Consider the following 60948-nt stretch of genomic DNA (forward strand, 5'->3'; position numbering starts at 1 on the left):
AGGGCCCTTGCTCCTGCTGTTCCTTCTGCTGAAACACTTATGGCCCAGTCTGTCAGACTTCATCCCCCTGCCCTTCTCTGCCTTCTTTCTTATCTTTTTCTTCCTTCCTTCAGCCCTCCCAACTTTCCTCCCTCTCCTGACCCCTTTCTGGGGGCCAAATTCAGGGGTGCTCTGCCACTGGGCTCTCATTATGTTTATTACCACTTGAGAAGATGCTGTTTTCTGACATTTTGTCTGTTCCCTGTCCCATGCCTCCCGTCCTGCTCAGGCTGTGAGCTCTAAGGAAACAGGACCCACGGTTTCTTTGGTCACTGCTGTGTCCCAGAACTGAACCAGAGCCTGGCCCGGGAGGGTTAAGCGTCTTGCTTGCAGTCACACAGCTTGGGTCAGAGTAATATTTAGGGAAGTGTGAGTTAAATACGGTCCTCAGTTTCCTCATGTGCAAAGTGAGGACAGAATTTGAACTAAACCCACAGTTAGGACATTTTAGTATTTAGTACTCAGCAATGGGAGTCGGGATGGGCATTTTTTTCCTCCTGGGCGGGTGGGATCTCCTTTTTAACCCGAAACTCAGCAGGAGCTGTGGAGGGTCACACAGGGCTCTGAGGGCCTTCCCTTGGCTATGGAGCTCCGCCTGCAGAGTCCTCCTCACTCTGGGTCTTAGTTTCTCCTTTTGCAATGTTGGAGCTGTAGCTGGACTCCAGCCTGAGGGTTCCTGCTGGGCTTCTGAGTTGTTTTAGGCAGTGTGGGAGCCTGGTCTAGATCCACCCTTGCCCCGCCATCCTGTTTTCCAAAGAAGCCCTGGAACAGTGGACAGGAGGCTGGAGCCTGGCAGTTGGGGCCCTACCATTACTTGCAGACTGCAGTGGGGTCCCCTGCACCCCGCACCCTGGGGCTGACAGAGGGCCCTGCCACCCTCCCAGGTCTCACAGCAGTGACCAGGCCAGAGCCAAGGCCCTTCGAGCTCCCATCATGGGTCACTGAGTATAGGCCAGACCTGCAAGCAAGGGTCACAGACAACTGCCCCCAACATACACACCTGTGTGTGCATATATGTACACATGTGTACCACCAACATGGCACACAGAGGTGCCAAGCAACGCTAACACAGAGCTCCAACAGGGTGACCGAGAGGCGCCGGGCACAGTGAAGCATGACAGCCAGCCAGCACCCCCCCACACACACACGACACCGAGAAAGAGACATAATGCCCTTGTCACAGCACACAGACACATGCACCCCACACGGCAGTGCGCTGAGCACAGGCCACATACTGCCTACCCAGTCAAGTGCAGACACACGCCCCCAGCTTGGCGACTACAACCAAGTGTGAAAGTGTGAGCCTCCTTCCTCGGGTACCCCTGCGCCAGGCAAAGAACCCCCGTGCCCGACCCCACCTCTTCATGGCCTCCCCGGTGCTGACAGCCCCTCCTGACACACTCAGTGTAGACTCCCCCAGAAACCCCCGAGACCCACAAGCACACTGTCCCCAGCTCAGTGTCCCACCCACATCTGCAGGCCCAGGCCCTGCCCAGGGTGGAGGTGTGGGAGCTGGTCTGACCCCAGCAGCCACAGAGGCTGATGCCACAGCCAGGGGTGCCCCCAGGCCACGTGGCCACACCCTAGGCAAAGCCCAGCCAGACCACTGCCCCAGCAACCCTTGAGGTGGGATGAGAGAGAGGAGACAAGAGACTTCTGGATAGTGGCCTCAGTGGCTTCTGTTATGGCCACTGAGGATGGACAGAGGGCTCTAGAGGTCTCCCCTCCCCCTGACACCCAGCCTGGCCCTCCTTTGACTCACCTGCCTGCCTTACACCTGGCTCCCTAAAACTGCCCCAGGGCCCGGAACCCGGGAACCAGCTGAGGGTGAGTGTCTCAGGACCCACCCAGCTCCCTGCCCAGTCTGCAAAGCCCAGGGCAACTCCTACCTTCCCTACCGTACCCAATCTTGCATACCCCGTCATCTGGGGTGGCACCTCCAGCTACACCCTTGATTCAAGCAGCAAGCACAGATACATTCTCCAATACTATGACTCATGACAAGCTCTTTTTACTTTTTTTTTAATCTTTTTTTTGTTAGCGGAAATCAAACTCAGGACCTTGCAATTGCCTGGCAGGCGCTGTGCCACTGAGCTATACCTCTGACCCATATGCTTTCTTTTTAAAAAGTATTATCTTTCCTTTTTTTGTTGTTATTCTTTTTTTTTTTTTTTTTTTTTTTTTTTTTTTTTTTTTTTGGCTGAAGCAAAAGCAGTAACATTAACATGCTGGTGGAAAGGCAGATAAGACATCCAGAAACATTTAAGGCTCCAGAGACCCTTTTTCTTGGGAGCAGCAGAGAGTTCTCTTAGAAGGCCAGAGCACCCTGGTTTTACATCTGGGTCTGGCACATCCAGCCTCAGGACTGAGTGATTTCTCATCTGCCTGTCTTGGGGTCTCGTCCAGGGACGGGTGTGATAGGTGCTCCCAGCTTTAGGAAGGTCGAAAGTTAAGTCAGAGGAGAAAGATCTCAGAGCAGCTCCTGGCAAAACCACCCTTTAGTAGGTACTTTTTCCATTTTTCACAGGCCTTGTGCATATCAGGCAGGCACCCAACCACTGAGCTCTATCACCAGCGCTTTAAATTTTAAAACACAGCCTTGATAAGTTACCCAGACTGGCCTCAAATTTGTGACTTTCCTGCTTCAGCTTTCTGAGTAGCTGGCATTACAGATGCGCCCCACCATGGTCTGTTGACACTAACTGTTACTAGTTGAGTGGCTCCTCTGTCTCTCCTGCAGTCACGTTTGTTAGGTACCTGGGTATCTACTCCACCCCTGTCTTTCAGAATTTTAGAATCAAATGCTAATCGTTCATGCTATGAACAACTACTGCCTGCTTGCTCTTCGGTAGGTTAGATGCACCAGGAACCCAACACCCAGGTTCACACTCTGGGGAGCCCCTTCAGGTGGGAGGAACCAACCAAAGAATAAATGGCAGCTTGGGTGGCCAATTCTGAGCCGCTGCGGATGCAACGCCTGTGGGGCACACAGAGATGCTGCCAGTGGTGGCTGTTGCTCTTGCAAGAGGACACTTTGTACAAATTACAAAGAGGTATCCCAGGCCAGGCATGGTGGCTTGTGCCTGTAATCCCAACCCTCCGGAGGGCTGAGGCAGGGAGAATGCAAGGCTGACTACAGCCTGAGCAATTTAGTAATTTATCTAGAGCCTGTCTCTAAATAAATAAATTTAAAAGCAGGGGTGGGGCCAGGGATATAGCTCAGCAGCACAGTGCCTGCCTGGCATGCTCGAGGTTCTGAGTTTGAATCCAAAAATAAATAAATAATAAATAAATAATAAAAGGAGGGGACTGGGGATGTAGCTCAGTGCAAAGAACTTGGGTTCAATTTCCACTACCACGAAAGAAAAAAAAAAAAAAAAAAAAAAGAGAGAGAAGACGTCTGTACGTAGATACAGCAAGTCTTCCACAAAGATGCCATCTGTAGCCCCTCTGTGCACCTCGGGGCCTGTTCAGTGGCCCTGCAGATGTGGTCTCTGCCCAAGGAGTTTAATGTAGGTATCACCCTCCCTCACGCCACCCCAACGTTGTAACCAGGAAGCACGGGGACACTGGGAAGGGGGTTGGCCCAGGACACTTGCAAGGCACGGAAGGGAACCAGAGAGCTTCCTGCCTGTGTGTGCTCCTGAACCCCTACATTTGCAGTTTGCATGCCTGGCAAGTCTGCAGGGGAGAGCTGCCCCCTGCCCCTGCCAACCACTTTTCAGGTCTGATGATATGAACTGCTGCTGAGGATGCAGGAAGTGGCAACTCTCCTCCCCTGCCCGTGGGTGTGTGAACTGGTAGGAGCACTTGGAACTCATGTGGCAATAGCAAGTAAAAGTGAGCATTTGGACACCCTGTGACCCAGCAGAGCACTCCCACAGGCGCACAGGGGAGTCCTGCCTGCAGCACAGCCTGTGGGGGCGGGCACACAGCAACCACCACAGCAGCAGCAGCAAACGGACGGACAATCACTTCCCATCTGAGGACGGAATGCAGGCAGTGGCCGAACATGCAGCGTGTAATCGGTATCTACAGATGTCTGTGTGTGCAGCTAGATACATGCGCAGAAATGTTGCTTAGGGGAAAGTGCAGTGATTTTTTTTTTTTTTAAAGCATAAATGGCGCTGGGGATTTAGTTCAGCGGCATAAGCACCTGCCTTACAAGCAGGCAGTCGTGAGTTCGATCCCTGGTACCGATAAAAACGAAAAAGACAAAAAAAAAAAAAAAAAAAAAGCATAAATTAAAAACACACACACGAGCTCTACTAGTATATTTATATGTAGTAAAACATAAAGCAATAGGCCAGGAAGACCATATGCCAGAGTCACGCATTAATGGAGGAGTGGGGGTGACTGGCAAATAGTCTTGGAGAAAGCGAATAGGGAGTCCTTTGGTGATGCATGTCTGTAACCCAGCTATCCTGTGCTTTTTTTTTTTTTTTTTTTTTTTTTGTCTTTTTCCTTTTTATCGGTACCGGGGATCGAACTCATGACTGCCTGCTTTCAAGGCAGGCACTTATGCCGCTGAGCTAAACCCCCAGCCCAACCCAGCTATCCTGGAGGCTGAGACAGGAGGATCAAAATTTCGGGACTAACCTGAGCGTGGCGCGCACCTGTAATCCCAGTACTCAGGAGGCTGGGGCAAGAATATTGTCCCCTCTTCGAGGCCAGCCAGGGCCACACAATGTTCAAGCCAGCCTGACCTACAAAGTGAAACCCTGTCTCAAAATAAAAGGGCGCTGGCGGTGTAGCTCGGTGGTCGGTGGTTGGTACCCAGCTGCGGACCGCCGGCCCAGAGCGTGCCAGGGCCCGGTCCCATCTCCGGGCGTGGGAGAGCCACGCAGGGCGGGTCTGCGGGGCAGCAGGCCGCCGGACTCTGCTCACGGGGGCAGAGCGCCAGGCCTCCCGGTCGTGCACCCCGCGGCAGAGGGGCGCCTGCTTCCTGCGCCGGCCGCCCGGGGAGGGCGCACAGATGGGGCGGGGCCGGGCTGGCGCTGACCCGGCCGCCCGCTGGGGAGGGACCCGGTTGCCACCAGGAGTCGGGTCCGCGTCGCGCGCCGAGGGCCCTGCACACCTGCGCGTGGCCGCCCCGCCCGGGTCTGCCTGAGGACGGGCGCCCGGGGTCCAGGCACTGGGGACGGACGGGGTCCCGCATGGGAAGCCGGACGCCCGCCCGAGGCTGTGTGGGGACCGGGACCCTCGGGCCTTGGTTTCGGTGCACCGCAGCCCCGTAGGGTCCTGTGGGCCGAGTACCGGACACCCCTCACCCCTTCCTTGAACCCCACAGAAGCGACTTCCTGCGTGATTTTCATTGTGGGGATGGAGGAATAGAGCAATGCAGTATGTATATTGGTTCATCTAGTGATTGACGCTGTGAAGAAAAATAAGACAGGAAGGCAGGGGATTAAGCAGGGTTAAAGGTTGGGATGGGCTGTGATCTTAAATGGATTGTTGGAGGTTATCACGGGCCTCCCTGTGAAAGGGATACTTCAGTAAATAATGTGTTTCTTCTTTCCGCTGTTCAGGAAAGGAAACATTCCAGGCAGCAGTCACAGGCAGTGCAAAGGTCCTGAGGCAGAGGTGTGCCTGCCTGGCATGAGTGAGGAAGAGGCTAAGCCAGCCAGGAAGAAATGAGGAAATGAGGTCAGGGACATTCTGGGTGGGGCACGGCTGGGTCTGTAACCAGGTGTGAATGCTGTGAGGGTTGGGCCTTTTACTCTGGGTGAGCCTGGAGTCACTGGGAGTTTCAGACCTGGGAGTACTGGGATCCCGGCTCCTTGTGTTAAATGTTAGCCAGGAACGTGTGCTTCTTAACCCCTTGGCCCTGTGATCCAAAGTCCGCTGCTCCAGTTGAGGGGCAGTGGTCGGTGTAGGTCAGTGCATTAAGGCTCCCAGATCAATGTGATGTGTTTTCAAAACCTGGCTTGTTTGCTCTGTTTTCTTTGATCCACCATTTCTGACATCAGCAGAGGGCCTGGCAGGGAAAGGTGCAGTGTCCATAGCAGCTGTGTTCACGAGAGCAGCGGAGTGGGAGTGCCTCAGTGTCCACTAAAAGGAGGATGGCTAAGCCTCGGGTCCTGGTCTCAGGGACTCTGGGGCAGCACCTTCGCCTTCAGGACTGTGTCTAAGGATGCATCCAGCCGTGCGGATTGATGTATGTACAAGAAGAGCAGCCAGTTGGAAAAGTCCCACATGTCCACCTGGCTGTTACTGGGGCAAACCCTGTTCTAGCCTAGGGACCTGTAAGGGGAATGAAAATTAGTAGGGTGGGGGCTGGGGATTTAGCTCAGTGGCATAAGCGCCTGCCTTGCAAGCAGGCAGTCGTGGGTTCGATCCCCGGTACCGATTAAAAAGAGGAAAAAGACAAAAAAAAAAAAAAAAAAAAATTAAAAAAAAAAAAAAAGAAAATTAGTAGGGTGGCCTGTGGCCTCTACGCTAATCCTTGTTACTCTACCCTGGAGGCTGAGACAGGAGGATTTCAAGTTCAAGGCTAGGCTGGGTATCTTGGTGAGAACTTGCCTTGAAACAAATAAAAAGGCTGTGGATGTAACTCAGTAGTAGACAGTCCCCGGGTTCAATCCCTAGCACAGCAATCATTGTCATTACCAACACGATGGGAGGAGAGTGGATGAGGAAACTTATTTAAGGTGCTCCTTGTGGAAATAAAACAAGCTGCAGAGCAGTGCACCTAGATCACCACCATTTGTGTGTAAGAACTGCATGCCTGGAATCTTAGCACCTTGCAATTGGCAGGCAGAGGCAGGAGGATCCCAAGTTGTAGCCCAGTCCAGGCAACCCAGTGATTTAGTGAGACTCTGTCACAAACAAACAACCACAAAGGCGAGAGCCAGAGGTGGTGGTGGCACATGCCAATAATCCCAGAATTTGGGAGGCCGAGGCAGGAGGATTTCCATGGGTTTGAAAGACCCTGTCTCAAATAAAACAAAACAAAAACCCAAAGTTCAGTGAAAAAGAGATTGTCGTATTTGCTTGTATCTCATTAGGAAACAACACTGTGAAGGGGAAGAAGGGAAATACTTTTTTTTTTTTTTCTGTGCTGAGGATCAAACCAAGGGTCTCTGCTAGGCAAACAGGCTATTTCTGAGCTCCATCCCAGCCTTAGGATATACTATTTAAGGGACAGGGACCCTGGCAAGATGTGGAGTAGTGACCTCGGGGTCTGGGATGCAGGCTCATGTGGAGGGCTCAGATCTAAGGTGAACTTTATTTTTCAAATGTAGTGGGGGTTGAGAGATTGAACACAGGGCCCAGCACAGGCCGGGCAAGCGCTCTGCCCCTGAGCTCCATCCCTCGGCCGAATGGTGGACTTTTTGTCCTCTGTATTTCTGTATCTTTTGCCTTTCACTAACGACATATTCCTTGCATTAGAGCTGATTAAAACACTAACGTATATTCATTACAGAGCATCTGGAAATGTGTTTTAGCTCTTACCAAAGTGAAAATCACCCTTAATTACTTCCCTACACTCATAAATGCATTGAGATACTCCCTGGCTGAATATTCTGGTGCAACAGGAGGATGTGGATTCGTGTGAAGCACAGGACAAGAAGTTTTGCACTGGGGAACAGAGGTGTGTGTGTTTGTGTGTGTGTTCCAATGATTTCCAAGTTTCCATTTGAAGAAGCACTGATTCTGTTTTGTTTTTGCTGCAAGGAGCAAATGTCATCTCCTCCCAGAGGCCTGTGGTCAATGCCCCTGTCCTGCCCCAATCACTTTTACTTGTAACAAGGTGAAATTATTGTATTTATTTGAGGGATACTACTTAGTTAGTTCATCAGCATATGAGTTCCTGGAGAGCACAAACCAAGGTAGAATCACAATTCCAACACCACTTGAAGTTCAGGCAGTGCAATAAAAAATTGAAAACAGCTAGGTTTCAAAGCAAATTATGATAGAACAGACGCTTAACAAACGCAAGCCATGACTGCACAAATCCACAGGCCCCCCCCCAAAATGTGAAAACATTTCATCCTTGAGTTATTTCATCCATTCAAACCTTATTTAGTAAGTACCTACTGTGTGTCCTGCTCTACTTAAGTTCTGGGGAGAGACGGATGAGTAACATTTAAGTCTCTTTTCCTTCCTAGCTTCCTTAGAGATTTTCACACGGTGTTCTTTCAGGATTCTTATCTAATTCAATATGTGATTCAATAAAAAAATATGGTGAAAAAAGAAAAACAGGTGAATGTCTACATTTTAAAAAGTCCCAGGTTCCAGCACAGTGGTCCATAAATCCCAGTGCTCGGGAGGCTGAGGCAGGAGGTTTGCTGTGAGCTGGAGGCCAGCCTGGGTCACATAGTGAGTTCAAGGCTAATCTGGAATACATAGCAAGATCCTGTAATCAAACAATTAAAACGAATTTTTTATTGCAGCAAAAGACACATTGCCATGCATCCCCCTCACAATCCTCTCCCTGTCCCCAGACAGTTTTCTGTCATTCTTGCCCCTTTCTGAAGTTCTGCAGGTCTCTCTTCATGACTGTCTTAGACGTGCTGCCATGGCGGCCTTGAAGTCCTAAATCTGTTCAGAACGCAGAACGCTTTCTTGTGGTCATTTGACTCTGGGGAAGAACCAGAAGTTGCGGGTGCCACAGCCAGTGAGTAAAGTGGATGAGGACACACCGTCATGTTTTTACAGCCCTGACTCTCTGTGGGGTGGCACTTGGCACCTGCACAGTATTTTTTGTTGCACTTTGCACAAGCACTCATGATAGAGGACTCCAAAACTGCTTCAGAAAGTGGCAAGAACAATAGGGTAAGTGTGTTCAAAGCCAGGGGAGTGTTTAGAGGAAAATTCATAAAGTTTACGGCAGCGGTTTTGGTTTTTTTTTACTTTTGTAATTCACTTTTTTTTTTTTTTTTTTTTTTTAAAGATTTAAATATTTGGGGCTGGGGATTTAGCTCAGTAGCATAAGCCCGTGCCTTGCAAGCAGGCAGTTGCGAGTTCGATCCCCGATACTGGTAAAAAAAAAAAAGAAAAAAGAAAAAAGAAAAGAAAAGATTTAAATATTTACTGTATATTTTGATCACACCAGGTGACTGTAGTAATGACTGTGGGTGATAATGTGGTGGTTTAGATTTCAGGCTCTGGGGTGAGGCGAAACTGGCTCAAATCTGGGTCCTGCTGCTCCGGGGCTGTGGTACCATAGCAGGCAGATCTGGGGTCTTCCTTTGTAAGGGGGACCCCCATAGCCCCCCAGATAGGGCTGTGGTGGGGTCAGGCTGCCCCAATGATGCAGTGTTCAGGTAAAGTCCTCAAAAATCTGTGATTACTGGAGTTTCCTTTCTTTCCTCCTTCTTTTCTTTTCTTCCTTTGGGTCGCTGGGGACGGTGGCCGGGCCTCCCGACGGCAGACAAGCGCCCCTAGCGCCACACCCCGCCCCGCCGCGCAGCTCCTCCGCGTCCGCAGCAGCCCGCAGCCCGAGCGCGCCCTCCGGAACGTCCCGAAGGACTCCGGAGCTCAGGAAGGACTCGCTGAGCCCGGGCTGGGCGGGGACAGCCGGTGCCGCCCACTCCCAGCGCCTCTGGGCCGGCGGGGCGGACTCCTCTCCGCACCCGCCCTCCTCCCCGGGGCGTCCTACAGGTGGGGGCGCCGCAGGGCCACGCTGGGAGGTCGGGTGCCCTGGTTTCCGTGAGAGCCGGGGCGAGCGCCTCGGGGAGCCGAGAACCCACTTAGACAGGCCCGGAGAACTCCCACCCTCGCTTAATTTCTTGTTTTAGGACATTTCCATTCTGTGGGGCGTAAACAGACTGCAGGAAAAATTTAAAGTTAGATTCCCCGCCCCGCCTTGGTAACTTTCCCACGAGGCTGCTGTGCATGGGGACGGCAGGAGGAGCCGCGCCACCTGCAGAGCCCTCTCGGAGGGCATCCCGGACAGGGCCTTCTGCCCCGTCCATTCCTCGGCTGTGTTTTGGGTAGGTCCGGGGCGACTGGCTATTACTGCTGAGCAAAGTGGAAGAAGCAGGCGTTAGGTTTAAAAAAACAAAGGTGTCAGCCCATTGTGATTACAGGCTCAAACCTGTAATCCCAGCACGCAGGAGGCTGAGGCAGGAGGATCGCTGTGAGTTCCAGGCCGGCCTGGGCTGCAAAATGAGTTCAAGGCCAGCCTGAACTGCATAGTGAAATCTTGTCTCAAAAAGAAAACAAACAAATAATAACGAAAACCCCCCACAAAACAAACAACAGTGTCATCAATTTGGCCAGAGCAGAAAAGATTCCGATGTTGAGAAAGAATAGTAATAAAAAAACACCGACAAAAACCACCGACACATACATGTATTTTACAGATGGATGAACTGAGGTTTTGAGTCAGGTGACTAAAGTCACACAGTGGCAGAGTCAGAATTTCAACCTGTTTCTATATCCCCCGAGTCTGGCTCTCTGAAGATTTTACATAATACCAGATGTTCTGGCTGCCTAGAAAGTTTTTATTTTTTTTTTGTCTTTTTCATTTTTATCGGTACCGGGGATTGAACTCACGACTGCTTGCTTGCAAGGCAGGTGCTTATGCTGCTGAGCTAAATTCCCAGCCCCTGCCTAGAAAGTTCTAAGGGACACCAAAATTAGGGAGCAACCCAGGCAGAGAAGAGGAGGAAGGACCAAAAAACCTCAGACCTATCAGCCTGGTGTGGTGGCATACCTGTAATACAGCACTCTGGGAGACTGAGGCAGGAGGAGACAAAATTTGAATCTAGTTTAGACAATTAGTGACTTAGTGAGACCTTGTTTCAAAAGGTAAGTGGTGTAAAGGTTTTGGGTTCAGTCCCCAGAACAGTCCCCCAGGCAGCATCCCTTCCTGCCTCCGACAGAATCTCCTTGTGCAGTTAAGAGTGGCCTAGGCGCTGAAGATATAGCTCAGAGGCATAAACTCCTCCCTGGCAAGCACGAGGTCCTGAGTTGAATTCCCAGTACAAAACAAAGCAAAACAAAACAACCCCAAACTGGCCTAGAATTCACACCTTCCTCCTGTCTCAGCTACCCCACTGTTGAGACTACAGACGTGAGCCACTGCACCTGGTTCTCTCTCATACACACTAATGTAGGCATTTACTTATGTATGTTGCCACAGACACTCCTAAACATGCCAATACAGTCACAAATATATATACATCAGGCAGGGCTGGAAGGACACAACTGTAATCTCAGCACTTGGGAGGTTGAGGCAGGAGGATCTCCTTGAATTCAACGCCAGCCTAGCCTATGCAGGAAGATCCTATCTCCAAACCAAAACAAAACAAAACCAAAAAGAAGAAACAAAACAAGACAGAACAACAACAGCAAATCCTCAGATATATACTCATGTATTCTGTTAAATAAAATGTACAGGAGGTCATGGGCTTGGACCAAACCAAAATGGAGTCACACACCAAAAGGAGTCACACACACAAAAAGGAGTCACACATGTTAGTGATGGCACCACCACACCAAAACCAAATTGTTCATGTGATTTTCCAAGAAGTCAGGACTGGTTGGGTGTGGTGGCACATGCTTATAATACTAAGGGAAACTGAGGCAGGAGAATGGCTGTGAGTTTGAGGTCAGCCTCAGCTACAAAGTGACTTCAAGTTTAGCCTGAACTACATAACAAGATCTTGTCTCCAAAAGAAAAAAAAAAAAAAAAAAAAAAAAATCAGGACAGAAAGGATTAAAAGCCAAACTCCCAACCAAGCTAGTTATGCTGGTGTGATAAGAAAGTCCCCTTGGTTTTAACCTTTATGACAGAAAGTAACTGGGATGTGGAGTCTGCTTTTTGTTCTGCTTTCTTGGCCTTTATCTAACTATAAAGCCAAGCTCCCCTGCTCGCTTGTAGGAACATTTTATTTTACAGAATAACATTCTGGCTGATTCTAGAATCACAAATAAAGACCAGGTAAGATCTTTAAGCAAAATTTGTTGTAATTTTTTAACAGGTCACCAATACAACTAAGTAGAAACACATGTACAACACTTTGTGACCTAAGATTTCAGCATCCTCACACTTGTGCAAGTCTACACTTGCAGATTCTCATGAGAATACACACACACACACACACACACACACACACACACACACACTCCTAATTGCATAGAAAACCCATCAAAGGAACCCGGACCTGGCTTTCCCCCTTCTGCTGTGACACCTGTGTCTCCTGTGCCTCCCAGCTCTCCCTGCTTCAAGGTCTGGGCGGGCACCTCGCTTCTGGGAGGCCCCTATGTTTCCCCCAGGACCTGTCCTGGGATCCAGGGCCGGGCCACTTCTCCTCCTTGAGGCCACCAGGTGACCAGGAGGAAGGGGTAGCTGGAACCTGGCAGAGGTCCTCACATGCAGATCTCTAATTGTCCCACAGCCTCCGCCTCAAAGTGACAAAGGTGAGATGCTGTGTGGGTGTTAGGTGGGATGATAACAACTGATCTAATGGGAAGAGAGAAAGCTTAACCGAAGCAGCAAAACAGGTGTCAAGATAATATATACTGTACATCTGATTTTGGGTTCAAAAAATATCCCCAGCACCTCAAACAACAAACCAAAGTAAAACCTACAATCAGTGGAGAGAAATAAAGTTATATTAAGGTGTTGGCAAGGGCCCAGCATATACCTCAGTGGCACAGCATCTGCCTGGCAAACACAAGGTCCTGAGTTCGATTCCCGGTCCCAAAAACAAAACAAAACTCCCCCGAAATATTAAGGTGTTAGCAATAATTCCTGGATTGCAAAAATGTGTTGTTATATTACTCCTTGCCCCACCCTATCCTTTATTTTCGGGGGTTGGGGGTGGGGGTGGGGGTGGGTGGGTACCAGGGATTGAACTCACAGCCTTGCACTTGCCAGGCAGGTGCTTACTACTGAGATAAATCTCTACCCACCCTTGTTTTTAGAAATAAGAGTCTCCCTGTGTAGACCGGAGTCCAGGCCGGCCCTGAATTCACTATGCAGCCCAAGCTGGCCTCAAACTCAAGATTCTGCTGCTTCAGCTTCTCAGGTGCTGGGATTACAGACATGCACAACTACATCTAGGTGTGGGGAGGAAAAGCTCTTGATTGCTGTGTGGCCTTGACTTTTATGCCTTTATTTCCCCATCTGTATAATGAGACTCACCACAGTGGGAGAGGTGAGGCTGGGAGGTAAAGCACTGGAGGATTTTGGAGCCCTGCGGGGCACACAGTGAAGCCTAATAGTAGTTAGAGACCTCCTTCCATGCTGATCCCGGCTAGGCTTCCAAGTGTTATCCAATACCCCGGGGTTGCCTCCATGGACGAGTGTGTGTGAGTGGCCTGGGCTGGTGCACCGGGCCTGGCCCTTCTCTGTGTTTAATGCTGAAAAATGTCAGACATGGTGCATGCTCATAATCTTACCATTCAGGAGGATCACTGAGTTCAATGCCAGCTTGGCCTACATAATGAGTTCAAGGACAGCTCAAACTGCACAGAGAGCTACTGTCTCAGAAAACTGACTTTCTGTGAGCCCTTCCGTGGCTCTGGTTGTCTTCAGGATGAAGTCCAGCTCCTCTTGCCTCAGCTTCCTGGGATTACAAGCCTGTGCCATGGCTCCCGACTAGCACTGCTGCCTCACGTCTACCTCACCTCCTGAGGACTCTGCGCGCACTTTCTGCGCATCATTCGGCTCAATGCTCGGGCGCATTTCGCCCGCCAGCTGAAGAGGAAAAGGGAGCTTAGAGCAGGAAGAGCACTGGCCTTGGTGCGGAGAACACTCCAGGCCACAGGGTTGCCCTGGGCCCTGGGCCCTCTAGGTGGCAGCACGTTTGGGGGCCCGGTCGGGCGTGGGGCTACAGTGGGAGAGGAAAGGACGATACCCCCCCCCCCCCCCAGACTGCTTGTGGCTGGGAGGTACAGCTGATCCTCCCTGGCCCAAGTGAGAACACCGAAGAACAGCAGGGGAAGAAACCTCCCTGAGGCCACACAGCGCTAGGAGCTGAGCTGTGCAGCCTCGTTTTAGAGGTTGGAAACTGAGGCGCACAGAAGCAAGGCACAGGCCCAGGGAAGGCCAGCGAGGCCGCGCACCGCTACAACTGCAGCAGGGGGTGGGGCGGGGGCGGGACCTCGCGGCGCACAGAAGGCCCCGCCCCGCCCTCCAGGCCCCGCCCCGCCCCGCCCCGCCTGCAGCCAGGCCGCCTTTGCTGCCCGCGTCACCGCGAGGCCGGCCGGCCCGTCTGGCGCGCGAGGAGGCGGCCCAGACTCGCTGGAGCCAGGCGCCGGCCGCCCCCTGCCCGCCCGGAGAGCCCAGGTGTGGCCGCGGCGGGGGCGGGAGGTGGCGCTTTCCTTCCCGCTCTCGTGGCCCTTCCTGAGGCGCCCGCCCGGCAGGATGCAGGCTCCTCCGCCCCGGTGGCCGGGCTGGAGCGGGAGGGAGGCCGTGCGTGCGACCCGTCTCCTGGGACCCGCGGGCCGGGCCGCGCTTTTTTGGGCGGGGGGGCTTACTTTACGGCTTTGTGCAAGGTCAGTAGAACTGTGTTCCCCTGGACTTGCCTGGCTGTCGCTCTGCCCCTCAGGACGTAGACAGAGCCATGGGAACCCGGGACACCTCTCCTGCGCGAAGTCGCACCTCGACTTGACCGCGATTTAGTTGACTGCTTTTCTCTGGAGCAAAATGTTAGGTTGGGAGCCGGGGATGATGACACACATCTGTACAGATCCAACACTCGGGAGGCTGAGGCAGGAGGATCACCAGTTTGATACTGGCCTAAACTACACGAGACCTTGTCTGCAAAGCGCATAAAAGAGGTTGCAGCGAGTGGGCTTTTATGACTTTGGGTTCCCTGTTGTGTTTGGAGCGACTGACTTGACTGATGTCTTAACATGAGGCCCAAGGAGGCCTCAGAGTTTTCCCCGTGGAAGCTGGACTGGCCTTTTGGGGAGGCTCTTACCTTTGGCCAGAAAAAACAGGTGAGTGGTGGGTGTTCAGTCACACTGGGAAGTCAGCTCTACAGACTCAACACAGCCCCCAAGGAATGGATGCAGGAATCAGAATCCCTAATGGAAGCCAAGGGCTCAGGGTTCGAATGCCTCTTAGGAATCTGATACAGTGGTGTGCGCCTATATTCCCAGCACTCAAGAGGCTGAGGCAGGAGGACTGCAGCAAGTTGAAGCCAGCTTGGACTATACAGCCAGACCCTGTCTCAAAAAACCAAAACCAAGTCAGGTACAGTGGCACATTCTAGTAATATAGTGCTCTGGAGGCTGAAGCAGGAAAACTGCCATGAATTTGAGGCCAGCATGGAATACATAATTTATGTGGTTGTTTTTGTACTAGGAATTGAACTCAGGGCCTTGTACTTGTCAGGCAGGCACTGTGCTACTGAACTATATCCTCAGACCCGGGACTACATAGTTTAAAGCTAGCCTGAACTACAGTGAGACCATCTCAAAAAAAAAAAAAAAAAAAAAAAAAAAAAAAAAAAAAACCTAAAAAACCCCACTCCACTCCAAGAAAAGCACCCTGGGCAGTTAAGACCCTTCTGCCTCAGTTTCCTTATCTGTAAAAATGACATTTGATACCTCAAATGGCAATTACGAAGATTAAATGTTTCTAAAATAAGCAAAAAGATGGTTATATTTTTGTTACATACTAAATCCACTGGGGCTCAGCAGTTGGTTTTTCCCATGGGACCCCCTACCTCCATGTGTTGCACCCAGGGGAGACTGAGGAACAGAGGGACACAACAAATAGGGAGCAAGTCCTTGGGGTTTGACAGCAACCTCCCAAGTATCAGCCTCCACCCCAGGGTGAGGCTGGCAGCAGGCCTACCTGGGGCCCTGCCCAACACCCACCCTTCTCCCAGTATGAAGACCCAATCCGTGCCCGGCCTGGTGCCATTTTTCCATGAGTCTCAGGCGGTGGCAGTTCACATCTGGAGTCTAGACTCAGAGGCTCTGCCGGCCGGGCCTACCGCCCGGGATGGGCCCTGCTGCCCGCTGTTTGCTCAGCTGAAGCTGGTTAATTGGAACTGGAGTGGCTTCTGCGGTGCCGGCTGGCCGGGCAGCCCTGATCAGCGCTGCCGAGGTCTGTGGAACATCTGGCCAGGCCAGGACGGTCATTAGGTGGCAGGCGCCCGGCGCCACTGCCACCTCAGCCTCTGCCGGGGGCCGGTAGTGCTCAATAAGACCTTTGTGGGCCCTGGGCCACAGAGCCAACCACACTGTGTGCCTGGGCCGCCTGCCCCATCTGCCACTCTCAGAGGGGCTTTGTTCCAGAAGCACGTGGCCTTGCCCTGGAGGGGCTGCAATCTGTAGAGATCCAAGAAGCCCCTGAAAGGACATCCTGGCTGGGGGAGGCTGTTGAGAGTCGCTGGCCTTCCTTTCTTTCTGACTTCTGGGCCCAGAGCAATGGGGTGGCTGGCTCTGAGAGGTCCTGCACACAGGGGCTAGGGCTGGGGGTCAGGAGAGCAGCTGGGCAGGGCTTAGGCACTTCCTCAGGCCTATGTCCATAGGCAAGCTGCCTCCATTCCCTCATGCTCACAAGCTAATGGTGGTATCTACAGCCTAAGAGTGATGCTTGGGTTAAATCAACACTTAGTGAGACAACTCCAGAGAGCACACCCTAACTCCTGAGGCTCTGATCAGATGACCTCTGGCCACCTCTAAATTGTCTGGAAGCCACTGACACCTTTATCTTTGCTGTTGAACCTGTGGCATTGGGGGGAGCCCTCAGATGGGCTAGAATCTTGCCCTCAGTGACCCCACCTCATGCAGATGGTCAAGGCGGTGGTCACTTACACCTTCTCTGCCTGGGGGTACTCTTGTGGGCCAGAGGTTTGGGGAACTGGTCCTGGATCTCCAGCTCCCAGACATGTCCTGCCCCACTCATTTAAGGGCCTAGCCCTTATGTGATAACTGGCTATGCAACTTTCATTTCAGGAAGAACCCCAGAATCCCCAGGATGAAAGAGGGCAGAATGAAAGAGGGCTCTTGATCTCCCGGGCAGCGCAAAGCCCAGGACCTCTCCAGCTGTAGCTACCTGGGTCTGGGACCTGGGGAGCTGCTGTATGGAGTTACAGGTCCCTTGCTGAGCCAGGTAGTTCTCTGGCTTTCTACCTTACACAAGGGGAGCAGGGCACAGCAAGCACTTGCCCAACACCCTCACTGCCTCCCAGTATTGGAAAGTGGTGAGGAAAACAAGGCCAGGGAGGACTTGTGGGGTGCTGTGGTAGCCACTGGGCGTTTTGGGTGTGAGCTGGCCTGGCACTGCAGTGTGTACTCAGGAAGGGAGCTTCATGAGTTACTGGGTGGCAGGACAAACCTAATAAACGCAGCACAAGAACCAGGGCACGTACACAGAGAAGCTTCCAGGCTCCAGGAGCACAGCAGCCTGGCTGGCCATGGGATGAGTTTTAATACGAGGCAAAGTCAGTCCACAATACAAAAATCTAAAAATCATACCCAGTGTTCCACCTGGCTCCTGGGGAGGGAGGAAGCTGGGGTTTCCCTTGCCTGTAGGGCTGAGGAGGAGCAGAGAGGCCAGAGACAGGACAAAGGGAAACAGAGGCCATGGAGGAATCCTGCTGGTGCTCTCCAGTCCTGGAGCGGTCATCAGCTTCCTGTCCAGCCCTGCCCTGCATGTCCATCTTGCGCCTGTCTGGTTGGTCTCAAAGCACCAGCGGCATCATTTTTCCTTCTTCTCCAGGCCCTTCGATGCTGACGCCTCTGTTGCCTCTTTGGACTCTGTCACTGCTGCTGGATCTTTAGGATTTGATTCCTCATAACTGACAGGAGAACAAACAACAAAAACATGCTTAGAGGAGGAAGAGGCACGATCTGTGTTGCCCCTGCCCCTCGATAACCCCAAGAAAGTCCCTGGACTTACGAGGCACACCAGCCCTGCTTTCCTGTGCTGCTGGTGCCAAGAGGCAGTGAAGGCAGCAACAGATGGGAGAGGCTGGGCCTGGGCTTGTATGGATCAATTTTACGCTTCTGGGACAGAAAAGGGCGGCCAGGCTGAGGCTCTGGGAGATGGGCTGCTACCCAGGGTATGTGGCAGGCATCAGACAGCTCCACCCAGGCCGGGGGCGTGAACCCTGGCAAGTGGCACAGTGCTGCTGAAGATGGACACCTGGCTCTTACCATGGGCTTCACTTATTGAGCAACTGTGTTCACACCAAGGACAATACCCACATTTCCTCACCAGATCAACCTGAGGCAGCAATGTGCCCACTTACAAATGAAGAAAGAAAGGCTTGGAAAGAAGTGCGTTGCCCAGGGTTGCATATACACAGGAAACAGTCCCTTGCACCCACCCTCCATAGAGCCCCACATCACTGGGGACCAACTGGGGTTCTGGGCAGCACTGCTCCTGTGCCTGGGGCTGGGGACATGAGCTCTGCTGCTGTGGAGCCGACAGGAGCCACCTCCTGCTGCCCACCCTGGCATTGCTCCCTGCCCTTCCTGGACTGAGCATGTGCCCTACCTTGGGCCCAGGGCAGTGGGGGGGAGCGGGCAGGTGGACACCCGCTGGGCATTACATGGCGCTGGGATTCTGCGGGCGCCGGCGACGAGGCCCAGCTAGCTTCTGTTGCATGGAGTCGGCCAGGCTGGCAGGGGAGCCCGAAACTGTGGGGAAGTGGGTGAGCCTCGGGGTATGAGGCAGGATTTCCGCTGAGGACTCGTAGCTGTGTGAGAGACAGAGATGGAGACAGAACAAAGAAATGGAAAGGGAAAGACTAAAGGAGGACAGAGACTTCCTTCCCAGGAGCAGGGAGCACAGCATTTTATTTTATCCAGCTCTGCACTTCCAGATTTTGTGGAAAGGAGCTGGGATTACTTGGGAAAAAAGAGAAGATGCAGCTCCACATGCAGCTGGGCAGCACACGGAGGCCCTGAGCACGTGATGCTATTACACAGGCATCTCCAGGACACTGTTTTGTGGAAAAAGGGGCTGGAGTATAGCTCAGAGGCAGAGTATGTATCTAGCTCTGTGACACCCTGAGGCAAACATGGGGAGAAAGCACTGAACCATGGTTATGGCCACAGAGGTGGATCAAACCCAGGTTTGATCCCTAGTCCTGTAAAAAACAACAGAAAAGAGCTGGGGATTTAGCTTAGCGGCATAGGCGCCTGCTTGGCAAATGCAAGGTTGTGAGTTTGATCCCTGGTACCAAAATCAAAAAGAAAAAAAAACAAAAAAAAACCAAAAAAAAAAAAAAAAAAAAAAACCAAAAAAAACAACCCTATAAAAACTCAAACAGCAGAAGGCTCGGGAGCCCTGTCAGTGTGAAGTCTGTACATGCAGTCCGCAGTCCAGCACGGGTGGCTCCCAGCCTCTTTAGGAGCTGGCCCCTCCAGGGCTGGGCTCCAAGTGCTCCCCTTTTCTTTTTCTTTTGGTCTTTTAGAGACGGTTTCACTGTGCAGTTCAGGCTGGCCTTGAGCTCACTTTGTAGCCTAGGCTGGTCTCAAATTTGCAATGATTCTCCTGCCTCAGCTTCTTGAGTGCTGGAATTACAGGCAGCAGCCACCACGCCTGGCTTCCTTTTCTTGGCTAATGAATTCTGAACAAGATTAATGTGATACACATTCAAAAATAACTGAGAGTGAATTTTAAAAAGGGGAATGCCAGGAAAGAGAAAGAAAAGCAAAAAGTAAAGTGGAGAATCAGGGAGAGAGGACACAAGGAGAGAGAGCGAGACCACCTGCCTTCTCACCTTTACCTAAAGTGGGGGTGGGGAGCTCGGCAGCAGAGCATTTAGGGAAACCAAGCACACAACGGTGAAATGGAGGCACTTTGTGCCCTGGCTATTCCCCCTCACCCCCATAGTGGGCAGGGTGAGCCAGCAGGAGGGTGAGAACAGGTGCTGAGCTCAGGGCACAGGTGCTATGCCCACTCCAGTTACCCCAGACCTATACTCAAGTTCAACCTGCATCCCACTCGCCTCAGAGATGGCATGGCTTTTTCAGGTTGGGCTATGGGGTGGCAGGCGGGAGCTGGGGACTCTACAAGGAGGACAGGGAGGGCAGAGGCAGGTCGGGGAAGGGTGAGTCACAGACTGCCCTACGGGCAGCCAGGTGCACCGAAGGCCCTGGCAGACGCTTGAGGGGCAACTTGGAGGCCAGGCAGGTGGCGCTGAGGAGAGGCCCCCGAGTGGGCAGCTCTAATCACAGTTGGCAGCTATTTCTAGGTCCCTGGCAGGTGGGTGGGGTTGGTGGTGCTGGGGGGTAGACACCTGCCCGAGTCACGCAGGCCTTGGGGTAGGGGTGGGACTGTGTACAAGGCGTGGCAGCTGTGGGGATGGCCGTGCAGAAATGGTGTGTGTGACTGAGGCGAACATGGGGAGAAAGCACTGAGCCATGGTTATGGCCACAGAGGTGGCTGAGCAGGGACTGACACGTGACTTCTGAGGGCACTTTCTTCCCCATGACCCCATCCGCTCACTCTTGAGTGAGTCTGGCGTGGGAGAGACACAGACACACCTCTAGTCACCCTAGGGCAGAATCAAGGCGCCAGAAGCAGGGAACCCAGAAAACAGCCCACACCAGCCGTTCCCCTCTGAGGACCCAGCTGGCATGTAGGGTGGGGCTGTGGGAGCCCCAGGCCTTGCCCTCCTCAGGTTTCTGTCCCGGAGAAAGGTTCTCACTGGTGCACACAGGCCGAGAACCAGGTGTTGGCAGAGGGCAAGGGGTGGCACAGGTGGAGGGATGACGTCCCCCAGATGTCTACAAACACCCTGCAGGCTCCCCTGGCTGCCCGCAGGTGCACCTGGCCCGTGTGTATGCCTGCCCTATCCTGCTTTACCTGAACATCTCTGTCACTTCTCCTTTTGCCAGAGCCACCAGGACGGGAAAGCCGATGCAGGCAGGAACCAGGTACAGGAGGGCAGGCTGTGAGAGGACAGAGGCCAGTAAGGTGGTGCTAGGCAGGGGACCTGCCCAGGGCACCCCCAGCATCCCAGGCCTCTGAGCGTGACTAAGGGACAGCTCTGGTCCAGTTCATAGAGCAACTCAGGGGCTGGATGAGAGCCCAGCGTGCCTGAATCCCAGGACTGGGCTCTTATCCCTGAGAGGGAGCACAGGAAACCCAAACCTAAGAACACACAGATTTAGGGTTCTCCAGGGTTCTCAGGACTCTGACCACAGCATCTGAATCACCTGGACACAGTGGCCAGGGCCTGGGGCAGGATGCTCACAGGCCAGCAAAAGCTCCGAGAGACACTGCCGCTGCCATGTATGCAGTGTCTGCAGCTTGGGCTTCTTGTCTCCCCTTGCCTGGCTTCACCTTCCTTTGGACTCAGCTCTGCTGCTACATCAGCTTCTTGGGGCACACCCTCAGGGCCCCCTGTAACCTCCTGACATTCCCTGGCAGCTTGAAAGGGACACCAGTGCAGGCTGATGGACAGTGCACACAGTCAGGGCAGGACCCTGTAGCCGGTGAGCACTGGTAAAAAGTACTGCAAGACTGCTGCTTCACGAGTATTCACGAAGTGACTGCCCAGGTATGAGGAGGAGACATCATTCTTAGTGCAAAGTGAGCTTGTGGCCAGAGCACACACCCAGCTTTCCTATGCACACCAACGCCTGGTCTTCTGATCATTTTTTTGGCACCTATCTGGGTGAACCATGCTACTTTATAAAGATTATTATTGTACATAGTATGCCCAAAGTATTAGGGGCTGGATTCTATAGATGATGCCACTGAGACAGAGAGGGGAACTAACTTGCCACAAGTTATATAGTTATATAACTTGCCACAAGTTATCTTGGGTGGATGAGCTAGGATTTGACCATGGCAGCTGTGCTTTTCCCATTGGCACTGGGTCTCTGCTATTTGTCTAGGCCAGTGACGCAGAACTATTAGAACTTTCAGTGATAACAAACAGTATGCTGGAGGATGCAGGGCATCACTACCACCTAAGCTTTAGGCCAAGGGCAAAATAACAACAACAAGGGCTGGGGATTTAGCTCAGCGGCATAAGCACCTGCCTTGTAAGCAAGCGGTCGTGAGTTCGATCCCCGGTACCGATAAAAATGAAAAAGACAAAACAACAACAACAACAACAAAATAGATCACCACCACTACCACCACCACCTCCAACAAAACAAGGAAGCAGGGTGTGGTCATGTGGGCCTGTGATCCCAGCACTTGGAAGGTTGAGGCAGGAGAATGGCAACTTTGAGGCCAGCCTGGGCAACTCAGCCACTTACTCCTTATTTTAAAAAATAGTAAGTGTAGCTGGATATGGTGGCTCACACTTATAATCCCAGCATTTGGGAGGCTGAGGTGGAGGATCGTTGCGAGTTCGAGACTAGCCTGGGCTACAAAGTGAGCTCAAGGCCAGCCTGAACTGCATAGTGAGACCCCCGTCTCAAAAAAAAAAAAAAAAAAAAAAGTAGTAAGTGTAGCCAAGTGTGGTGGCTCATGTCTGTAATCCCAGCACTTGGGAGGCTGATCACTGCAAGTGAGACCAACCTGGCTACAAAGTGAGCTCAAGGCCAGCCTGAACTGCATAGAGATCCTGTCTCCAAAAAAAAAAAAGTAAGGGTAGCCAGGTGTGGTGGCTCACACCTGTAATCCTAGCACTTGGAAGGCTGAGGCAAGAGGATTGTTGCAAATTCAAGACCAGCCTGGGCTATAAAGTGAGCTTAAGATCAGCCTGCATAGCGAGACAAAAAGACCAAAAAAAAAAAAGTAAAGTAAGGAAGGAAGGGCTGAGGATGTAGCTCATTAGGAAGGTCCCGGGTTCCATCCCCAGTACTGGAAACGAAACGGAACAAAACCGAACAACAAAGACCCATCCAAAACCTATGAGGAGGAACCAAAATAGAACTTGAAGGAAAAGGTATACTCCTTATAAGATTCCAAATGAAGAAGCTAGAGAAAGGGCCTGGGCTGAGCACAGTTCAGGGGAACAACACTTGCCTAGCAATGCTCTAGGTCCAACCTCCGGCAACATGCACATGCCCACACCCGCCCACACACACCAGAGGTCCCTTCTGGCTTATTTAACAGATGAGCAAACAGGATCTGAGGGAGAAGAACCTGCCCCAAACTGCAGTTGGGCCCCAGCTTTGCCTTTACATAAAGCCACTCTGGGCACAGAACAGGTCTCCAGGTGGGAAACAGGCATTTGGGGCTCCCCTTGCAGCTTGCCTCACATCACCAGAGGTGCAGACATAGAGGGGCTCCAGGGGCTCAGGAAGGATGCCTTTGGGAGCCAGTGAATTAGCTATCAGAGGGATGCATACTGTATCATTTTCTTCTCAAGGAACCAGGGTCCCTTGCCACACAGTCAGTGCCAAGGAGGTAGTGATGCAGATGTATGGCTGAGGGCAGTGAGATGGGTCTGGGACTCTGGACTGCACTGGGACTTGACTTTGCTCTGAGCATAGCTAAACTACTTCCCTTCTGAGCTTGCTGCTCTTTCCTTATAAGGAGGACTCTGTCCCTGTCGTTTTTATTCAGCAGTGTGGGCTGTTGTAATGGAAGGCACCGTTGACATTAGACAGGGTCTCACCATGTAGCCCAGGATGACCTTGAATTTGCGTTGACCCTCCTGCCTTAGCTGCCTGAATGCTGGGATTACTGGTATGTGCCACCATGCTTGGCTCCTTGGTCATTTCTAAAGGCTGTTGTAAGGGGCTGGCTTGGAGCAGTTCCTAAAAGAGGCTGGGACAGGGCACAGAAATGACCATTACTGGAGCATTGCTGGACACTGGTCACTGCCCCGAGGAGGACTTTCAGTGAAGGCCACTTGGATAACAGGCTGCTGGGGCCAGCAATCAGGAGTCCCGAGTCCAGGGCTCTAGTGGGGCCCATCCTGACTTGCCATGTGACCTACCAAAGTCTCCTTTTTCTCCGAGGCTGCTGTGTCCCACAAAGGACCACCTGTCTTGCCTTGCTCTCTCTGCAAATCCTGCCTGGAGCTTGGAATGGAATCCTCTAAGTCAAACCACGCAGGTGAGCCTGCCACCTGGTGGCTGCCCAGAGAAGGCTCTGGGCTACACACATCCCCTGAGCCCTAAACTACTATAGTTCCTCAACCCAAGGAATCTGTCTTCCCATCTCTCTTGCCAAATTTGTGTCACTTGAATAGTACAGCACCCAGGGTTCTTTGAGCAGAACTGAGAGGTGGTTCTGCTAGGGTTCTTGGTTTTTGCACTGATGAGCTAGGGGGCTTTGGATATTCTGTAAATATTTATTTAGTACAAAACAATCGACAAACAGTTCTTGTGATTTTTTTTTAAAAAAACCACATTTTGTAATTTTGTCTCTCAGTTTGTATTTTCTTTTTCTTTTTTAAAGATAGGATCTAGCTATATAGTTCAGGCTGGCCTCAAATGCAAGAGGACTGTCAAGCTAGACTCCAGCCTGGGCAACTTTCTGGGGACATAGCTCACTGTTAAGGCCCTGGGTTCAATCCCTAGTTCCACAACAAACAAAACAAAACAAAACAAACACAAAGAAGCAGGACATGGTGGTACATGCCTGAAATCCTGGAAGTTGGAAGCTGAGGCAGGAGGATAACAAGTTTGGGCCACAAAGTGAGGTTAAGGCCAGTGTGAGCTGCTAGTGAAACTTTGTCTCAAAAAAACCAAACCAAACCAAACCAAAAAACCCAAAAACCTAAACCAACAAAGGCATTTCCTCTGTGGCTGGGCCCTGGGGTGTGGGGAAGGAGACTTGGACAATGCAACGGTACCCACCCCTTTCCCCCACTGGTGCCTGACATTACAATGGTGCTGAGCTCTATTTAATAATGAAGGCTGCAAAATGACTACTGGGCCAGTAGTATACACAGGGTGGCTGTGCTGAGCAGAGTGATAGTTTACATGGCAGTGAGAGATTTCTCCATGACATTCGAATAGCATACAGTGTAAACTGTTTAGTTCTGAAATCCTGTATGTAATATTTTAGGGCCATGGTGGTGCATGTCTGTAAATCCCAGCACTCAGGAGGCTGAGTCAGGAGGACTACAGTGAGTTCAAGGTCTGAGTAGGCTACACAGTGAGTTCAAAGCCAACCTGAATCACACAGTGACAAAAAACCTCCCAAAACCAAAAAAACTAAAAACAAACAAACAAAGAAATAAATCTGGAGCTGTGGGTAACCAAAGCCATGGAAAGCAAACCTGTTTAAGGGGAGGGGAGTGTACTGTAAAGACAGGCAATATTAACTGGGTCAGGCGTAGTTCAGGGTACTCATATCAATTCCTTTTATCCTCAAACCACCCCCAAGTGGCTGTTATTTACCTCATCCCTTTACCAAACTAGTTTTAAAATTTTGATAATTTGGGGCTGGGGATTTAGCTCAACGGCATAAGCGCCTGCCTTGCAAGCAGATAGTCGTGGGTTTGATCCCCAGTACTGATAAAAAGGAAAAAGACAAAAAAAATTTTTTTTTGATAATTTGAGATGGATCTAAGTTGCTAAACTGCCCAGACCGGGTGTCAGTTTAGGATTTTCCTGACTCAGCCTCCTAGACTGTTTGAAATTACAGATGCGTACTACCACATCCAGCTTTTAATCCCCTCCCTCCCAGGTCTAAGCCACATCTAGTCCTTTTTGAGACAGGGTCTTGCTAAGTTGTTCAGGCTGGGCTTGAACACACAATCCTGCCTTTACCTCCTGAGCAGCTAGACTACAGCATGGGCCACCATGCTGGTCCTTTTGTTTTTATTAATGACCTAGGAAAGCAACTAAGTGTCATTTTGAAACCTGCTCATACTCTCAGCAGTGGATGGGGTTCCCTCTGCCCTATGCTGTCTCTTCTATGGCTGAGTCTTACCCAGGCCTGGACACATTCACCTCACCTTTCACAGGAACCCTTGTGAGCAGAGCCAGCAAGCTCCTGCCTGCAGGGCTGAGCCTGTTTGCTCTGCTGCCCTCTCCTGGCCACACTGACACCCGGTCATGGCAGCTCAGAACCCAGGCCCAGGCAGTAGGACCCTGGCTTGCCCCACAGCACAGGGCAAGGGAGGCCTCTCTCTACATTATAACACTGTCTGTGTGTGGATGCTAGGCTGAAGCACCCAATACTCAGCCCGTCCTGCTCCACCAGCCCCCACTACTGAGCTTGGAAGCTGAGCCTCTTCTCCAGGCTCTCTGCTCCCTGTGCTCAGGTGGCGAGCCAGGTGACACTAATCTACTGGGCTGATACAGGCAAAAACTTGCTGTGAAGGTTGTGGGAAAGTTCCCGCAATCTGGATGCAGGAAAGAGTATCGCTGCTGTGCTTTTTTCTCCTTGCTCTAATGTGCCTGTGTCACCCGGAGCACTTGCAGTCACCCTGTAACTGCGAGTGCAAGGCAGGACAATCAGACATGGTTGCTCTGATGCTACTGGGAGCAGTTGCCTCTGATTGCTTGTGTGACAGATAAACCCTTTGTAAGAGGCTTCTGTGGGGAAGCCTTCCTGACATGCCACATATGTTCTGCTCACCTGGGCGTGTTTGAAGATGTGCATGATGAAGATGGTAAGGCCCAGGCCGAAGATGTAGGCTGCAAAGCTGGTGTAGAAGTAGGTATGGGTGTTTTTCTTCAAGCTGCAGGGATGGCGAGGGAAGAAAGAGGAGGGTGAGATGCAGGGCCTGGAGTAGCAGCTGCAGCCTTGTAAGGAGGGAGCTGGGAGAGCCTGCAGGGAAGGGGCAGGGGTGAAGGAGCCTGCTGGGCCGGGAGTCAGATGGGAGTGCACTGCTACTGCCCCAGCTGTGACTCTCTGGACCTGTCACCTTACTTGTCTCAACCTGTTTTAAACATCTGCAAGACTGGGAAACTATGTCCACCTTGCAGGTGGCTGTGAATATCAAATGCTATAATTAGAACAGGGACTGAAACTTTGGACAGCATAGAAATCATCTGGAAAGCTTGTGTGTGTGGGGAGGAGCAAAGTACCCCCCAGAGAGTGGCAGAGTAAATCTGGGGAAAGGCTCAGGAGCTGGAGTGAATCTGATAGAGATCAAAGATGTTTGAGAAACAAGACAGGAACTGCAAAGGCAGGTCATTCCTTCAAACAGTGGCTGTAGCAGTTCAGTAGCCCTGTGTGGGTACAAATGCCTTGCATGCCTGTGGCTTCCTGGAGGTGACTCATCAGAGACCAGCTTCAGAACACATGCATCACATGCAAGCTGGCACTGCTCCGACCTGACTTCCCTTTATGATGTCACTCACAACCTCTGAGAGCTCCTGGTCTATGCCACTGAGCACTATAGCTCTGTTAACACTTGCGGAATGACTGAGGACTTCTGACCCTCTCCTCTCCATGCCCTGGCTGCTTCCAAGGCTTGAGAGCTGTCCTCCTGTGAGGGCTCAGGTATAACCACATCCCTTTGGGAACTTGGCATGGATTCTGGGACATTCCAAAGGGCCCATTTATCCTGTGAATCCCCTTCAGGACAGAGTTCTGTCTTTGGGGACCTGGCGCTGCTGAATCTGCCTGCAGCTAAAGAACCTGGGGACTTTTGTGAGTTTTGTCTCTTACCACTGGGGGGTGCTGCTCTACACCCCTAGTCCTTAACCTGGACTTCAACTCCAACAATACTAGTACTGAGATCCTTATTGCTCTCAATACTATACTGTTTTTGTAATTATTGGGCATGAAAAAGCTCACAAACCACATCAAAGGAGCACAATCCCACAAAAATTCCTGGCAAGGAAGACAGCATTAACAAGGGCATAGCCACAGTGCCCTCATCCAATGCCATCTTTTCTGAATGGGGATTCAAGCTAACTTTCTCTCACTTGTGGCCCATTTTTACAATACATCAAAAAAGAGCAAAGAAAGGGCAGGGGATACAGCTGACCATGGCTGGTAAGCAAGGGTGATAAAGATTCTGCTCCCTGGACAAGGGCTTGACTGTGCTCAGCCCACTATGTAATTTCAAGGGGGGAGCCCCTGCTGGCCCCGGGCTTAAGGACAAGAAACCCAAGGCTCACAAGGGCCAGGTCACTTGGCAAAGGCACACAGAGTACTGCAAGTACCACCAGCACTTCTTAAAGAGTTCATTCTCTTGCTTCTGATTCTCAATTTTTTCGGCCACAGGCTCTTGGAATACTTAGCCCTTCCGAATGCAGACAAGATGAGATGAAGTGGCTCTGGCTGCTGTGAGCGGGAGGGTCTGCTCCCCGAGGCAGCTCTGCTGGGGAACTGAAGGCTGCTGGAGAACTCAGGAGAAGCCTGGCAGGGCAATGCCTTGCTTGCTTACCTGATGTCAAAACGCAGCAGCAAGGCAATGAAGATCCCTGTGTAGAGAGAGCTGAGTTAGCAAGGACAGGGAAGAACAGGTTGGTGAACTCTGTGAGCCTGGTTCTGCCCCCAGCTGCTGTTCGTAGTCACAGAGGAACCATTTGGGCTCTGGGCATGGCCCATGCTGCCAAGTGACAGCAGAAATTCTGGTTCTCCACCCACATCAGTGGGAAAGCCTGGGATACTGCTTTGGCCCTGGCAGTGCCCTGACTAGGCATCTCAGCACCACTGAATCACACTGGGTCTTACTTAGCCTGCCAAGCACTAGGGTGCTAAGTACAGATGACCCAGGGTAAGCAAATTCATTGCTCAGGGCTCAGCCAAAGGAGCAAGCTGTTTGGACATTGGCAAAAATCAATGATTCTAACTGTGAAAGGTGCCTCCTGATCACAGAAGGCACACTGGACTGGGTAGGGTGGACAGCTACTCTAAGATGAAACTTGCCAGGGACTAGGAATGGCTAGTGCAAAGATCCTGAGGCAAGAGGCCTCCAGGTGTTAACAGTGATTGAGGGCCCTGTTATGGTTGATAGTGTATCAACTTTAGAAGTTTTAAGTTTAAGTAAGAGACTCAGTAGGAAAGCAGGGTTCTCACTTTGTAAACATCCCCTTCCTGTGCAAGAGGAGGGCAAAGAGATTCTGTAAATGCTACACTGGTCCTGGGGGTAGTGGTGGTGGTCTGTGTACAATATAAAGGAGGAAAAGAGACTTTCTCTCCCTTCTTTTGTTCTGACTGCTTTTGCTGGTTACTGCCTTGAAGTGTTTCCCTGGTGCTATGCCACCCTGCCATGGAGCCAACTGATTATGGACTGAAACCTTCACAAACAGTGAGCTAAAGAAACCTTTCCTTTATTTTGGGTGCTAGGTATTTTGTTCAAGCAACAAGAAAAAAGTAACCAAGATAGGATCTAAGAGGCTACAGCCAGGCTACATGCCAGGGTGGATCAGCCATGCAGGGCCCCAAGGAACATGGGGAAGAGATGGGTCCATATCCTGAGTATGGGACACACTGAAGGATTTCTAGGTAGAACAGCTTGAACACTTTGAAAAAGACCTCTGTGGCAGCTCCCTGATTGGAAGGGGAGAGTGGAATTAACTGTCTATTCCTAGGACTCCTATTCACACTTCAAAACCAAGTCCAGATGCTCCAGAAGCCTGAGTTCCTAAGACATACAAAGTCAGTATACAGCACACACTGCATCCTCTAGGGGTTGATCTCCCCCTCCAGTCTTCAGGCTCATACAGGACAGACACATTCCATGTGGTCAGAAGCACCAACTGGTGACTCCCATGTACATATTGCACATTGTCTTGTGAGAGTATCAAACCCAGAGTCTTGTGTGCAAGCTAGACAAGCAACTAACCCTGAGCTATGTCCTAGCCTCATATAATTAACTTCAGAAAGGGAAATGGGTCTGTCTTCAGTGAAGACTGGGGCAGAGAGGTGGCCCAAAGTTGCCCTTCTGGAATCACAGTGGGGAATGTCAGTGCTCCCTGGTGGCTGCATTCCACAGCTGTTGTAGTCACCTAGGGGCTGGAGACCTGCCAGGAGCCTCTAGCTCAACAGGTCCTCAAATCAGTGCTGCCTTGGGGCTCTGTGAAGGCACAGGCAGCCAGTATTTATTGTGACTGCAGAAGACTCAGATATCCAGGAATAGGAAGGGACAGTTATGCAGGGATGTTCTGTGCATACCTCAAGCCCAGAACTACATCCGGTAAGGACACGGGGGCTACATGGGCGCCTGTGACAGATCATGTACTCCATTTCTACCTGACTGCCCTGCCTTCTCCTGGAAATAGTCTTCCTGCTTCACAGCACAGAAATTTAGAACGAAGCCTGTGCCCCAGGCAAGTGGAACCATCTTTCCAAACAGGTTTCCTCAGCTGGAGGGTGGAGATACCCTCCATCATGAGGCTGCTGGCGCACAGCAGGTGACTAGGCACTGATGCTGTCACAAGGGATCTCTGTCATCATTACTACCATGAGAACAGGTCCAAATGCAGCCTTATTTTGTTGTTGCTGGTGCTAGGGACTGAACCCAGGGCCTGCTGCCTGCTAAGCACACATGCCATTACCAACGTGTACTCCAGGCCCCTAGAATATAGACTGTGCAGCCAGGCAAACTTGGTCTGTGGCCTGGCCCTGTTAGTTTTGGGTGAATTTCTACCAGATACTTCACTTGTATTTCCTCAATGGAAAAAGGGGAAGTCAAGCTGCTTCCCCCACATGCATCCCGAGGGCAAAGCATCATGAGCAAAAGCATCACTTTGGAGTACAATTGCTACTGCTTCCTATGCTGGAAAACACTTGGCTTTCATTTATTTAAATCCCCAGTTCAACATTTGGCTTTTAATGAGCTTTGCTTTATTTATTTTTTTTTTTTTTGGTCTTTTTCGTTTTTATCGGTACCAGGGATCGAACTCATGACCGCACACTTGCAAGGCAGGCGCTTATGCCGCAGAGCTAAATCCCCAGCCCCGAGCTTTACTTTCAATTCCTGCCTGAGCCTGAGACCAGGAGAACAAGCACATCCTGGTGTGCTATGCCTAGGTCTGCACACTTCAGCTGCCCAAGGTCAGGCATAGTGACACCTGTGCTGGGACTGTAGGCAGAGCTCCTGTGCAGAGAGCAGGTGTGCACACGTTCCTCTGCTGCTCAGATTACACACACAACTGCCATGTTGTGTGCTCTCCTTGAGCCCTCAGCACAGAGGTGTGGGGGAAGGACGATGATGACATGGGACTGTGGCATCCCTAGAAACACTGGGAAGCTGGGTATGTATGAGACTGTCATGGAACAGACTTTCCCCCCTGAGTGTTGGCCTTGGGTGCCTTTAGCGTCCTACACTGGAAGCCTGGTGGGAACGCTCTTGCTTACTGCTGTCTGTCCAGGGCTCAGCACCAAGGCTTAACACATGACTGGTGCTGCACATGTGTACCAGGGCAGAATCATTCACCAAACCTTGGACTGACCTTTTCTTTCCTTTCCCCAGTGGGTAAGGCCCGCTGTTTCACACTACCACCTGCTTCCAGAAAATACCATTTCCATCCCTTGCAACAGTCTCCCATCCCAGCTGAATCACCTGGAATGACGACATCTCCAAGTCCCAGCATGGCAAAGTTGTCCGCTTCAAGGCCCTTCTCCAGCAGATCCTGGGGAAACACCACTGCACAGGAAGGCAGGAGAGGGGAGTCAGCTGAGCCCACTGCCTCAGACTTCCAGTCTCACTCTGTGCCACAACTTCCATGTGTTTATTTGGGAGGATGGGACTGATGTTCATGAGCTGCTGCAGAATCACAGCTGACTAGAGTGGGGAGCAGTTAGGGTCATGTGGGCCTCAGGTTTACTGCCTTATGTGTCTAGAACTCATAGCATTGTATCTCAGTGACTTTATACTGTAGCTACATACAGAGCCCTTTGGTTCAGTGGGAGGGATACTAAAAAGCTTAGTATGTACAAGAGAACAGAACTACACAGTGACATGCAAAGGTTTCCCATGTCCCTACACCCGTAAGTGTGGACACATGGCACTGCCATTCTGGTTTTTTTTTTTTGTTTTTGGTACCAAGGATTGAATTCATGACCTCATGCTTGCTAGGCAGGCGCTTACACCACTGAGCTAAATCCCCAGCCCCAGCACTGCCATTCTGAAGCAGGCTGAGCCAGGTCTAAGGGCACTTTTTGTACATGCTATGGAGAAAAGGCCACATGTCAGCAAGCTTCTTACTTAAAAGCCCTCATGTGAAATCCTCTTTTTTAGGGGGTAGTGATGGTGGTTTGAGACAGGGTCTCGCTATGTAGTTCAGACCTTGAATTATGTAGTCCAGGCTGGCCTTGAACTCTCATTGTGATCCTCCTGGGAACTGAGATTACAGGTGTGAGCCACCACACCCAGCCCTCAAGTGAAATTTTGCTGCACAGTCTGTTGGGACCAGGCCAGGGGTTTAGCTCAGTAGGCATAAGTGCCTGCTTGACAAATGTGAGGTCGTCAAGTTCGATCCCTGGTACCAAACCACCACCACCACCACCACCACTAACACCACCACTGCCACCACCTTTGAGGGCTGGGGATATAGCCCAAATACAGATCAAGCAGAAACACCTTCCTGTGTTTCAAGGAGAGCATAAGGTAGCTGTAACTGTATTTTATCATTCTGTCTGTGAGCAGGACAACAGTTACACATGGTTTTAGGGTCTGAAGTCTGGCTCTGCTATGTGACTCTGTACTGGTTACTCGCCTGATTTTTCTCACCTGTGGAATTGGTACAATAACACAAGAGGCCCCAGGGCTGAGATGCACACGTGATGACTTGCATGCATGGCTAACAGCTGTCTCAAGCTTTCATTCTGAGCCCTGTCCTGAAAGTGTGGGGCAGCTTTCCCTGGACGGTTCCAGTGAGGTATGTGGGTATCAACCAGGATGACTGCCTGCCTCCTCCTACAGCCCAGGGTGGTTCTGTGACTCTGCTCTGGCCAGCAGCAGCACATGCACAGAGGTACAGGGAAATCTGTGTTCCCGATATGGTGCAGATGCCCCTACTTGCCTGCTTCTTCTCACCTCAAATGTATGATGCATGGGACTCACAGATTTCACCTGTCCCTCTCAATCCTGGTACCACTAAATTCAGAGCAGTACAGCCTATTGTGTGCACTGCAAATCTGTGGAAATCAAGCCTCAGGTTAAGTCTCCTTTCTGAGCTCACATAGCAAGCGGCAGAACTTTGGATTCAAGCCCTCACAGCTAGACTTTCACATAGTTATTTTAAAGGCAGGATCGTAATGTTTCCCAGGCTGGAAATCAACTTCTGGCTCAAATGATCCTTTTGCCTCTACTTTCTGAACAGCTGAACTTATAGGTGCCCAGCACCATGTAGGCTGTTTCTTCTTTTGTTTTTTTGAGATGGGATCTTGCTATGTACCTTAGGCTGGGCTCAAATTCAATGTAATCCTGTCTCAGCCTCCTGAGTGCTGGGATTACAGGCATGTGCCCAGCCTATGTATGCTCTTCAGTTATTTTGCTTCTGCACCCCAGTTGTAGCAAAAGAGAGTGAGACTTCTTCCCAATCTAGAAAATCAGCTTTTAAGTATCAGAAACCATCAAGTCAGCATCATTGCCCTGCTCAGAGCTTTCTAATAGCTCATCTGCTGCTTGCTGGGCAGTGCCCAAGCTCCCAGGCATGGCATCCTTGGCTTCTCTAAGTTTGGCCTCTGCTCCCTTAACTGCCTCTGCCTCCATGCACTTCCTGCCCTGGGCTTTCTGTTGAAGCTATATGCTCCCCAGCACTCATCCTACCCTGTGGGCTACTTAGGTTCTTCATGACCCAGAAGGTTTGGACACCTGGCTGGGCTCTCCAGACTCCCAATCCTCCCAGTTCATCCACCAAAGATCACGTGATATCACTGTTACTTGGCTTGTGCAGTATCTGTTTCCTTGTGCTAGTGAGCAGCCCTCACTCATGTGGCTCTGGGGGCTCCCATGTCATACTCTGTCCTTAGGTCCTAAGAGAAGAGGCAGTGGGCTGAGCCATACCAGGCCTTGGACACTTACTCAGGACAAAGCTGGGAGAAACTTGTCTTCCTGTGGGCTCACTTAGAGATCACAGAACCATGGAACACCCTATGAACCCCTCCCAAATTCAAGGCTGGTAAGCTTAAGGTCATGAGTTTGATCCCTGGCAATGTTAAGAATGAGACCTCCAGAAAAACAGCTATTTCTTGACTAGAGTCCATTTCCCTGATTGTCCACTGCTGTGGGTGATGCTGACATAGCACAAACTCACTCCCCTCTGCCTTTCTAATGCCAGCCTCTGTTTCCTTGCTGTCATGCTCGACTTTTCTGTCCCCCTCCAAGCCTTGGTACCCTGGGAGTAAGCTGTGATCAGTCTAGGGCTGACACTAAGCTGATAATGCTTTTTCCACCTTCCCTGTCGATGCATGGTTTGGTCCCAATTTGGGCCAGTGTGACATCAGGAAGACTATAGGGGCACTTGAGGAAAACGTAAACTTCCTGAGAGCCACTGCTTTGTGCTGCTGAACATGGCTGTGTTGATGAGCCAGGGTCCCATTTAAGTATCAGGAAGGGGTGGGCTAAGGGACAGGAAGACACGCTGGGAAGCTCTGAAATAACCTCGGCTCCACTGAGGGTCATTAACACACCTCTGAGCTGTTCTACTCTTGGTCTGCTGTAGACAGCGAACAAAATTTCTCCCTTGTTTAAAGATAATTTATTTTCTTTCTCTCCTTCCTTCTTTTTTCTGCACTGGGATCAAATCCAAGGTCCACCACCACTGAGCTACATCTCCAACCTTTTTTATTTGGAGATAGGGTCTTCCCACATTTCTTCTTTCCATTTTTTGTGTAGTTTTTCTTTTTTTCTCTGCAGTGCTGGGGATGGAAGCAGTGCCTCTTGCATGCTATCCAAGGTCTTTACTACTGAGCTATACCCTGTGGCTGGATTTTTAGAAAGTATTTTTGTGTCATGGCTACACTGAAGAACACTATCAAGGCAGGATGCAAGATGTGCAACAAGGAACACCTGATATTCAGGTGCCAAGGGGTCCCAGGGAGGGCGCTTCAGCGCTCAGCATGAAGCTTTCCTCTTCTTGGCAACCCCTTCACGGTCCACACAGGATGTTTATACTCTTCCCTCTGTGCTTGTTTCCACTCCTGCGCAATTCACTCCATAATGCATTGTGATCAAAGCCCCAGACAGAAAGCAGCAGTGCAGATAAATCAATGAACAGGAAGCCAAGCTGGAAAGATGTACCACAGCTTGGAAAGAGGTATGTGGGGAAGACAGAAGTGAGAAGTTCTGATCACAGGGCCCATGGGCTTGCTAGGGAGCAACGAGTTCCCATGGTGTGGGCAGGTGATCACTCACATTTTATTGGTGCCTCAAAGGACTTGGCCACTGTCACCATAACATTGGTGCCAAATACCTGGAAAGAGAAAAGAGGAGTCTGGTGGGAAATGAGGGGCTGAGTGGGGAAGCATGCTGAGACCCAGGCAGAAATGAGTTCAGGGAAGGTGGCTATTGATGCTAGTTCTATGTAACAGGAACTTCTAAAGAATCCTCTAGGGGAGAAAAGGCCATCACTGGCTAGGGAGAAGGTTCAGTGATACTTCAGTATGAGTACGCTAGGTTCCTTAGCCTGGAAATGGTATGCAGCCAGAGCACAGGTGGCTTCTGTCCTCCAGTTCAGTGCCTGTGCAGGACTCCTTTATCAGCATCTTACCACTACCTTCAGAAGGCCCTTGAGTCTGCACTCATTTACTACAGAAACATGGGCCTAACACCCTGGCCAGGGCCCTCCAAGGAAGATAAAGGGGTGGGCAGCAGACCCCAGGCACTGAGTGAGCCCTGCTCCCTTTACCTGTTTCACACATGGGCCCAGACTCCTATAACACGGGAAGGGAGTTGGAAGATGGGGCACCCAAAACTGGACATCCCGGATATCTGTCTGACTCACCCAGAAGACATCGTAGATGAAGAGTCCACCCAGCAGGATGCAGCCAGTGCTGACGTTGTTCAGATGCAGCAGTTCCACCCCATTCAGTGAGAAGGCCAGGCCAAAAAGGTTGTTGGCAATCCAGTGCTGGAGAAATGTGAGAGTGAGATCCTCATGCTGTGCTCACACCTGCCACCCCAGCCTCCCCTCTGTTCAGGCCTTGGCTACTTACCTTCCTCAGCAGGTACCAGACGCCAACGATGCTGCTTAGGGCCAGGCACACCAGGTCCTTAGTGTCAAACTCATAATTGACGATCTCTGGGCAGAGAGGCCGGGTAAGCCCACTCCCCGGGCTGGGGCTGCCCCTCCCACCTGTCAGCCCCTGGACGGAGGAGGGCATGGCTGTGGGCACTGTCAGCGGCCCACAGGCCCAGGGATTCAGGCTCTGTTGTCTCACTGATGGGCTACAGGGACAGAGAGAGCTCATTGGAGCCACCCCCAACCCCTCCAACTTTCTAGAGGAGGAAACAGGTCTAAAGAGAATACAGATCAGTGGGAGATGGTCCTTGGTTTTGGAGGCACCAGCCTGGGGGAGGCAGTTCCCTCTTTGAGCTTCAGTTTTCTCGTGTACAAAATGGCAATAGTACCTCCCTCACAGGGGTATAGGGGCAGGGAGACGATCCTTATGATGCAAGCAGCACAACGCCTGGCACACGGCAGGCGCTTAATGAATGTCAGCTGCCACTGAGCTCAGATCTTTAGCAAGGTTCTAGTTATTTCGAAATCTTCCTACTGTGCCACCACAGGAATCAAGAAGGTTGCTGGCAGCCCTAGGTCACTAGCAGTACAAGAAGGTAAGAGATGCAGGCGTGAGGAAAAGGCAGGAGGGAGTCTCTGAGGCTCCCCATATGAGGGGCCCTCTGGTAGCCATCCCTTCAGACCCATTTTCCAGTTTCCAAGCTTCCGAATAAAGAAGCCCAGCGAGGTGGTAGAGGCTGCCTAGTCCAGTCGCTCCCTTCAGATTCCAGAGTGCAGCAGACTGCTGCTTGTCCCCCAATCTGTTCTGTCCTCTATGTAATAGCACCCTGGTTTAAACTTTTTAAAAAAGAATCTATTAATTTATACAGCATAAACAGACATTGTCATAATGCTATCATAGACAAAAACACATATACAACACAGTATCTCTAGTCTAAGTGCATTTAAGTCTTATTTATATGTCTTCATGTGCCACAGCCCATCATTTAAATAATGGATATTCTCAATGCCGATTCCTTTGTTAATTTTCCCAATGTCTCCTCCAGACATCTTCATGACTCCAATACACAGCGCGTGCTGTTTTCCTTCCGCCATGACTGCAACAATCGTATCGACTGCGGCAGGGTAAAGCTTTGCTCCTGGAGAAGTTAAACCTGGGCACATGATATTCGCACCGCTTAGCACAAATTTGATGGCTCCTTTATCAACTTGCTGGTGTGGCAGGATAAAAGGGTATTTGTGAAGTAACCTTAGAGTTGGATAAAAAGGTCCTTTCCTTTGTCTAAAAAAAATTAATTCTCCATTTACCGTAAGGATTTCCGTATGTTCATGGCATCGGACCATTTTGACAGGCTCTTTCTTAGGCATGATTTGGTTAAGCCATGGCTCAATATCTGGAAACTGCTCTATCAGTTGGTTCTTCATACCCTTTATAACTGAAGTTTTCAACTGGATGCAATTGGACACATTTTCCTTTTCGTCAAATTTCTTGAACATGATCCAAAGTGAAGCGGGCGCCAACAGGGTAGGCGGAATCGGCAAGAGTCCGGTAGACCTCCGGTTTCAAGCGGCCCTGTCCCAACAGCTGCGGCCGTTGTCCTCAACCGGAAGTCACGTTAACCGGAACCAGGCACGCTTTACGGCTAGGCGAACTAGGACTACTTCCGCTACCCTGCATCCACGTGGGTGCCTGGCCAGCTCTCCTCCCGGCTTCCGTCCGTCTCCAGTGGGTGGCGGGAGGGGCGGGGCATGGGCAGGGACCAGGATTGAAGGACCGACCTGAGGATCCTAGCTGGTCCGGGGCGATTTGCTGGCAGCCACATTTTCTCATTTTACTTGTAGCTAAATGAATCGTTTTCTCTCTCCTTTTCTCTGGCAGGGCTATGGAGTTATAGTCACTATCCTGGACCTGAGGGCTTTCCCGGAGTATGGTGAAGCTCGTGACAGATTGGGCCTGGGACGCTGGTACAGGTTTGAGTTTTTCTTTTGGTTAGCCTTGTTTTAAACAATCATTTATTTTGGCACAGGTGGTCTAGAGATGCAAAGGACAGTTATAAAATTGGTGCTTTGTGGGGACAAAGCAGATTGTGTTATTAAGAGGTTTTACGCATTTCATAGCCTAAAATTTTAGTGTTTTTTTTTTTTGGGGGGGTGGAGTGGGGGAAGACAGGGTCTCCCTTTGTAGTCCAAGCTGGCCTTGAACTATGTAGCCTAAGCTGGTTTCAAAATTCTCCTGCCTCAGCCTCCACATTGGTGGGATTACAGCTGTGTGCCACCACAACTGGCTTGAATTCTGCGTAAGAAAAAATTTTCTATTTGGTGAAACTACTGAGAATCTCGGTATTTTGTGTTTTTTTTGATTCTGAGAATTAAACTCAGACCTTGCACTTGCCAGGCAGGCTCAGCCCTCCTTGTACTGTATTTGAACCTATATGCTGTAACTGTTAACTCCAGGCTCAAGTCCTCATTGTTTTTATTTTTTATAATTCTTTTTTTTTTTTTTTGTTTTTTGTTTTTTTCCTTTTTATCGGTACCAGGGATCTAACTCACGACTGCCTGCTTGCAAGGCAGGCACTTATGCCGCTGAGCTAAATCACCAGCCCCATTGTTTTTATTTTTTAACTTTTTTTAAAAAGAGGATTCTTTTTTCAAATCTTAGATGGGAGTGTAATTACACTAGCAATAAAACATGATAAAAGCTCACTAATAACAGAGTTTACTAAGTGCTTATATGAGCCAGGCAGTGTGCTGAATACTTTCCACTTGTTTGCTCCTGGTTCTAACAAATGTGTTTATAAAGGAGGTTTTAGCATTTTACAGATGCTACTCCTCCAAACACAAAGAAAACAGAAAAATCTGCTCTATGCTCAGAAAGGTAAGGCATGTTAATGCTGTGGCAGAGCTGGGATACACACCTGGCCATATTCCACAGCCCATCTCTCTCCTCACTTATTCTATGGGAGAACCCAGTATTGGAGAGACAAAGGGGAGTGCAGGGAAGATGCCCTAGACAAAGACACAGGGGAAAGTGAGAAGCACCAACCTTCCTTGTTTTCCCCAGAGCCCTGAGTGAAGAGCAGCTGGTACTGTCGATTTGGGAAGTTGGCTGGAAAAAACTTATTCATGAAGGGGCTGTAAAAAAAGACAAAGCAGGTTGGCAAACAGCCCTCAAGAGCAATCACAGCTCTAACAACCCCGCCAATGCCCATTAACAGCTGTTATCTACTGGTATTCTCACAGCTGCCCTCATAGGTAGGTGTAACTGTTCCCAGCCTAGAGATATTGAAAGAGGCCCTTAGAGGGCTGTCTGCTTTCACATCTTCACACAACCCTTTGAGACAGCTGTCACTGTCATCTCTACAACCAGAGACTGAGGGCCAGGGGGCTTTGTCTGGGGTCACACAAGAAGCCAATATCTAAGCTGAGATTTAAACCTAGGTTTCTGAACTCCTACTGATTTCATACTGCCTCCCCATTACCATCAAAGAAATGCAAGCAGAAGCAGGTATTCTGGTGATAAAACAGTTTTGGGGAGTCAGGGGTTCCCTAGTCTGACCCACGTACTACTTGGATGAGTCCTTTGTGAAGAAGTAATTCTTGGACTGCTTTCCAGGCTTATCAAATCCGACAACCTGACAGTCACCCCCATCCAACTCCATGAGTTCCACTAACAGGTAATGGAATTTTACAAATGCAGCTGGAATTGGTCAGCCAGATGAACCCCAGCCTCAAAGACAGATCGTCCTCACATTTACTCCTTAGACTAAGCCTCTATTGCTTAGAACTGGCTTGGCTTCATCTCTAGAAGCATTCTCTCTGGTAAGCATTCTCTGGTTATGTAGCACACCCCACTTTCAGGTCAGGACGGGAACAGAGATACTCTTTTCTAGACCATCTTCAGAACAAGGTTAGCAAACCAAGGCATCTTGGCCCATATGGATTGGGCGTGGTAGTAAGGGAGTACTGGGGAGCAGCTACCAGCCCCAGCAGCCCAACACTGAAACCTTGTTTGGCCGTGTATCACCTGTACAGGTCTGGGATAGCCACTGACATGGCAGAGTCTCCCTAGGCTTCAGTCTCCTCACTGTATGTAGGGATAATGATACCACCTGTCTCAAAGGCTTATGTGAGGATATGAAAGCAGGCAGGTAAGACACTGAGCCTACACTGGGCTTACAGAAAGAATGTTGAAGAACCATAGGCTTCTCTCGTGGTGCATTACTTTTTAGCCTGAACTCTAAATTGTGTGACATCAATGAGGTATGAGCTCAGAGATGGCAAGGCAGGCATAGCCCCTGCTTTCCCTCATAACCTGAACTGTGGTCTGTTTTCAAAGACACTTGAGGGCTCAGGAGGATGGTAGTAGACTGGGGTGGGCAGATGGAATTAGGGGGATCTGTAAGAATTCAGCCTGGGATGACCTGGCTTAGAGCTCAGCACCTGCAGCTCTGGCCAGGCCTCTACTCTGCCAGTTCTGAGCCCACATACCCACCTGCCACCTCTACTCCAGCCCAAACTGGAAAGAACACTGGCTTTGGGTGTTCAGCACAACGAGGCTTGAGACCTCACTCTGCCTGTACCAGCTATGAATCCTGGTGGCCGCATAACTCTTTTGAGCCTTAATGTCCCTGTTTTGAGGTTTTAGACTGTGTGTGAATCTTGAGGAAGCTCTAAGTTTGTGGATATAAACAGCTCATTGAAATTTTAATAATGTTCTATTCTTTGAAGACTAAGAAACTTGATTTAATTGAAGAAGAGTTGGGCTGGCATGGTGGTGCACACTGGAGTCTCAGCACTTAGGAGGGTGAGGCAGGAGTACTGTCATGAGCTTGAGGCTAGCCTAGGTTACATAGTGAGATCCTGTCTCAAAAAACAAAACAAAAATTTAGAAGAGTCAATTTAATTTTTGGATCAGCTCTCTAAAAAACAAGATGAAATTATCCTCCTTTACTAAAATAGTAATTATTATTATTTGGTTTTTTTGAGACAAGGTCTTGCTGTATAGCCCAGGCTGGCCTTGAACTCATGGAGGTCCTCCTGTCTCAGCCTCCCGAGAGCTAGGATTACAGGTGTGTGCCACCATGCCTTGGTACTAAAATTATTTTAATTGAGTTCTGTTCCATATAAATTTTACAACTATTTCATCCATTGTACAGTTTTTGATCCCTATCTAACTTTTCAGTAGACAAGTTTGACCCTGAATGATCACCCCTCTGCCCACAGCTATCCATTATTTTCAGAAGATCTAATTTTCCCAGGTCAACTTCTATTGCTCTAAACTTTATTAAGAAAAGCTTCTAGTCATTGACAAATCTTATCATGTATGGTTTTAGTTATTGTTGGTTTTCTTTCCTTTTTCTTTTTCTGGAGTGCTGGGGACTGAGCCTAGGGCCTAATACTTACTAAGCATGCGCTTTAACACTGACCTATTACCCCAGCCCACTGTAGTTTTATTTTCTGTTGATAATATTTATAATTGTCTTTTATGAATTGAAGTCAGAGGATAACTTTCTTTTTTTAAATTTTTTTTTGGTCTTTTTCGTTTTTATCGGTACCAGAGACTGAACTCATGACTGCCTGCTTGCAAGGCAGGTGCTTATGCCACTGAGCTAAATCCCCAGCCCTGAGGATAACTTTCTTAGCTAATCTATGGGAAACCTGGGATAATGTATGTCAGCTACTGGAAGTAGAAAAAAAATTTTGTGTCAAAATGATAGAGGTTTAAAATCCCTCTATCAGGCAGTTGGATGAAGATCTCTCATATTCTTCTTTTTGTAGGTTTTTTTTTTTTTTTTGGTACCAGGGATTGAACTCACGACCTTGCACTTGCTAGGCAGACTCTTACACTACTGAGCTAAATCCCCAGCCATCTCATGTTGTTTTTTTTTTAATCGTCTCGGTACCGGGGATCGAACTCATGACTGCCTGCTTGCAAGGCAGGTGCTTATTCCACTGAGCTAAATCCCCAGCCCCTTTTTTGTTTTTTTGAGATGGGGGTTTTACTAGGTAGTTCAGGCAGGCCCTTAACGGATTATGTAGTCCAGGCTGGCCTCAAATTTTGGGTGATCCTTCTGCCTCAGCTTCCCCCCAGTACTGGGATTAGAGGCATGTGCCACCACACTTTGCTTAAGATCTCTCATGCAGTGCTGCCCCTCAGCATGTGGCCTAGCAGTGGCTTTCAACATACACTGGATTCTCTGTGGGGAGGCTGGGCTTGGGGCTGGGGATGTCCCAGATGCTGAAATGGGATGGATGGGTTCACTGTGAGAAGGGAAAGGAAGGGAGCCAGTGCCGGGAAGTGATTGTGTCCCAGTCCTACTCAGGTGCTCGTGAATGCAGGGGAGTGTGCTGTGAGTGGGGGGCTGTGCTACCACCATCTGGCTACATGTTACCAGTTTCTAAGAGCTCTCGTTTTTTGTAGGCAGGACAAGGCAGTGCCAGTTTTCAGAATAAGAGTTTGTGGGTGAAGGGTCAGTGTAGGAGAAGGCAACACTGAATTCTGACTTAAGCCCACAGCTGTCACCCTGGGCAGGGGCCACCGCCCTCATGTGCTCTGGCTCTAGGCACACTGCAGATAGCAGCTTGGTTGCTTTCATTTTATGGTGGAAAAACTGATGCTCAGAAAGCTTGAGTAATAGATACAGATTACAAAGCTGCAGATCCAGCCCTTGTCCCTGGGCTGCCTCTCAAGCCACTGTCCTGCTGGTGTGCCTAGGGACTGAGGCCATACTTATGTTGGCATTTGTGGCCTTAAAGCAGATCCTGCTTTCTCTCTAGCTGTTTGGCAGCTCTGGGAAGATCCCAACCTGTGCACAGCCCTTCCAGCTCCTGGCCTGGTCTCACTCTACCTAGCTTCCCACCCTTTACAGCCAAACTCAAATCCAGCACTACTGGTCAGCTCAGTCTATCAGTGGCTCTTAGTCTGAGCTTGTACCACCACAAAGGGGCAGATGCAAATGCCTTGGGACATCCGAGGCACAAGCTGGGGTACAACTCCCAAGTGGAATTGGGACAGTGATGCCAGGTGTTTGCTCTGCACAGGATTACAGGATACCTCTAGCAGTACAAGGTGCCAACAGCAAAGGAACAGTGGCATCAGTCACATATTCCCCCTGAATTGACACCAGTGTGGTGATCTGAGCAGGGTGGCAGTGGGAAGATGGGCTCTGGGACCACGAAAACTTGGGTTTGATTCCTGACTCTGTTGCTTATCAAGCTGTATGATCCAAGTAAATTTCTTAACCCCTCTAAGTTTTATTTCCTGGACTGAAAGCAAAAGCTAACTATATAAGGTTGACTGGCAGGTTAACACAATACCACCACTACTAACAGCTAAGTTAAAAGCTATTGAATACATAAAGTACGAGACACCAGGCTAAAACCTTTGCATACAACAGCATGAGTAAAACACTATTATTTTCTATCACATTTGTGATGAAATTGAGGCCCATGGTCATAGGGCAATTCCAGAGCCCCGACTCCTAGCATCCCTCTCTAGTGCCTCTCTCAAGAAAAAGACAACATTAAAGAGATGAGCTGAGTACTTGGCAGGCCACAGCAGCTCACGGCACTGGATTACTCTTCCTAGCACTGTAACAATTAATGGACGCTACTTCACAACAAATACTCCCAACAACCGTGATGCTAGGGAATAACTACTGGATATTCTTACCAGTTCTGGTAAGGAACCTGGGGCCCCAAGATGCTGTGGTTCTCAACCTATGTTGTGGCACAAGGGAAAGATTTCTTTGGGTTTTATAGCCAGGATTCAGACCTGGCTCAGAATGACACCAAAAAGGTCATGATCATGGGCAAGACCCTGTCCTGGATCCTGAGAAAGCTGCTTTAAGTGCTGCACAGAGACGCCTTCTGACCTGATGGTGTGGGACAGGGCCAGGATCCCCAGCACGAAGAAATACATGGACAGCAAGAGGTTGATGTACTCCTGGGAGAATATCTGAGGCAGAAATACAAAAAGAAACAGGAGTCAGGGTTGCCAGTGGCCATGACAAAACATGTCCTTGTAGAGCTCTTCTAGAGCTGATGATCTCACCCCTCAAGATAGGGGAGAGAGGGGAAGAGTGTCAGACAATCCTAGGAGCCTTCCATTTACAGTTGTGGGAACTTCATGGCCCCAGATGTACTTCCCAAGAGTCTGGAGATCTATGCACGGAGCTGTTATCTAGAGATAAGCAATTATGTTTGTGCCCAGAGTCACGCATGGTCCATGGGAGATGAGGGAGTGTGAAGTTCAAGACCCAAGAGATCTGGCTGAATCTCAGAACTTGCTCTTCCACATTTCCTTCTCTGAAGATCTGGAGCCCTGCAGAGCAGTCAGCAAGGGCCAAGCGTGTTGTTTACAACTATCAGGGGGCTCCCTCCACCCTCCACACTAGTTCTTGTGATAAGACTCCTCTCTTGATGACAGCAGGAAGTCAGGACAGCAGACCCTGACAGCCACTTGGTTCCTGGTCTTTCTATTGTCAGATAAAACAAAGAAATACCCTCCATCACAATGCTCCAAAGCCACTGTCACTACTTGTTATGTAGTTGAGGCTATCCTTAGACTTACTGTGTATCCCAGGCTAGTCTTGAACTTACAGCGATCCTCCTGCCTCTGTCACCTGAGTGCTGGGCTTGTGACATGTGCCACATCTAGTTCACAGGTTAATTTTAGACCTTGAGAAGGCACTGTTACATCCTCTCAATTTGCTGTAGTCTGCTGAATTTGCTACTGTGAAGGTCTCTAACTAGGACAGAAGAACTCCTGTGTGAGGTCCAGATATATTGGCTGCTGCAAGTTTCTGTTTCACTGCAAGTCTGATCGGGTTAGTGTTCTGCCTGGAGCCTGCAGTGGCTCTTTCTGCTCCTTTGAGCTGAAAGCCCAGACCTGTGTGCTGTGGGGGCCGCTGCTGACTGTGTCTGCCTCAGCACACACTGCGTGCCTTCTTTAGGCTGTAGCCTGGCCTGGGCTCCTGCTTCATCTCGGTTCACATACTCATTCTTCCTGAGCTCTCAGGTAGTTTCCTTAACACCCCTTCCTGAGGTATTTAGTAGGTAACTCCCAGTTGCTTCCTATGTGCACGCCACTGTGCTAAACAGCAGAGATACAGTGGGGAATAAGGCAGAGTCCGTTCTCAGAATTAATGTACCAGGGAGGGAGAAAGAATGACACCTGATACACCACCAGGTGGTGTGGAGGCTCACAAGCAAAGGGGGCAAGGAGTTACAGGGGGAGGTGGAGAGCTATAATCTCAGACAGGTACAGAGGGAAGACTTCTAGAAGAGAACCCTACACCAAGCCAGGGAGCAAGCTATGGAGAGGCTCAGGAAGAGTACCTGAGGTAGAACGAAGGGCAAGTGCAAAGGTCCTGGGCTGAGTGCTTGTTGGTGTGGGGCTGTGAGCCTGGAGCAGACAGTCAGAAGATAAGGCTGGGGAAGCAAGACGGAGCCAGACTATGCAGTGCCATAGACTTCAGATGCACTGGCGTGGACAGGCCAGCACTGGAGGTGCAGGTACCCCTCTGCTGCTGCAGAAGACCCTGCAGGGTTAGAGTGGAAGCACAGTCCTTGGAGGGCGCTGTGCAGTCCAGAGGGAGACAATGCTCTGGACGGGGGTTGGGGGTGGGCAGGTGGTGGGCAGCAGCAAGACTCCCCAGTTGTGCTGGAGTGGGAGTACAGGATGCATCAAGGGCTGGGTACAAAGACTCCAAGAGGAGGAGGACTTGCTGAGCAGCTCTGAGTGCAGTGCTGCTGAGACGGGGCTGGACAGGAGGGCCTTTCCCCTCAGCTGGTTCTTCTGTGCTTTCTGGCTTTGTCCCTTCTTAGACTGGGACTTCATCTTTATCTATGTGACTGCTTGCCTGTCTCCAGCATTGAGCAACATGCTTTAGTGCAGGGATGTCAGTTGTTTTTCTCTCCAGTCTCCCCACTACAGGGCGCCAGGTGGCAGGCACTCAATAAACGCAGAATGAATGGATGAGCAAATCAGTGCTTGATTACATGTGTGCTACAAGAAAGACTTATGAACACACTTCAGCGCCATGGGGATGTATTCCTTCTGTAGAGATCCACTGTGCTTTGCACCCTGGGGAGAAAATCTCTGACCACACTGTGGGCTCTGGTGTCTGCTTCTGTGGATATGTGAAGCAAGCACCAAGTCTTACTTTCCTTAGTGCTCTGGCAGCTTCGGCCCTGCAAGGCTGATTTCTGGTGAGAAAACGTATCTTTAGAACGTTGTTATGGGTAAAGTGCTTAACCAAGGTTTACTTTTTTTTTCACTCCCAAGATTTGCTTTATCCTATTTTTCTTTTTTTCCTACACTCAAGGGATTCTTCTGCCTCAGCCTCTCAAGTGATGGTACTGTAAGTGTGTGCCACTACGCTTGGCTTATTTTATCCTGCTGAAAATTTCATCTTCATTTTAATTTCTTTCTGTTTTTCTTATGACACTGGTTTAATTTTTATAAGCTGCACTGAAGTAATCAGTTTGAAGTCTTTTTTGTACTTGGAATTGAACTCAGGACCTTGCAGTTGCCAGGCAGGCACCTGTGGCACTGAGCTCTGTCCTTCACCTTGAGGTGATCAGTTTTAAATGAGGTGAGGTAAAGTATAGGATATCATGTTGAAAAGTGCTTTGTAAATTTTTAAAACTTTGTCTTTCTGATGGCTCACACCCCCAAACAGGCTGTGACCCCTGCTCAGCTGAGACAGTGTGTTAAGGCCAGCCCCTGCTGTAAATCCCCTTCTGGCGCTTTCTCCCCAGGATTCAGTGACAGCAAACCCATCAGTGGAATGTGCTCCTGCCTTTCTGTCTTATGCTTGTGCTCTCTGCACTGACCTCAGCTCAGTGTAGCACTTCTCAGGGATCTTCCTCACCACTTGGTTGACTGCCTGCAGCTACAATAAACCATGTGTGTTCACTTGTCTCTGTGTGTGTGAGCTCCTTGGCTGTGTTACAATGATATTTAAAGCCTTCACATCTGCAATACCACTGGTGATGACAGGATCATTCTATACTAGGCAGAAAGTCCCTCTGAAAGGTATATGAAATAAAAGGATTAAAAAGAAAAAGAAACAAAAAGGACTTATCCTCACAGGTGTGAGAAGGGATTTACAGCCACTGCCTTTACTGGGGCCACGTGGGGTACATAAACCCTGGACTTGAGGGAGGTTCCCAGCTATGTTGGAATGTCAGTAAGTCAAAGACAAGGACAGATGGGAGAACCCGTGGCAGAGACCAGCCTTACCACACTGGTGCACCGGAGTGCCTGGGCAGGATGTTAGAGCCATCTATAAGGATGCTAAGCATCAAAAAGTCTAAAAAATGTACCACACAGTTACAAACTCCAGTGCCCCAGCTAGGAGCAGGGAGGATAGGGGCTGAGTAAGAGCCACTGAGGTCGGCCTTTACTGTTAAGCAGGCCAATCAACCAGCTGTCAGGTTGAGGATCTGGAGGAGCCTGGTGGTTGTGGTGTCCACAGCTGCCTTTCGGAAATCTCATGGCAGACACTGAGTCACAGGGCCGAGGTATACACGGTGCTTCTGGCACTCAGCAGGCTGGGGCTCACTTGGCCAGAGGACAGGCCAGGCGACAGGAAGACAGTACTTTGAAAAAAGGTTCACACCTTCTGTTGCCAAGAAGTTCCTTTTTTGGGTCACTGTCTGAGGACAGAATCCTAACTACTGAAAATATCAGAATGTCTTGAGGCCAGGAACTGGATGTACATTTCTTAGTACATTAGGTGAGAAATACTTATCAGTGACAAAGTCTGAAGCAGTGGGCTAGCTATACGGGCCTTGGAGAGATCTCATCAGTACAGAGAGGAAAAGGAAGCAGAGGGAGCCACAATGCCGCCACCAGACTCACGTACATAGACACTGACATGCTAAGTACATGAGAGCACACAGATACTGACACGCTGAGTACATCAGAGCGGGCACCTTGGATGAAGGAGAATAGAGGTGGGCAATGGCGGTGGGTATCAGGGTGTAAAGTGTCTGAGGATGGTACGTTGTGAACTGAGGAACTGGTAAGTTCAGTTTACTGAAGAAAAATCAGTAAATACTCAACGCTGTTTGCAATTTTTTTTTTTGAGATAGGCTCTCACTAGGTTGCCCAGGCTGCTGGCCTTGAACTCTCAGTGAGCCTCCTGCCTCGTCTCCCAAGTGCTGGGATTACAGGCATGTAGCACTACATCCAGTAAGTGCATTCTTATTTTTAAAAATGAAACCCAGAATAATATTTTTTGTTTAAAATGAAGGGAGTGGGCTGAGGATGTAGCTCAGTGGTAGAGTGCTTGCTTAGCATGCACAAGGCTGAGTTCAATCCACAGTACAAAAAAAAAGAACAAGAAAAAAAAAAGTGAAAGGAGTTCACCAGGCATGGTGGTACATACCTGGTACATAATCCCAGCACTTGGAGGCTGAGGCAGGAGGATGGCCAGAAGTTTGAGACCTGCCTGGGCTATAAAGTGAGCTCAAGGCTGCGCCATATAGTGAAACCTTGTCTGGGGGAAAACAAACAACAACAACAACAAAAAAAAAAAAACAAGAAAAGAAAAGTGAAGGGAGCTGGGTATGGTGGTACATACACCTGTAATCCCAGCTCGTGGGAGGCTGAGGCACAAGGATTGCGGTGAGCCAATCTCGGCTACATAGTAAGTTCAAGGCCAGCCTGAATAGCCTGAATTGCATAGTAAGACTTTATCTCAGACAAACAAAACAAAATAAACAAAAAACAAATACAAAAAGCAAGCAAACAAACCAAAAAACCAAAAAGTGAAGGGAATGCTGTGAATCAAATGTGACGTTTCTATTTGTAGGAACATTCTACAGCCATCAAAAAGAGTATCTTTGATCCAACAATGAGGGAGCAATGCAATACAAAACAGGCATTAAAAGTTATTAGAAGTTATCTTCATTCAAAGATGGATAAAAACTAAAATTTGGGTAGAACCTATGCAGTTGAGAACATGGGGATGCCAGTATACGTGTAGCTGTGAATGGAAATGTAAATTGTTATAATGTTATTGGATGGCAATTTGGCACTCTTTGTCCAATTACACATCGAGACTATGTGACAGCCTAGGCTGCTGCAGACATACTTGAAGAAAACATGTATGCCATTTCTAAGATACAAGCATAAGGATGTCCAATGCAGCGCTGCTATGACACCCAGCATTCGACATACCTAATGCCCCCAGCATGAGCAGCTATTAAAAAGCCATGCACCTAGTTAGGTAAATTTGACTCTGCTGATACAAAAATATCTCTATGGTTATAGGAGACGCAAGTTTGATAACTTTTTAAAATTTTTTTTTTGTCTTTTTCCCTTTTATCGGTACCAGGGATCGAACTCACAACTGCCTGCTTGCAAGGCAGGCGCTTATGCCGCTGAGCTAAATCCCCAGCCCCTGTTTTTCTTTCTTAATATACTGTTTTGGTGTAACACACCAGCTTTCTCTCTCTCTCTCTCTCTCTATATATATATATATATATATAGAGAGAGAGAGAGAGAGAGAAACATATACATATATATATATATATAAAATTTGTATAACCAGAAAAATAGTAGAGTTAGACTTTAGAAACCAGAAAAGTTACAGAGTATTTGTGGTTATGTGAGAAAATGCTCATGATGTCATCAGATGAGTGATAAAGCAGCCACAGACCGAGGACATGAGGTGGCCACAGCCAGGAAGAAAGCAGGCACTGGACACCGGAAGGACACACCTCCAAGGGGAATCTGTGACTTTCTGTGGAAGTGCGATTTTGAATGACTGCTGTTTTTCCCTATTTACTTTTCTGTGTTTTCCAGGTTTTCAACACTCAGCTTGTATAACATTTATTGGGAAAATAAACCTCGATAAAATTAAAAAATAAAAAGGTGATTAATATGGCAGAGGCATGCCTGAGACACGAGCTGTACCCCAAGTCCAACAAAACCAGACTGGTAGCATAAAACAGAATCAAAAACTACATGGAGAAAATAAGCAGACTAGCTGCAACAGTCCCTAACACTGTGGTGGGTCATGGGTGAATTATTCACTTTTCTCTGATTTGTTTTCTATAATGAACACACATGTCTCCTGTGCTGGGAAAAATGAAACAAAATAAAATACAGTTATTTTAAACCAAATGACACCATGGAGGGCAAGACTTACTTTGAAAAAGAGGTAGAGTCCCAGGAGCGTGCAGCTGGCTATGATGGGGAAGCGGGCAGCATCCCGGCTGGTGATGGTTTCAGGCATGTCTGAGGCATTCTGGAGGAGAGACACAGGAGAGGCTGCTGACCGAGGGCTACGGCCTGTATATCACAGCTGCACACTGGTGGGAATATGCAGGGCTTGGACAGCTTGTTCATCTCTTTCCCTCACAGCTCCAGTCCAGTTAGGTGCCTCAGGGGTTCCTACCAGCTTTCACTAATGCTGGTCTTGCTCTTCCCCAGAGGCTGCCCATCTCCCCACCCCAGGCAGATGCTGTGATCTCAGCACTCTGCCACTGAGGAGAGCTGGGCTAGGGTACAGACTGTCCAAGAAGAACCCAGGACACGACTTTACAGCTGAGACAGTTACAGCATGTAACAATCAAGAGGAAAAAACCCTGCAGAACGATGACACCACAGCAGCTCATGAGGCAGCCACTGTCTCTAGTATTCTTATGTGCCAGCTGAGAAGGAAATAACATTGGTATTTACCCAGCAGGTAATGGGTATGATGAGCTGAAATAAACAAACAAAACTGATAATGGCTAAAACTGTACCCAGGAAGATACAAACCACAAGAAGCAGATTTTAAGATCGGTGTCTGGGAGACATGAATATGACAGAAATGAAAGCCACAATTACACTTATAATGGCAGATGCTATAGTTGGCAAAACTGTGATGTGGGGTAAAGAGCTGAAGAAGAATAAATATTTACATGAAAAAGAACTCAAAGTGATGGAACTGAAAATAAAGCAGTATGACACAGGAATTACATCAGCTTCATAGAATTTATGCTTCTAATGAAAGCTCACTCATGTAGTATAATCCTGGTTTAATGTTTCATTCACAAGCTTCCAGATTCACCACACTTGCCATCTCTCTGCTAGGCTAGTCCTTAGTCCTCCAGGGGTCAGTGAACCTCACTGCCATCCAGGCCTTCCACGTTTCCAAGTGTTTTATATCACAGCTACTGAAAATCCCAGCAAGGCCAGATAAAACTTCTGCTCATGCCCCACAGCCACAGGCTGGACGCAGTGGCTGGGATTCCACCATCGCCTGTCTGTCCTGTGAAAATGGTGTCAGTGTCTCTGGGAGAAGAGATCACATTAGGGTGAGTCTCACCAATACTTTGGCTCATATCTGATTCTCAAACAGGAAAAATATGCTAAGAAAGGAGCTGTGCGGAGGCTCTAGTGGCCCCAGGTGGAGACTGCAGAGTGGGAGGAGACAGGAGCAGAGGGCAACAGGTCTGTGACATGGTTGCTAGGAGATAAGAGGTGTGAGGAACCAGGATGTGTATACACCACTGGCTTGAGGACAGATCTGTTCAGACCTTTGAGGATAACATAAATGTGACAGATGCATTAAATCATAATTTGCATATACCCAAAGACACACAGAAGATTCACAGCACAGGAATTACAATGATCTTAAAGAAAAATGTTCACTCCTGTTTTTCCCTCCAATGCTGCATACACGCTAGACAAGGGCACTACCTCTGAGTTACATTTCTAGCCCCTTACCTGTTTTTCAGACAGGGTTTCATCATGTAGTCCAGGCTGACCTTGAACTTGTGAATCCTCTGCCTACCTCTGTATCCTGAGGTGTGAGATTATAGGTGCTATCACTAGCCTGGCTTGCCTAGTACTCTGCTTTTTTTTTTCCCCCTCCTCTTCACTATTAATGAGAGAAGTTCAAATTAAAGAAATTCCACTTTTCACTTATTATAAAGGCAAGATTATACAGTTTTGGCAACATATTGAGTTAGTGAGCTATGGGGCAAGAGAGAGCAAATCAGTCTTCCTGTAGAGATAATATCATATGGCAATATATGTTAAAACCACAGTGCACATACCGTTTGATGAAGCAATTGTACTTCGGGAATTTTTCCTACAGACATAACTTAGGCCTAAGCAAAGTGATGTGTATAAAGCAGTGACGGTGAATCTTTTAGAGCTTTCAATAATAACCTGCTGCAACACGCACCACTGATACAGAGTACATCCTCAGCATTCACTGCTCTGTGAGTGGCTTGCTGGGTGCCAGAGGAAGGTCATTTGCTCTCTGAACCTCAGCATACTCATCTGCCAAACAGCATGGCAACATCTAGCTTCATTCACTCCAAAAAGGACCAAGAAGCTTAAACCAAATGAGATATGGACATGAAAGAGCTGGCAAGCTGTAAGTCCTGTGATCACAGGACTGGCTAAGACTATCAGGGAGAGGGAGTGAGAAGGCCCTTAACCAGCCCCCCACTGGAAGGCTGACAGCAGTTCGGTGTGACTCACTCCACTACGGCAGCTCTGCCAGGAGGTGGGGGTGAGGAGGGTGAGCAATTCTCATACCCAGGGGCCCAGTTTCCTTCATTTCCTCTTCTCTGCCAGTTCCTGGCTTCTGCTTTTGGCAGCAGTGTGTGCTGGTGGCCAAATGCCTTATGTGCTCTGTGCACCTTTGCAAATTTAGTACAGGTCCTGTGTAGCAGCAGTGTGGGTAAAGAGTAAGTTAGACAGCTTCTAATCTTGAAGAGTTCCCAGGCTGGTAGGCTAAGCTCCTGCTAGGTAAACAATGTGGTGTGACAAGTGGCAAAACAGACCCACATACTGACACAATGTATAGCATGAATGCCAGGCAGTTAAAGAGAGGTTTCTGAGGTCAGCAGGCCCAGGCAGACTTCCTGGTACTTTCTTGCTAGCTGTGGGCTTCGGGAAAGTGATTTTAAGTCTTGATTTCCTTGGCTGTAAAATGACTTGTAAGGATTCCCAATGTGCATTGGAAGCACTCAGCATGGTGACTGAATAATCACTCAAGCTGTACTCACTATGGGTATCACTGTTAAGTAGAAGGGAACTATGAGTAAGTAGGCAACACGGTTTCTGCAGGAAATAAGAGCGTCACAGGGCAGCTAGAGCAGGTGCCACTTAAACAAGACCCTGGAAGCCAGGCCCAGGGTCTGGTAATGCAGTAGGAGCCATATAATGCTGAGTTGAAGAGCCTGCTTGTGTATGAGGAAGTGAAGGCAAAGGCCTGCACACACACAAGCTCAGGGATGTGAGCTTGTGGCCTTTCTGACAAACCAGAGTGATGGCTCATCAGAAGGTGAGACTTGAAATCTGACTGGCAACAACAGAGATAAGAGTTAATGTTTACTGAAAACTTTCTACATGCCAAGCAGCCTTCCAGTTGCTTTACAAATCCCTACAAGACAGATATGTTTATAGACAAGGAAAGTGAGGCTCAGAGAGGTGAAGCAACTTGCTTAGCAGAACACAGATGGTGAGTAGCAGAGCCAGGTGAGGTGGTCTGGTTGCAGAACTCAAGATTTTGGCTACTATTTACAGGCTGACTTCTATTTTTCCTATCTGGAAATATCTGTTAGAAAGTTGTGACTTGAAGATGCTCAAGAAGCCTGTGATCTTCTTGAAGAACAGAATCTGAAAGGTAGATGGTAATCTTTACAGTTATGAAAATACTAAAAGTTGTAGGATCGATTCTTTACCAATTTGGATTTTTTTTTCTTTTTCAAATCCATTTTACTCCAACATAAAAAGAAAGAAAAAAAACTACAATGAAATTTCAAAGCATGTCAATCAGGGGTGGATTTTTCTTTTTAAACCAAACACATTTACGCAAACATAATAGCTCCTGGAACACAAAACATAAGGAATGGAGAAAAGGCTAACACAAACAGCACAAATAAATTTAGCTGACAGGCATATTCTGAATGTTCTGTTATCAGAGCAGAGCAAAAGGAGTAAGGGAAGACAGATGCCTGGGTTCAAACCATTGGCACAGGGACTGTTTCTAGGCCACGCCTCAGAAACCCCCTGGAAGACTTGGACCATTCTGTTACTGTCATCCCAGCCAGAGACCCCAGGGTCTCTTGTGCTCGTGCCTATCCCCACTCACCTCAATCCACAGCTGTCTTCAAGATGACTACACCTGTTCTTCACCCTTCTGCCTCCTCTGACTACCTGGCATGCTGTGGTCTCTCTAAAGCTCACATCTGACTCTAACACTAATCTGCCTTTTCCCTGAGGAATGGACTACTACGTAGCCATTAAAGAAGAAATGAGAACAGAATGGATAAAGAAAATGTATTTATACACAGTGGAGAACTGCTGCGCTGCAAAGAAGGGTAAGTTTGAGTCATCTGTAGGAAAATGAAAGTGCCTTGAAGCCATGTTGGGTGAAATAAATCAGACATACTAGCTTAAGTATCACTTATCTTTTTATATGAGAAACGTAAAAATAATTTAAAGAGGAAAAGAAAGACAATAGGAAATATGTAAATGGTACACAGGTAAATGGGAAGGGCATTCTGAGATGCAGGAAAGGAAAAGGGAAGTAATAAAAAGAATCAAGATGTGTCACGTACATGTACTACTTCCTACAATGACTGTAATCACTGTGTACTACAAATGTACTGATAAAATGGATAGGATCTCTACGGGGATCATTTTGTAAAATCTAAGTAAAAAATGCACATGGCCTCTGACCCAGGAAATTCATTTTGAGTCATTTACAAATATATGAACAGATGTGAAATAGTGAATGATCAAGGACATTAATTTCAGCATGGGTTGCAACAGCTGAGGACCAAAACACCTAAATGACTGCCTCTAAGTCAGTGCTTCTTAGTGCACATCAGGACCATAGGAGGGCCAGAGATTTAGCTCAGTGCCATAAGTGCTGGCCTGGCAAGCACAAGTCATGCGTTTAATACTTGGTACCAAAAAAAAGGAATTGCTCAGAACCTGTAGAGGCTTATGAAATACACTGCGGGGCCCTCTGTCTTCTAATTCTGAGTGTGTACTTCTCCCAAGACCCCAGGTGAGGCTGTGCCACAAGTTCAAGGGGCCACCAGTTCTAAACAAGCTAGGAGTATGGGTGGGATGTACACAGTTGTTAGAGAAAACACAACACACGGTACAGACACAACCAATCTCCACAGGGTTAAAAAAAGCAAAGTATCAGTTATATAACAAAAATTGAGGAAATAATATGGTTACTTATCTGTAAAGGCATAGGATCTCCCTGGATGGATATTTAAGAAACAGGTGACTAGGACTGTGCCGTGAGAGGAAGCTGGCAGCTGGATGGGAGGAAACTTTCACAGTACAATGCTGTGTATCTTTTACATTCTGTACCAGGAACACACATTACCTGCCCTGCCTGCCGCAAAAGGGTGAAGCAGATCTAACACAGAAAAATGACCAAAACATATCGTTACAGAAAAAACAAAATCAGATTGCAAAGTAACATGTGCTACAGAACCTCATTTTTATAAAATACTTACTTGTATGTTTGCATGCACATATTTTGTATATACAGAAAAGTTCTGGAAGGTGGGCTGGGGCTGTAATTTAGTAGTAGAGTATGCTAGCATGTGCAAAGCCCTGGATTCGATCCCTAGCACTGTACACATACACACAGTGAAGTGAGTTACTTCTGAGGGGTAGTGCTGAAGGTTTTTTTCCTTTATATCTCTGCACTGCTTGAAATTTGTACAAGTATGTAGTATTTTGGTGACCACTAAGGTTTAAGTGTTACATTACCTGTGTGAGCTTGTTCCTCAGAAGGTTGCAAACTCCCTGAGCATCCTGTCATACACGTAGCCCCTGTGTTGCGCTCACTTCTTCACTCCTATCCTGCCTGTTGAACCCTCATCCACTGTGCTACTAGCTCCCCTGGAATTCAATCTTGTGGGCTAGCAACACTTCTGGATCTTGATGGTGACAGTTCTGGAAGGAAGGCTTGCCCTTTTCTACCTGGGCACTCCTGGTACCCATGACCAGTCCTGTTGGCTGAGGGGATCATCTGCAGTACCGGACAAAGGCTGCTGATTCAATCTGATGTGCAGGTACTGCCTGGACCTGACTCCCTTCTGGGGATACAGCTCTCAGGCAGGCTGGGCGCTGCAGAGACAGTGCCCCTGGCAGACTACATCCCAACACTCCTGCTTATTCTACCTTCTTTCCTTCACAGGTCTTTACAGTATGCCCTGCCTGCTGTCATTCTGACCCGTGGGGATTCTGTCCTTACTTGCTCTTGCTCACCTGGTTCTGGGGTCCACCCCTACTGTGAATCTAAGCCAGGTGTCATGGCGCACATCTATAATCCCAGTACTCAGGAGGCTGAGGCAGGGGGATCACCTTAAATTTGAAGACAACCTGGGCTACACAATGAGGTTCAAGGCCAGCCTGAACTACATAGTGAGACCTTGTCTCAAACAAACACATAAGCAAACAAACCAAATCAAACCAATCACAAAACTAGTTGGAATCTAAAACTTTAAGGCCCTCACACCGATTTTCTCTCTCCTTGCCAAATGACAAGGGAAATAATTCAGGGTAGAAAAGGAGTTTGGTCTGTTTGGTCCTCAAGTTAAAAGGCTCTTTCTGTAGCTCTTCAGGGACATCAGTATCAGTGAGAGCCCTGGTCTAGGATTTAGCACCTGATTCAGCCCTTAAATAGCAGAGTGAACTTTGACTGATCCTGTTTCTTTTTCTATACAACAGAGAGAATACTGTCAGTGCCCTATAGCATTCAGGTAATGTGTGCATGGAGGGGGGAGGGTAAAGGGTTTAAGCAACCTGGTTATTGGTGGTAGGACACTGTTAATGGATGATCAGTTGGTAATTTCAGTCTTTAAACCCTGGTGGCCTGCAGGAGATGCTTGGGGGCTGTTATTAAAGCCTAAAGATTTTTTCTCTCCACATGCTCGGCTCCAGTTACACCAGACCATTTGCTGCTTTCTGGACTGTCTTGCACTTTCTGGCCTTCATTACCTCTCCTTTCCTGGTTCTCCTGTTTAGAATGCCCTCATCTGGCTAGAATTGTTCCTCACCATCAAGCCTCTAGCTCTTCTCCCCTGCAATCCCTGCCCTGCTCCACAAGTGCTCAGCATTCCTCTGTGAAGCCTGAAGCACAGCTTGCATTATAGTCACAGACCAGTTTCCCTTCCCTCATCCACACTCTTGAACTCCTTGGTGACAGGGCTTTGACCTACTCATCTCTGCAGCATGCCTACACCCTAGACCGTGGTAGAAATGCTGTTGCCTAGCAGGTGCTCTCTGAAAAGATCAGTGATCCATGTGCAGAAGACGACAAGGAAGGTCACTTGGATAGAACGAGAGCCTCTCAGATCAAGCCCCCAGCCTCATGGCAAGCTGCCCTTTTGCCTCGTCCACCTTGGTCTACTTCACAACTTCTCTCTGCACCAAGTATCTGGCTGACATCTCTGGAAAAGAGGCTAAAGCCCCCTGAATTGTTACAAGAAGCAAAATAGAAAGGAAAACAGGATCACACCAGAGCCTCTCAGCCTAAGCCCCACCTGACTACTACTCTTCACATCTGACCACAGAAAGCCAGAGGTGACTTCTCTGTTTTTCGAAAAAGGTGGCTGTCCTGTCATTGCATGAGCTGGGTAGTGTTTTGAGAACCTGAAATGTGGCAGTTTCAAAAGTGACAGCTGCTTGGTTTCTGCTCTCTGCTTGGGCTCATCTTCAAGATTGGTGGGGGAGGAGTAGCAGGTTAAGAGGCTGTCAAGACAGGAAAAGGGTGCCAGGAAGTGAGAAGCCATCGCTCCAAAGAGTGGACAGGGTCAATATAGGGAAGGTGTGGAAGTGAGGAGGGTGGGAGAGCGGGAAGCAGAAGGTGGAAGACGTTGGAGTGGTCTTAGGTATCATCAAAGGGATAGATGTAGAGGAAGGTCATGGGTGGAGTCCAGCTCAGTCCCAAAGGGATGCCAACACTGGCTTACTCCCCAGGTAGGCCCAATTTGGTGGGGGGGACCATTTTAGAGGAATGGGGAGAAAGGCTATCTGAGGGAGGGGTCAGGGCAGGTGTGGGAACAGTGTTAGAGATTAGAAGCAGGACCTGGGCTTTGGCTAGGATAGATCCAAGGCTAAGTAGTAGTTATGGAGGATACCAACATAAAGAGGTGTCTATTCGTGGTTAAAAAGCAGAGCGATCAATGTGCCACTGTTCTGAGGAGCTGGCTGACTGGAACTGGATCAAGAAAGTGAAGCAAAAGACTGGAGGCTGAGCTGGGACTGTATTCCTGGGTTCACTGTTTCAGGCAGGGGCCTTATGTGGGAGCTCTAGGTGAGGACACAGCTTGCCCTCAGTGTGGCGAGACAAGTCTGCCTAGGGATGGGTCTGAATTGGCCCTGGGGTGATGACAGGGCTCCTAACCCAGAGATGTCTACGGATCCTATCACTGAGCTCTGAGGACCAGCACTCTTCCGGTACAGGTCGGGCCCCAGAGGCCCGAAATAATCAGTGATCGAGTCGCAGTGTGAGAGGGTCGGCTGATAGTGTTTTTGGCTGCAGCATGATGCACAGACAGGGCTGTGTCTGGGTCCGGGTGGCGGTAGAAACTAATCCCTATCGGAGGAAAGTGTCAGTACCCAGACCCCAAGACGTCACTGGCCAGCACCGGGCGCGGACGCAGGATGGGGACCCATGCTGGGAAGGGTCGGTGCCCGGGAAGGGGGGGGCGTCTGCCCCGCCTAGGAGGGCTCTGCTGGGAAGCGTCCAAGCCAGCCGCGTCTAGGACCGGGATGGGAAGCGCCCGGCTCTGGCATCGACCTTACCTTGCCGCGGGCACAGCGCACGGAGCGCAGGGCGCCGAAGAAGATGGGAAGGAGCGCCATGAGCAGCAGGCTGCCGTAGGCCAGCGCAATACCCTCGGGAGTGGAGGGCGGCCGCGTCGTGCCGTTGGCCGCGCCGCCTGTCTCGGCGCTGCCGTTGTGTGGGTCGCTGAGTGCCGAGTCCATGGCAAGGCTGCGCTCGGGTTCTGACTCCAGCTCCGGCCGCCGCAGGAACTCAGAGGCAGGAACGGGCGCAGCTGGGAAAGCCACGTTCCCTAAAGAAACAGGAAGTGACGTGCCCTCCCTGCCGCCCCGCGCCCCTCACGCACACACGCACGCGAGCGCGCTCCTGTGGCCCCGCCCTCCCGCTCCCTTGCTTGCTCCCTCCCTCCCCTCAGCGGCAGCGGGGGCGGGGCGGCCGGTTGCTAAGCAACCTTCTAGCCTCGGGAAAGGAAGCCGGATCAGGCCGAGGTCCTCTATCTGAGGGACTCTGGAACTGGTTTAATCAATCGCACGTTGTCCTAGTCTCCACAAACTCGTCCTCCAACAAAGAATTTGTCTATTCACGCATGCATTTATCCAGTATTCAATTGTTCGTTCTCTCCTTATTTATTTGGTGGCCCACTCTGTGCCAGCTACCTCCTAGGGTCTGGGGACACTGATGTGAACAATACAGACAAAACAATACAGACAGTTCATCCCTGCCCTCATGCAGCTTGCATTTTAATGGGGAGGAGGAGAATGGAAGACTGAAAATAAAAGGACAAAATAAATAAAATATAAAGTTTAAAATATAATCCGTAGCTGCAAGTTTGCGACCAGCCTGAGCTACAAAATTAGCTCAAGGTCAGCTTGAACTGCACAGTGAAACCCTGTCTCAAAAAGAAAAAAAAAAATATTCACTGCTGACTTTTGAGCACCAGGAATAATACATAGAGTATAAAATCTAGAAAACAGCATCTCTATAATACAAAGATGTCAATGTATGGGTTATGCGTTAAATATGTTAACTGGAGTGAATAATGTAGAGAAAAATAAAGCAAAAGGGGGGTAACATCTGGAATAGAGAAGACCATATTTATTCAATGAATAAATGACTATCCCGTTTGATTTTCAACACAACTCTTTGAATAAATTCCTGAGACTCCTGGCTTTGCAGTTGCTACTCTAGTTAAGGCTTGTAATAAAAGTGTATAGTGCAGTAAGCAAAATGGAGAAAGTTGCATCCTGCAGGTACCTAGCTTTCTTTGGTCCAAGCAGTGATGTCACTGGCTATAACTGAATGCCCCCATAAGACCCATGTGCTCAGAGGTGGGGCTTTTGGATGGTGAGGAGTTGGGGCAATGTGGTTGACTTGCTGTTGGAAAGTGGGGCCTACTTGGAAGAGGTGGATCACTGCAGGCATGACCTGGTAGGTTTTTCCTGGCTCCTTTTTCTTTTTCTCCCTGCTTCCTGGCTGCCATGAGTGAGTAGCTTTCCTCCCCTGGGCCCCTTTGCCAGGCTGTCTTGCCTTGGAGCCAGCAGATTATGGACTGAAACTGTGAGCTGAAATAAACTTCCTTTAAATTGTGGATATTGGGTACTGTGTCCCAGTGATGAAGAAAGTGACTAAGACAAGTAGAACAGAAAGCAGGCCCTCCAGAGACCTGGCTATGAGCCACTTTGGAACTTAGAAGTGCAGATCCACTGTCCTCCAGTGTGACTCTAGTACACTCTGCTGTGGAGGCTTTACATGTGTAAGTGAGTGAAATTTACAAAGCCTAGATCTATTGTCACAGGGCAGACAAAATGAGTGAATTTAGAATGGATAGATATTACTATAGTGTAAAATCACACGGCCTAGTCCAGGCTTGCAAATTAGTACATGCCAGGCATCATAGCAGTAACTTTACGTACGTTGTCTTTGATTCCAGTGACAATTCTATAAGGGATAATTGGTCCAATTTTACAGACAGGACATAGCTGCAGTACCCAACATCCACAATTTAAAGCAAGTTTATTTTGGCTCACAGTTTCAGTCATAATCTGCTGGCTGCAAGGCAATTTTGCAGACAGGAAATAGCTGCAGAGAGGCAAAGTTGCCCACCCAGGTCACAATGTCAGCAGTGATAGAGGAGAGCCTTGAACTTGGGTCTGTGTGCCTCCAAAGCCCCTGCTTTTTCCAAACTTGCAGCTTCACTGTAGGGTGAGGAGTTTGGACTAGAGAGGACAGTAATGTAGTTCTG

The 60948-nt window shown here is 49.2% G+C and overlaps 2 protein-coding genes across 5 annotated transcripts; both read right to left on the bottom strand.

Annotated features, from left to right (window-relative positions):
• Positions 1–17324: 17324 nt before the first annotated feature.
• Positions 17325–59022, bottom strand: Hm13 (histocompatibility minor 13). Of its 4 annotated transcripts, none has more exons than XR_216418.4 (13): positions 58727–59022; positions 50088–50186; positions 43797–43879; positions 38966–39054; positions 35897–35982; positions 35686–35811; positions 35097–35154; positions 31299–31382; positions 28176–28212; positions 26414–26516; positions 20777–20862; positions 18458–18659; positions 17325–17756 (listed from the first exon to the last, which is right to left on the bottom strand). XR_216418.4 is itself a non-coding variant. In XM_005006554.4 (13 exons), the coding sequence occupies exons 1-13, from the start codon at positions 58907–58909 to the stop codon at positions 17657–17659; spliced, it is 1281 nt and encodes a 426-aa protein (XP_005006611.1). In that variant the 5' UTR covers positions 58910–59022; the 3' UTR covers positions 17325–17656. The 4 variants fall into 4 exon arrangements, 3 of the variants coding, with proteins under 3 accessions (XP_005006611.1, XP_003476726.1, XP_063104626.1); XM_005006554.4 differs by having other exon boundaries at positions 18513–18659; XM_003476678.5 differs by lacking the exon at positions 18458–18659 and having other exon boundaries at positions 58727–59018.
• Mcts2 (MCTS family member 2) lies at positions 36783–37917 on the bottom strand. The gene has a single exon (XM_005006553.4). The coding sequence runs from the start codon at positions 37417–37419 to the stop codon at positions 36874–36876; it is 546 nt and encodes a 181-aa protein (XP_005006610.1). The 5' UTR covers positions 37420–37917; the 3' UTR covers positions 36783–36873.
• Positions 59023–60948: the final 1926 nt, after the last annotated feature.

This window comes from Cavia porcellus, unplaced genomic scaffold, assembly GCF_034190915.1.
Source record: "Cavia porcellus strain 051 isolate PalLab524CR breed Dunkin Hartley unplaced genomic scaffold, mCavPor4.1 scaffold_5, whole genome shotgun sequence".
In the NCBI taxonomy this organism is placed as follows: domain Eukaryota; kingdom Metazoa; phylum Chordata; class Mammalia; order Rodentia; family Caviidae; genus Cavia; species Cavia porcellus.

What these genes read in the sequence shown, in the direction of transcription:
- Hm13 (XM_005006554.4), bottom strand. Translation starts at nt 58,909, where the DNA reads ATGGACTCGGCACTCAGCGACCCACACAACGGCAGCGCCGAGACAGGC. An exon ending in TGCGCTGTGCCCGCGGCAAG is followed by an intron (nt 50,187 to 58,726) that starts GTAAGGTCGATG and finishes TCTCTCCTCCAG; the next exon opens with AATGCCTCAGACATGCCTGA. An exon ending in TCTGGTACCTGCTGAGGAAG is followed by an intron (nt 35,812 to 35,896) that starts GTAAGTAGCCAA and finishes ACATTTCTCCAG; the next exon opens with CACTGGATTGCCAACAACCT.
- Mcts2 (XM_005006553.4), bottom strand. Translation starts at nt 37,419, where the DNA reads ATGTTCAAGAAATTTGACGAAAAGGAAAATGTGTCCAATTGCATCCAG.